Source organism: Pantherophis guttatus, chromosome 1 (genome assembly GCF_059756535.1).
Source record: "Pantherophis guttatus breed Tessera chromosome 1, ASM5975653v1, whole genome shotgun sequence".
In the NCBI taxonomy this organism is placed as follows: Eukaryota; Metazoa; Chordata; class Lepidosauria; order Squamata; family Colubridae; genus Pantherophis; species Pantherophis guttatus.
In genome coordinates this window covers 299,458,956-299,519,903 of record NC_142063.1, presented here as the reverse complement: position 1 = coordinate 299,519,903, position 60,948 = coordinate 299,458,956, and the positions used below count along the sequence as shown (strand labels likewise).

Below are 60,948 nucleotides of genomic sequence, written 5' to 3'. Positions count from 1 at the left end.
ATTTTAAAAGCTCTGCCAAGCCCATTTGCAAATTTAGTATGGAAAGGTCTGATTTGATTGGCAAAAAGAAGGGGGAAAAAGAGAACCCTCTTGTTTATTTAGGGGAGGCATAAGGAGGCCATTCAACTGTTTCTTAAGAAAGTGGTGATTCTGGCATCAGATCAGTAGAATGGAAATCTCATCTTCGGGTTCCAAATGCAAAGCATCTAATTTTGAATGAAGACTGCATGAGATGATAGAAAGTGGAAGGTTTTGCGATCTGTTTATATCCAATTTTTGTCTGTATGCCTATGTACACTACACCTGGCATGTTGCATGTACCAAGTTGGAGTCTAATGGTTAAATAAGGGCCACTTTCTCCCCATCCTTACCCTTGTCACTGCCTTTTTTCAACCTGAGATGCTGCCAAAAAAAAAAAAAGAAGTAGATTCTCTGAGCATTTACAAATGGTAATGCACCAACAATTGGTCTCTATCCAACCCAGCTATTGTAGGGATCTTTCAAAGAGACAGAACAGAGTTTGAAATCTCCTGCCAAGCTGCTTTGCTGAGTTGAAGAACATTGTACTAAAGCTGAAAGATGGGGGGGGGGGGGGAGGAGAAAATTGGTCTTAGGTCCTTCATTTAAAAACAACAACAACATAGGGCAGATCTTTTCTGAAGCCAAAACTTCTCCAGCATACAATTGTTTTGTTGTGATCAGGCTCTTTAAGGTAATGTAATAGACCCTTAATGGGACAACTGAGAAACGAAAGAAGGTCCAAGATACTTTGGAGGGAAAAAACAAACAAACTTAAACCCCCCTCAAATTATAAGAGAAACTCCCTTTTCCAAGAAATCTATGAGGACAGAGCATGCTCAGTTACTACAGCATGTTGAATACAATTTGGAAAAGAAAAATGGAAACTTTGGGGGGAAGGGAGGAAGATTCTGAAATGGACTGCTGAAGGATGGTCTCGTTGGCTGCAGGAAACCTGAGCAGATACCCTTCTATTAGGAGGTGAGAATATGCAGCAGAATTATGTTGCAAGATACATAATCTTTAGTAGTGCAGCCTTCTGAATGCTTAAGTGAGTCTTAGATTTATATTTTGGGGCTCTTTTAACAGATCATACTGTAATTGCCAGCTAATTAAGAACAATATTGACAAATAGTTTGATAACTATGGATAAATGAATGAAAATTGGATAATTTTGGATGGATAAATGGATAAAAATTAATGTATTTCAGTGCAAATTGAATTTCAGGATCTCTTTCAGGAAAATAACATCCTCTTTCTTGTAAATGGTACCATGCTTAAATGCATTGTGGGGGAAATCAGATGAATCAAGATTCTTGGCAAGAATATGAAAAAACATTTTGGATAGCATTTTTAACTACTTTCTGACACAAAGGGAAAAAAACCCACACTGTAAAACTTTTTTTGTAATATTTTAAATGGAAATACAAAAACACCTGTATCTATATGCCAATAATAATTGTAAGCTATATAATATAGCCATAAGAGAATTTTAAAAAGGGGGAGGGATTAATAATGAGCCAACATATTTGTATTTTGCCATGTTGTGAATTCTGATCAAGGAGAACTCCTTTCTGTCTCTAGAGAAATTTCAAATATATTCAGCAAATCTTGTTGGCCTGTATATTGATAATATTGAAAAATTTTGATGAAAAGATTTAAAAGAACAGAAATAGTTTCATAACTATTGGGGTATAGGTAACAAAAATTATAGGAAAATTGGATATTGTAATACTATATATTGTGATCTGTTTATGGAATACTTTTAAGTAGGTGAACATGTTGCAATCACCCTGATTTAGGAATACTTTATTTATTATTTGGTAGCATTATTAGACAAACAATGCAAATGTCAAATCTTATCTATAGATTTAAACATGGTTAATATTTAAAATGTATCTGTCATGGTCATGTTCATATCTAAATTGGTAATTGTAACAATCTGATGACTAATTTCAGACTGCTATATACTCTTCTCAGCTCTCTGCATGCTTATGTGTTGTACTAGATTATAAATCTACATTAAAAATGATATTTGCCAATGGAATTGTTTTTCTTTCTCTCCCCTTCTAGAAGAAGGTAAGAACCCTTATTTCTAAAAGATGCAAGAAGTCTACAGCTGTACGTAGGACAAGAACACATGTAATGTAACATTTAATAAAAGCTTATGGCTGTAATTCTATAGGTATAATTCTAAAAGTTTCACACTTAAATATTATATTCAAACTGCTATAATCTGTGCCAGTAAAATATGCATAAAACAAAAATACTTTCCCAAGCAAAATCAATAAAAGAGTCGAAGTGCAAATACACATATTAATAACATTTAGGATGAATCATACAGATCAGTAAATTTATTAAAAGCTTTTATTGTTTTCTGTTAAGGTAACAAAAGTTAAAAACTGAGATCCCAAGAGAATAATAACTAACTCTTGCTTTTTTCTTTGATTCTCATGCCACATTTTAAAAAAAGGTATATCAAATCAATGCGATTTATGCTTGCAGATAATGTGATGTAAAAAATTATGAACAACCAGTATGCAATTTGTTACATAGAAGACTCATGATAACACACTGAAGCTGTTCATAGAAAGCCTTCACTTGCAATCTTTACAAAATAAATGGTTCAGCTTTCTAGGGAATATTTCTGTTTTTGTGCCTGCTGTTTTTATTTTTAAATCTGAAGGAATTAAATATCAATACTCCATTTCCTGAATTACAGGGTACTTTGGAACACTTTTAGGAATGATAGCCCTGGGATATAGCTACAAGATTGTTTTACACAGCCATTAAACAACTTAGAAGCAAAATAACAGTGCATTAGGATTTCCTATTTTAAGTTCAATTTGGAAGAATTGTATGAAATATGTGTTAAAGTAAAATATTTAATATGTATACTTCTGGGAACAATTCATAATTCCACCCTTCAAAATGATTCAAATAGCATGAATTTTAAAACAGATTTGTTACTATGAATTACAACAGTTCAGTTTCATTACATCTAAACATGATGGTCTCTGGTTTAAAGGAGTCTTATAAATATGTTTTAATTTATTAACTGATTAAATTGGCATATATTTACAAGTGTGCCAAGTATTTCTGAAACAAAAGGCATTTTTGTCTTTTTTTCTTATTTAAGACTATACATGCATCTACTATAGCTAGTATCAATTTGTAAAAGGCTGTTCACCTGCATGCAACTGAATGTATAATTTTATAATGTATTGTATTGTATAATGTATCGTTTTAAAATAGTATTGGCCACCTGCTATTTTTCTAAGTATTAGAAACTAAATTGATTGCCACTTTAATTGGAAGAAAGTTTTGAAATGCTTTAATTAACCTAATGATCAAAATAGCCATGTAAGAATTGACCGAGTTAGCTTTACAAAGAGGAAAATACGTATAACGTTACAATCTGATTAAAAAGCTATCCATAATTAAAATAAAAACAGTTCAAACATTTCTTTTAGTTGAGTTCTATACAATAGTTTAATTCTTTTTTATAACAAAATTAAATCTTAAAATTAAACCTTAATTTAAAAAAAAATTAAGATAAAATTTAGAAAAGCATTTCTTTGCAAGGTCCATTTCCGAATTGGCTATGCAGAACACAGTTTATTTGTTTGTATCTAAATTGCACTCAGGCTTTCTCTTGGTTTCCAGCATATGGTGCATTACCCATATTCTTTTGTTGCTTCTCCATCTCTAGGAAATTAAGAAGCTAAAAGGATGTTGTGTAGGTAAATATAATTACTGATGTATTCTGTTTGTGACCATTGCACCGTATGGAATGGAACAAGAATTAACTGAAAGCCTTAATAAGCATTACTGTTGCTACATGCTGGTTATTTTTCCTGAATGAAAACTCGGTATTTGGTTTTTGTTCAGTCTAAAGATAGATGATTATATTTATTGATATATTTTTTATTTCAGCTTGACATTTATGTCAAACTTTCTAAAAGGCATATTAATTATTTAGAAAGATAAGTAAAGGAGGGGGAAAATGGAAAAGGGCATAAAATAGCCTGTACATGTTCCCCTGCTTCTCTCCCCAATGCCCGTCTTAATAAGGTATTTGTATTTAAAAGATGTTCACAAATAGTGGCACACTGCCTGCTGGCACTCAGCTACCACCCCCCTTTCTTTAACAATCATATGGCTTGATTCTGTTTTCCAGATCTTTTCCAAGAGCTGCTATTTGAAATAAAAATGTTTGTATCCATTTCCCTATTAATGGCCTCATTGTAATACAACCTGCTGCAGTTAAAATGGTGAAACAGATGCAACAATGAAAATTCAAAGTGATGGACACTCAGCTTTGCCTGTAAAAGCTGCTAACAATTTTGAGAATTGGAGTGGCATTCGGAGCTCTATCAGAAAGCATCAGTGAAAAAACAAAACAAAATAAAAGTGTCTATTTCTGAACCTAAGAATGAGAAATATGACACAGGCCCAGACGCTTCTCTGCCTTAAGAAGTTAAGCTTCTTCTATCGATTAACGTTAAGTATGGAATCATTCTCCAAAATAATTCAACAGATTTTTCTTTGGGTTTATGCCATTGCTGGTGTTTCATGCAGTATTTTAAAATCAGGGTACTGCTGACCCTGTAGAAGTTGGCATGGCTGTTCATTCCCTCTACAAGGAATTTGGATCCATTAAAAAAAAGAACTAGGGCAGGTATTGGCCCCAGAAAAAGCAACATCTGCATTATTTTGGATTCTTCTTCTTCTTCTTCCTCTTCCTCTTCCTCTTCCTCTTCCTCTTCCTCTTCCTCTTCTTCTTCTTCTTCTTCTTCTTCTCCTTCTCCTTCTCCTTCTCCTTCTCCTTCTCCTTCTTCTTCTTCTTCTTCTTCTTCATCATCATCATTATTTGAAACCACTACCTCCACATTTTCCAAACCGTGTAAGATGTTTTCTGACCTTCACAGAAGCAATATTTGTTGGAAAGAGTGAAGGTTTCATGTTTGTTCGGAAAACTGGTTGACAAGGTATAAACAGTGAATGGTTTAAAATTTCCAAGATGAAATAAGATTCCAGTTCAATTTGCTATCAGTCCCTCCCTCCAAGGGTCAGTGATGTCAGAAGGAGAGCCTAAATAGAGATATTTGGTAAGAAAAGGAGCGGTTAGCATGTGAAAGTTACAGAAAAACCAAGGAAAGCAGAGCATGAAATATTGCACTTTCAAAGCACAGAATGACATAAATGTGGCAAACAAACTGCCTAAATGCTTGCTTGATTAATAAATAATCGAACGGATTAATTGAATAAAAATGGACTTCAGTAATTCTTACTCAGGATCAATACGTAAATCTCATTCAGATTTGTTTCAGTTTTATGTACATTAAATAATCAGTCTATTCTATCTTATTTTCACATTATTCTGAGGTACAGTTTGCGTGCTGGAATGTAGTGTGTACCAGCGGTGAGTTTCACATTAGATTACTACCGGTTTGCCATGCATGCGCATGCTTGCTTCATGCGTGTGCGTGCCCTGTTCGCATGCGCACCTTCCGCATATATGCCCGGCCTTCTGCACATGTGCCCAGTCTCAAAAACGTGCCTAAATAGCATGGCATAGAGCTGGGATGGGGACGGGTACCTGCGATTTCTGCTACCGGTTCAGGTGAACTAGTCCAAACCGGCTGAATACCACCTCTGGTGTGTGCGCATGTGCATGTGCATGTGCATGTGTGTTTATTTATTTAGTTTCTGCCACTGGCTCACATGTATATACAAGTTTGAGCAGTGTCATTCAAAACTGGAAGAAGTATGCTATTGATAAAACAAACAAGAACTAAGACAGAAAATAAGAAATAGAGAAACAAGAAATGTTTTTTTTTTAAAGGAAAAACATACAATTGTGCCTTCCACCCTTCTTTCTATCGAGTAATTATCATCCCAAACTTTTCCCCAACCTCTTTGTCCAACAAGATAATGATCAGTCTGAGATCTGCAGATCATTCTGGGAAGAATGTTCTTCTTTTCTATCCTGATAAGTCTGTCCCTACCCTGCAAACATATGCATGCATTAAAATATCTACATAAAATGAATTTTTAAACAAAAATACCACTAAAGCAAAATAATGAGGAAAGGGGGAACCTGCCATTGTAGTAAGTATTCATAGAACTTGCCTCCTGCTTGAATTTCAAGTCTAGGTGTCCAATCTTGTTTCAAATATATATTTAAAACATACTATTCAGTAGTGGGTTTCAATTTAGTTTGCTACTGGTTTGCTCATGCGCGCGCATGCGCTTGTGTGTGCATGCACCGCTTCTGCGCATGTACAGAAGCATCCGGGCGGGTGGGCGGAGCCTCCCGCTGCCACTGCTATCAGTTTGCCCGATCCAGGGCGAATCAGTAGCAACCCACCACTGATACTATTGCCATATAATTTGCAATCTGCAATCCGTGAAGTAGTGATTTGATGGAGAGCAGAAAAATACAATGATTTGGATCGATGATGCTACTATTGTGTCATTGCTGGTGTTATCTCCCAAAGTCCTAAATGACTTTATCCCTAGCAAATCACAGAATTATCTCTTTTCCTGATTCTGTACAGTTAAGCCTTGGATCCCCTTCTCCTGAGAAGTAAAATGGGTGAGGACCCAAAGGAAAGCTTTCTCGTCATCCCTGCATTACTAGAGCTGGCCTCCAGAGGCCAGGATGGCAACAACACTGTCTTCAGGAAGGTAACAAAATGATTTTATTTCACCAGGCATTTGGATCTTGGAGGTTAATGGAGCTTTTTTTCTGGTTTGTGATTTTTAAATGATATTTGAGGTATGAGTTTGGATTTTTATATTTTGTTTAGTTATTTGTTTAGGCATTGTAAACTGCCTGGTTTCTGGCAACATTACTATAAATCAATAAAATCAATGGTTACTCACATCCAAACACCTTCTTATATCTCTCCACATCTCGCTATCTGCATCTTCATTGTGTTGGCTAGTTAATTGGTCTTCTGGATTGCCGCTGGATTAATTAAAAAATGGAGAGTCAAAAGTTTAGTTACAAAGCCTATGCAAAAAAGCTTTAGAAAAATATAAACATGGTATACAATGAAAAGAAGAAGTGCCGAAAAGATGGGAGAGAGGATATAAATAACCAAAGCCAGGACTAAAATCGTTCCACGTGGAAAAGATTAAAAAGTCCTGGGCTAATTCAGCAAAACAACCAGCAAAATGTCCATTGTTGCACACACAGCTTGCCCCTTGAAATACCTTATCTACTTCACCTAAAAAAGGGTCTCCTATTAAACTCTTAGGGGTATGTGCCAGAGATGGGTTTCAGCAGGTTCTGACCAGTTCTGGAGAACCTGTAGCGGAAATTTTCAGTAGTTCGGAGAACCAGTAAATACCACCTCTGACTGGCCCCGCCCCCATCTATTTTCTGCCTCCTGAGTCCCAGCTGATTGGGAGGAAATGGGGAATTTGCAGTAACTTTCCCCTGGATTGGGGAGGGAATGGAGATTTTACAGTATCCTTCCCCTGCTACGCCCACCAAGCCATGCCACACCCACCAAACCAGACCAGTGGTGGGTTTCAAATTTTTTTACTACCGGTTCTGTGGGTGTGGCTTGGTGGGCGTGGCATGGCTTGGTGGACGTGGCTTGGTGGGTATGGCAGGGGAAGGATACTGTAAAATCTCCATTCCCATCCCAATCCAGGGGAAGGATACTGTAAAATCCCCATTCCCTCCCCAATCCAGGGGAAGGATACTGAAAAATCCCCATTTCCTTCCAATCAGCTGGGACTTGGGAGGCAGAGAATAGATGGGGGTGGGGCCAGTCAGAATTTTTACTACCAGTTCTCCGAACTACTCAAAATTTCCGCTACTGATTCTCCAGAACTGGTCAGAACCTGCTGGAATCCACCTCTGAGCCACACCCACAGAACCGGAAGCAAAAAAATTTGAAACCCACCACTGGTATGTGCATATGGCAGTGATGGTGAATGCTTTGACTTGATATTTTAAAAATTCAGAAAATGTCTACCTTGACTCTGCTGATGTATCACACACTCCCCTCCCTGGACAAAATACAAACAACTCATAACAAAGAGTAATAAATTAAGGTAAATTCAATTATTTAAATTTATTACTTAATAAATACTTACATAATTGTAAATAATTTTTGATTTGCTGGAGGCCTGGAAACTTCAGAAAAATTTGGCCTTGTAGTCTCAAAAAGACTGGAGAAAGCACTTCCCATTTTTCCACACCTTTTGGAGGCTCAGAGGCTGTAGTAGGCTGCAGGGCCCTCTTGCACAACTTCTCAAGTGTCTGGAGGGCTGGTCTGTCACCTAAAATGACATGATGTGTCACCTGTGACGCATTTAGACTTAGACTTAGAATAACTTTATTTGTCACTTTGAACGTACACTAATCGGCATACATTAAAACGAAATTTTGTTGCATACAGCTCTCAAGGGGTCTCCTTTGTGATATGTTTATCATTACGGGCATATGGGAAGGGGAAAATAAAAAGAAATAGATTTAAAACAAAATCATCTAGCTACATTGCATTTTATGAGAAAGTAGAAACGTGATTTGTATTTATTTTTATGAGCAAATTTTCATTCTTTTTTAAAAGGAAAAGAAAAGGAAAATTTTAGAAAGGAAATATCATCAGAGAACTCTCATATTTTGAGATTGAACATGGTATTTTAGGCTTAACCTGTTCTAGCTTTGTTCTTTAAGCTCTTAAATTGGTCTTGTTGGAATAACATAGTAGTAGGATAGTCTACTAACCTTTAATCCTCAATATTTTGGACAATATACATACATAGATACATACACTTTCTTACAATGGCATAATGGGCAGGGGTGAAATGGCAACTTGAAGTGGGCTACCGGTGAGCTTCAGTGAATACTGATTAGAATGACCCACTAAACTGCTCATCATTAGCTGATGCTTGAGAATCAATACACCAATTCCTGTTCCTATTCAGGTCAGCTAGTTGGTAAGGGCAGAAGGTCTGTCTCTTTTGGTTTTCATACCTGACTTTAAAAAGCCAGAGGCCTCATTTGCCAGTGTTAATTCCCCATTTCCTCTTCTGCTGAAAGAGTTGACTGAAAACTCTGTTCCGGAAGAAAATGCACAGAGTCTCATTCTTTGACAACATGAGAATCCCAATTTTGATTCAAGAATCTCTGAAAATCCCACCTTTCCACTCAGAAATAACTTTGTATTTTTATAATATACTGTACCAAGGATTTGCCAGTATAATATATGACTTTAGTGATAAGTGTAGAACTTGGTTTTCAAAATGTGCACAAAATAGCTGTCATGAGAGGCACAGCCAGTGGTGGGATTTAGCCAGTTCACACTGGTTCGGCAGAACCAATACCTAATTTTTTGTTGAGTTCGACGAACTGGTTACGATAAATCTGTGTTTTCTGGAACAAGTCTGGTTTTCATTCAACTTCCTTCCAGGTGGGGAAAAAGAAAACCAAAAGTCGAAGAGAGGAGCAATGGAAACCAAACAGACATGCGGAGGGTTAAAGTAGGGGCAAAGTACTGTCGGAGCTCCAGAGGGTCAGGGAAGGTGGTGAAGCAAGCAGGCATCCTGCCTGCAGCCCCCATGCCGGCTGTCCCTTTCCGTCCAGAGTTGGAATTCCACTGTGTTTAAGTGCAAGTAGATGCTGGCCTTCCCTCCGGCAGGCCTGGGCAGCTGCTAGAGAAAGATGGATGCATTTCAGTGCCTGGCACCCAGATGCCCTTGCTTCCCCCAAGCATTTCTTTGCTAACCTGATTTCCAGCTCCATTGCATTTTTCCATGATTCTCGCCATCGTGTGCAGGGAAACAAAAGTTTGTGGGACTAAAAAAAACCCTTCAATCAATCAATTCCAACTTCTCATGAAAAAACATGACGGAGAAATGTGATGGAGCTGGAAATTGAGTTAGTAAAGAAATACTTGGGGGAAGGGAGGGCATCTGGGTGGTGGTGGGTGGGGCAAGCTCCGTGGTGCAGTACTGCGCTGCAATGGAGAAATGGGAAATGGAGGGGCCGGTGTGAGGGAAGGAGGAAGCCGCTTTCCCTCTTTCTTTTCTCTGCTCCTCTTCCTTCCCTCATGCTGGCTGCTCCCTTTCCTGTTTCTCCACTGCAGCAACTGCAATAAAGTAACAGAAAAAGGAGCGGCTGGTGCGAGCAAAGGAGGAGCAGGGAGAAGAAAGAGGGAAGGTGGCCTCCTCCTTCCCTCACACCGGCCCCTCCATTTCCCATTTCTCCATTGCAGCGCAGTGCCCAGGATCCAAGCAGAGAACCGGTTTTTAAATTATTTGAATCCCACCACTGGGCACAGCTAGTCACAAAACACTTATTTATTGGAAGAAAACAGGAAAGATTGCTTCATGTAACTCCTTCTATCTTCTTCAAGTTATATTTTTTTCCAACAAAGCTTGCCTTTGCCTTTATTTAGGGGCAGTGGGTTGTAGTCACCCAATATCTTTTGTAAGAAAGTTTGTGCGGCATTTTTAGAACAACAATGTTGGAGACTCATGCTTCCCAAATATTCTTTGTCAGAAAGCCAGAACAGTTTCCTTCAGTTTTTCCAATATGTGCTAGAGTGCAGTCTTTTCTACTGCAAAGTTCATAGCAATAGTATCTGGTGATGTTTTGTTCTCATTTATGTATGATCTGAAATTGCTATTGAAGTCTGTTAGATTTCAGATTTATTTGGAAGAACATTGGTGAATGACCATTGTGGAACCCAAAAGTTTGCCTTGTTTCTCAGGTCTTCTATGGATGGGAGAATCAGCTGCATCATATTTTATTTTTATTTTTTATTTTATTTCGAATTTATATACCGCACCTTCTCCCGAGGGACTCAGGGCAGTGTACAGCCAGATAAAAACATACAATACAAACATATAAACAATTAAAAGGATATATATTAATTTGGCCCCAATTTAAGATAACAAACCAATTAAAAATTTAAAAATATGTTAAAAAAATATGTTAAGCCAGCCCAGCTTGCTGAAAAAAGAAAGTTTTAAGGGCACGGCGGAAGGCACCGAGGTCTTGGATTCTCCTTATCTCTGGGGGCAGCTGATTCCAGAGGGTAGGTGCCCCCACAGAGAAGGCCCTCCCCCTGGACAGACAGCAGACAGCATTCTCCATCCTCATCTTGGAAGGAGCAGTGCAGTTCTGCCTGCGTCAGAGTCTCTATTGTACACAGCAGAGAGATGGCACTGATAATATAAAACAGCACTGGGGGGAAGGGATGCCTGGGCAGGCCAAGATGGCAGATGGCTTTTAGTGGCCTGCTGCTTTCCGTTTCTCTACCTTTTAACATTTGTGCTGTTTAAAAGCTCTGGGTTATTCCCCCCCCTCTTTTTTTTTACTTCTGTTATCCATGGGCTCTTAATGGGAGCTTTGTAGTTGAAAACAAATGGAGGGAATTTTTTAGTGGCAGGCCATAACCAGCTGCATGGAATTCGGCTATCTGGATAGCCACAAACACGGAGAAAGGCTTACCAAGAAAGGATCTATCAACTTAGGATGTATGCAGAGATGATGCCCATCTTCCTCTGTGAACATGAAATGTTGGAGTTTTAATGGGCCTTAATAAAAGGGCCATACAAAAGTTATGTTAAAACATATGGGAGATCAGAAATGCTGGTTGCCTCTTATGCATTTCAACATTAAAACTCAGGGGTCAAACACTGTTTTTTCCTGCAGAAAAATCTGATACCCTGGAAAACTTTCCTTTCTATCTTTCCTTTCATCCTTCTTCTTTCCTTTCTATCTTTCCTTTCATCCTTCTGTAACATAAATATGGTAGACTGCAACACCCATAATCCTCTAACCAGCAGAGCTACTATATCCCATATGGCTCTGGATCCTCAGGTTTGCTGTGTGTGATTTTGATTTTCTACACATGCATGCTCATGTGAGTGCTTGCATTCTTCATAAAGTACATATATTTTTCTATTTATTTATTAAATAAATTTATATGATTGCCTGTACAAATGGTGACTCCCGATGGCTTACAATGTTAAAATTTCACAATGTAAGAACCCAAAAACCCACCAGAATCATTCCACTGGCAGCAGCCACACAATCATTCCAGCCATTTGATTGGCTCTGTAACAACCTAGAATCCCCAGGCCTGCTGGCAGAACCACCTCTGATCTCCAGGGCCTTCTGGAAAAGTATTAAGGAATGAGCTAATCTTATCGCTGGGGAATGGTATTGAAGAGGGAGGGAGCCACCACAGAGAAGGCCCTTTTCTTGGTCCCACCGGATGTACCTCCCTAATAGATGAGAGTGTATTAGTATAAAATTATCTTGCAGTTGTAAGGCAGAAGAGTGGGAGTGGTTGTAGAGATGCTGCTGGCATTGCTCAAGTCCAACTGAATTCTGCTCCATATCCCTCAAATCAAATATCTAGTGTTTGCAGACAAGTTTCATCCATATTTTGAGGCTGCTGTTAGGAGAAAGACACATTGCAAGGAGGCTCTGCATAGAGGTAGAACTATGAACTTCAGGCATCTTTGGGGGTGGAAAGAAGGAGGGAAAGTAGCACATTTATACTATAAATATGAAGATATCTGAAGAGCTAAAATGGAGGGGGGATCCATTTCACAAACCAAGGAACTCTCAAAGAACAAACAGCTGAAGGATTTTTGTAGTGAGCACCAGGGAAAAGGAATCAGAGGTACTATGACACGTCCCCTTTGATGATCTACTACTTCTGTTATGGTGGAGGAATCACAGCAAGTAAGCAATAGTTCTGGGTTTGGGTAAAAGTGATGTGGCATTATTCTGAAGGAACAGCAGATCTAACTGTACTGCAGAAAAGATTTGAACAGAGTGAGCATCAAAGGATATGTAACACTTCAAGTCTGCCCCTGAACCTGAGAAGACAACATTCTTCATTTCAACTTTCATGTCAGGTAGCAAAAGCTCACCAGGGGAGTAGAACATTAGGATATGAATATGGAGTTTATCAGTTCCACCATAAATCACATAAATCATAAATCAGTGGAAGTGCATTTTCTCCAGGTATTCATTTGTATATTGTACTTCTATTCTTCGTTGCTGCCAAAATTGGTGCTCAAGGTAGCTAGAAATGACAAAAGCAAAGTTAGACATAGAATTATTATTAGGCACAGATGGTGACCATGATTGCTTGATTAAAGCTCTGCCACTTTTTACATGGGTTGGTCACCCCTGATTAACCATAAACAAATGAATGATAAACAGATTTAAAAGCAGAACGGAAACAACTTGAGTAAAAAGAAGCAACCAGCATCCAACTATGAATGACTCCTTCTCTCAAAGAAAAAGACCTTGTTTCTCTGTTTATGAGCCTTGCCCACATTTAGGCTCTTCCTGCTCTCTTCATTCCTCATATCATAAAATGCCCTCTATTTTTTGCTTTCCTTTTTGTGAGTATCTGCTAAGAAGTTGTATTATGTCAGGGAAAGGAAACCCTCTAGAAAGCATAGCGCTCAATGGGCAAAAGATCTTAATTGCATAGACTCTGCCCTGATTTGCTCTCTGCAGCATGCTTAACAGAGTGGATACATTGGAAAGCTTCATGCTATCCATGTAGATCTTGCTTACTGTGCATCCACCACCTCTCCAGTTTGGGAGATTTCAAGACTACCATCATTCTTAAATTAAAGGAGAAGAAGTAGTTTTATTGGATGTTATTTTGCCTATTAATCTGCAAGGGAGGTCCCAACATTGCCTTGAAATGTGGACTACTCCTGGGCATGGCACCCTCACTATGGAGTCCTTGGCTGAGTCCTGTGTCACATGCATAGAACTAAGAATTTATAGATGAGTCATACATGAGTCAGAAACCATGTTTCCTAATTACAAATACCAATTACAAAACATAATTATCTATTTAAGATAAGGCAGATTTTTAATACCCTCTGGCAGTCCAGATATCACTGTAATAGAATACAAATGTGAAATTAAATCAATCAATCAATCAATCAATCAATCAATCACTCACTCCAGGATCAGCAATTCCCCCCCTCCATTTAATGGAATTTATGTTGACTTTCAGTTGAATTTTAATCTTAAATGACACATACATGATCACTAGCTAAGTTTCACTAGCTAAGTGCCATGTCTTCCAGATGATTCTACACTACAGGGCTGCTTGCTACTATTGTTCATCTTTAGGTTTTTTTACTAAAAGGTTGTATACTGAATTTAATGTTCATTTATTGCTTATAGATCAAATTAGTAGAGGAAAGAGAAGCTTATAAATATTTGTTTCCTTTCAGTCACTTCAAAATTGATTTTTGATGACACTAGGTCTTGATAACCTATGTTTGTAATTTGATAAAATGTTTACCAAACCTTGGTATTCAGTTTTAAATACTAATATGGAAGATCAGAAGAAATTAAACAAAATCAACACACTTAGGATTCCTCAAAATAAAGTATTCCATGGGAATAAAGACAAAATAGCTGAATATTATTTGAAGTTTCCCAGTCCTACCATTCAATTACTTCTCTTTCAAAATCAACAGCAATCCCAATTTCTTATTGTTGGATTTCTAATTAGTCATGTATTTATAGATGGGCAGAAAAAGGAGACATTGGCGAGGGCGGATCAAGAATCCCAAACAATTACACCATCACGAAGAGGAAAATCTCTGGGAAAGTTGTAGCTACATTCCGGTATATTTAGTGCTGGCCTTTCATTACCTGATTGCACTTTACACACAGATACATTTATTTAAATAGGAACCAGAACTGAGTAACTTTTTTTGTTTTACTGTCCTGGATTTTGGTTTTTAGGTTTGAGAGATCCATAATGAAGTGCTCTAAGCCCAACATAAGCCCCTTGTTCACTGTTGCAAGTTATCATGTTGGGAAAAGCAGTCTCTTTCACTTTCATAAAAATAACCCGTTTCTCACACTGAAGTAGAATGAACTGCAAAACAAAGCACAGACTGAAGCAACCGCTGCCTATCATGTTTCTTTTATTGAACATCTCTGGTGAATAATATAGTCCAGGAATGTAAATAGCCTCCAAGAGCCTTCCTTGCAGTTGACACTAAATTGTAATTTTTAATATGATAGAAAGGATTTTTAAATACACAAGGAGTCAGCACATTAACTGTATTTCATTTGATTTACTTCACATTTCAATCTAATAACATTTTGTTTTTCCCTGACCCCATCAATTTTGGAGACTTGCCCTTGACACAATACTTAAAGGTCAAGTGTGACCTCTGACATGAAAAATAATGCAGTGGGACTCCTGATGTAGGAAGTCCCAAAGATGTTCTAGAGAAATAAATGTGGTCAGTAGCTGGAGCTATAACCCAGCATTTCTACCGTTAAATATTAAGGAAGGAGAAAAAGAAAAACACAATAGCAGTTACTAGTTTTAGCTCTTATAGCTATTCTGGTCCCTATAGAGCCCCAACTTTTGCCCAACCAAGGTGGATACGGATGTTAATTGTTTAGTGATGTTCTACTGGGTTTGAATGTACATATGCAGAGAAACCATCCATACGTAATGTGAAACAAAAAAATTTGGCACTTATAAGCCTAAGACATACACACACATGTACACAAAAACATACACAGTGAGAAAAACCCACACGGTTCAGCTCTCTTTTCTTTTTAGCAGACTAGGATAGAATGTAGAGCTCCAGAGTACTCTTCTAAAATGATGAAGCAAGCTAAGGTTCAGAGCAGTAGTGTGGGTACATTTTAAAAAAATATTGTATACTGTATTTCCATTCACAATACTTGTGACTGTTTCTTGAAATGTTTCGACTTAGGTACCTATTTGTTCAGTTCAGTCCACCAACAGCTAGCTAGGCATCTCCAACTGTACATCATAAATAATGAAACAGACCTTGAAAATATAATATGAATTTTTATAGCTACTGTGTGATCCATAAACTCAAATAAAAATAACCTCAGAAAAATAGAGCTGAAAATCCATTATCAAATTCATGCTTCTTGCTCAGCTATAATCCTTACTAGGGGGGAGAAAATTAATAATAATAGCAACCCTTGCAATAAATTTGTGTCCTGGGTGTATGGAATCTGATAAAAAAAATATAAGAGGCTTAACAATCCCATCCTGTATTTTATAAATGCTAACCTGGTCTCAAGAATGTATATGAGACCTAGATTTCATTCCAGATGCGTGGATGAGATCAAAGAGCCAAGGAATATCAACATACTCTCGCATCTGTGAGTCAGGAGATCAAAGTTTGCGCCAAAACACAATGGAAATCAGATGGCAATCCTGTCTGCTTGTGCAAATGCTGCTGCATCAATTTATTTTCATTATAAAGAGGCCTGGGCTTGGAGATGGGAGCACACAAATGTAAATATATGTGGATTCCATACAAAAAGGTGACAATGATATTAGAGACAATGCTAAATACACCTCCTGTGTAACAGCTATACTGCAAAAACCGAGGTCTTATAATCAGTGGTATGTCTTAGTAGGCTTGGATCCAACCTATCCTGACTGGGCTGATATGATGCTGCTATGTAATTGTACAGAAGAAGAAGCATTCAGGTGAAGCATTGTCCATTATAATGTTGCAGGTAATATTAAGAACACATGGACATGAGACTCATTTGTTTGCTACTAATTTAACTTTGGGTTTCTTTGCCCTCCCCAAACAATCTTGGAACTTATAGTTTAGTGATATGTAGTTGAGACTTTTCTGTTATGGGATGTTACACAATTAGGTAAAATTACTGCTCCTTGAAGAACAAATACAAGTAGTCCTTGACTTACACCGCTCATTTAGTGATTGTTCAAAGTTACAATGGCACTGAAAAAAGTAACTTATGACTATTTTTCACACTTATACCATTGCAGCATCCCCGTAGTCACATGATTTATGTTCGGATGCTTGACAACTGATTCACATTTATGACGGTTGCCGTATCCTGGGGTCATGTGATCACCTTTCGCAACCTTCTGACAAGCAAAGTCAATGGGAAAACCAGATTCACTTAACAACCATGTTACTAAGTTAACAACTGCAGTGATCCAGTTAACAAAATGTAACAGGAAAAGTCATAAAATGGGGCAAAACTCACTTGACAAATTTCTTTCTTAGCAACAGAATTTTTGGGCTCAATTGTGGTCATTAGTCGAGGACTACCTGTAGTAGACCATTCAGAAATCTCTATGGTAGGATTTAGGAATCTGGTTTTCTCATTATTGCTGGGTTCTGGCTCCTTCAGTCTTAATCATCATAGCCAATGACCTGAGATTATAGAACTTGTGGACCAGCTACATCTTGAGAACCATGGGCTTCCTAATTTATAGGGCTGTGGGAAGGGGTCTTATTATTCCAAGTTAAATTGGGATAAGGTTTAGCCTGGGACACAAGTATCTGTTTTGAATCAAACTAAATAGGAAATTGCCTAATTCAAAAACCCGAAGTTTTCTTTCCCTTTATATTTCACTGCGATGAGAAAAGCTACCAGACTCAACTTGGTTTCCTTTTTAAGAGCCTGGGATGGAATGGGCAGCTCCAGAGGACTCATCTGAAAGGCTGAAGCCTGCCAAATTTCAGAACAGAAAGCGCAGGTATATATATATATTTTTTATTAAAAAAAAGACCTAAACTTTCCCTCCATTTCTCTGACAGAATTAGAGGACATCTGCAGGCATAGCCTGCCAAATGTTAAACAGATATGCACTGGGACTTTTTTTGTAGGGGAGTCTTTAAAGATGGAGGGGGTTGGGAAGTCACTAATCCCAGTCCTGCTGTTTTGTGCAGTGATATTGAAAAGGAAGACATGTTTTTTATGGTTGGCTTTAATATTGTTTTATTTATATATTATGTTTTAAACTGATGTAAGCACCATCCAGAGAACTGCAATTATGCTCTGATTCAGAAGTAGAACTCACGTAAGCACTGCCCAGAGAAATGCAGTTATACTGTGGTTCAGAAGTAGTCATAACATTATATATCCAGGCTGCAGAGACAGGACTTAATGAAAAATACAGCTACATCTATTTACGTAAGTTTTGATTGCAAGCCTACAAGAGAGGACATATTCCTGAATAAACATGGACAGGATTGCATGGCATATATTTGGGTAAAAAGCTTAAATTTATAAATTTTGATAGAGTGACACTACCCACTTGTTCTACGTGTGCATGAAGAACGGATCCTGAATGGTGGTTGGAAGAATGTCATTCTTATTTTCCTATACAAATGGAAGAGTAATAATGAATAGAAAAAGCTGCAGGGTGCTAGTTTGTTAAATGTGTGTGAGTGTTTGGCAGAATTCTGATCGAAAGGGTATGGGAAGTGACAGTCAACAAAATTTGGAAATGTACATTATTATGCCAGGCTAGACCAAAGTTTTGCTCTTCAGCTGGTCACTGAAAAATGTAAGAATCTGGGAAAGCGTATTCTGTATTTATTGATTTAGACGAAGTGTATGATAAAGTGAATAGGCTGGTGTTATGAAATGTTTTACATGAATATGGAGTTGCTGAATGCACGGTTTGCTTCCATCGTGGGCAGCAGTACATGATGAAAGTAAAGCCTGGCTGAGAATAATGGAATGTTTAGCAAATGATTCAACATTGAGCTGAGAGTAAGGCAAGTTATATAATGTCACCTTGGTTGTTTAATGCATTTATACATATATGTATAAATGTTTAAGGTGATGCGTAGAGATGTGTTGCCAGGGATATGAATATTAGTGTAGTTTTGTATACACACAATGCTAGGTTGTTGGCTGAGAACCTGAATGATTTGCAAAAAATGTTAAGTTGTATGATGCAACCAGAAATGAAAATTAATATCTGAAAAAAAACATAACAGCTGTGTTTGACAGAGTAAATGGAAGCAACGTGAAAGCTGAGTGACATGGGGCCAGTCACTCTCTCTCAGCCCAACCTACCTCACAGTATTATTATTGTTGTTGTTGTTGTTGTTGTTGTTGTTGTTGTTGTTGTTTATATTTATATACTGCCCTTCTCCCGAAGGACTCGGAGTGGTGAACACCAACAGATAAAACACAAGAAATACAAAATTTAAAAACAGTATTAAAATCCAATTAAATTAATTTGGCCCACAATTAAAAACACCCCTGTATTAAGACCCATAATTAAACAATTTAAAAATTAAAACAATTTAAAAGAGTTAGGCCAGCCCAGTTTGCTGGAATAAAAACCTCTTTAGGGAACGGGGAAAGGTGTGAAGATCTGGGATCCGCCGTATCTCCGGGGGCAGCTCATTCCAGAGGATAGGTGCCCCCACAGAGAAGGCTCTCCCCCTGGGGGCCGCCAGTCGGCATTGTTTGACCGATGGCACCCTGAGGAGCCCTTCTCTGTGGGAGTGTACTGGTCGGTGGGAGGCTATCGGTGGCAGAAGGCGGTCTCGTAAATACCCGGGTCTTAAGCCATGGAGCACTCTAAAGGTGGTAACCAATACCTTGAAGCGCACCTGGAAGACCACCAGGAGCCAGTGCAGCTCGTGCAGGAGAGGTGTTACATGGGAATGCGTCGCCGAGTCGCCCCCATAACCACCCGCGTGGCCACATTCTGGACCAGCTGGAGCCTCCGGGTGCTCCTCAAGGGGAGCCCCATGTAGAGAGCATTACAGTAGTCCAGGCGGGATGATATTGTGTATTGTTATTGTGGGGAAAATGCCTTCAGTGCCTTGAGTTATTTATAAAAGTAATAAAGATGGGTTATCAATCAATAAATAAAATTGCAAGTAGTACTTTAATTTTGTGTTTCGTTGTTCATTGTTGGATAGGAAAATGGATGGAAAAAATTGAGATGTGCAAATACTAGTATAAAGATAATATTTGGCTTGTTGTGAGGAATTAATTGGTGGAAAGAAGTGAGAATGGCTGGGTATAAGAGCTTTTAGCTATTTTGTTATATGGAAGTGAAAGTAGGATATATCAAGTGCAACATAAAAGATTTGAATACATAGGGAATAAATTATTTAGGAGAGAAGCTCAAGACTGAATGGCTGATGAATGAATGTGAATTGAATACAAAAATTAAGAGTGACCCAAACAAAAGAAGTACATTGGGGTGGTTTAGTTTGGTCATATAAAAAGAAAGAATAAAATACATAATGAACACCAAATTCCAAAACGAGCATATGAAAAATGAACAGATCCAGAGAAAGGAGATCAAGATAATCGTGGTTGAAAGGAGTTGATAAGATCATAAAAAAGAAAGCAGTGGAAAGAACACAAGGCAACATATGAAGCAGTGTGTGTGTGGATGTGGCAGAAGGAATAACGGGGGTTAGTGCAACCATTCTTGCTTTCCTTGACCTCTCAGCAGCCTTCAGTACTATTGACTATGGTAACCTTTGGGCCAGACATGGGATTTGGGACAGGGTGGTGCAGTCTTGCATGGTTTGGCTCCTTTCTCCTATCCCGGTGATGGCGAACCTATGGCATGTGTGCCACAGGTGGCATGCGGAGCCCTCTCTGCGGGCACGCCAGCCATCGCCCTAGCCCAGCTCCACCGTGCATGCCTCCCACCACCCAGATGGTCTTTGGATCTCTGCAGCGCATGCGTGGGGGTGTGGTACATGTGGGGGATGCATGCGTGGCAGGGGGCAGGAAGCTTTTCAGGCCCAAAATGGGGTGTGGGGGGCCTCGTGCTGCACCCATGTGCCCCATTTTGGGCCTGGAAAGCCTCCTGCACCAACCTGGAAGCCAAAATGGGGTGCGGGGGTGGTGGTGCATGTGTAGGGGGGCGGAGTGCATACACAGGGGATACGCATGCATGCACGGGGCAGGGCACATGTGTGGAGGCTCTGGCATTGCATTTTGGGGATTCAGGCACATGCAGGTGCATTCACATGCATGCACGCGTGCTTTGGGCACTTGGCACCAAAAAGGTTAACCATCACTGTCCAACCCAGTGTTGATAGGGAGTGAGAGATAGCAATAGCAATAGCACTTAGACTTATATACCGCTTCACAGTGCTTTACAGCCCTCTCTAAGTGGTTTACAGAGTCAGCATATTGCCCCCAACGATCTGGGTCCTCATTTTACCAACCTCAGAAGAATAGACGGCTGAGTCAACCTTGAGCCAGTGGGAATCGAACTCTGGTAGTCCCCAGAATTAGCCGGCAATACTGCATTCTAACCACTGCGCCACCACAGCTCAGATTCCAATGGGATTAAAAAAAAAGTTACAATGGAACAGAAAAAAGTAATTTATGACCATTTTTCATATTTATATCATTGCAGCATCCCCATGGTCATATGATTTACATTCGGATGCTTGACAACTGATAACTGGATGCATCACGCTGGTGGTGGCTGACGGATCAAGACAAGACCCCATTTCCCCCCCATGCGCATCCTCCCCATCTTTTTAATTGTAAAGTATTACTATTATTATGAGTATTTATTGTTTCAACGTTTTATTGGCTTTTAATGTTTTTAAGCTGCCCAGAGTCACTTACAAACAAGTCAAATGAATGAATGAAAGAATGAATGAATGAACTGATTGTAAAAGCAAAAAAATATGGAGAGCTACTATGTCTGATGTGGTATACTTTTTTTTTTTGCTTGTGACTTCCAGTTAGTATGACTCCCGGTGACTGCCTGGAAAAGTCTCTACACATTTTGGCTGCATTTCAGATGTGGTTTGTTGCTTTCTTCCTAGAGCTGAGAGAGAGTAACTGACCCACAGTCACCTAGTTGGCTTTGTGCTTAAGACAGAACAAAAACTTGCAGTTCCTGCGTCATTAACCACCACAGTTTTTTTTCCTTTTCCCCATCTCTTTCTTTTAGTTTCTTTTGCCCACTTTTTAGTCTTTTTAAAAACTCTATATAATATTTACTCCCAAAAGAAAATGGTATGAATACATTATTATTGTTTTGCTTATGGTTGGCTGCACCACAGTCAGATGTTTAGACTGGATTTGGCATTTTTATCCACCTATTGAGTCCTTCCCAAGGACCTGGGATAGGCAGATGTTACTTGATGGTGTTAAAAGTATCATTGCAGGATATAAACTGCTCCAATTAAAGCTGCCTTTTGCAATTGACTGAGGGTGATTTTGTCAATGCCAATGGCGTTCAAGTGGTGCTCCAGGTGTTTTGGGATTGCACCGAAGACATCTATTACTATTGATACTACCTTTCTTTTCTTTTGCCACACTCATTCTTCCTCTGTTTGTTGGTCTTTGTATTTTGTGATTTTCTTTAATTATATTTTTTTCTATTCTGCTGTCTCCAGGTCTAAAAAATCCCCGATCTAGGTTTTTTAAATCTTCATTTTCTATTTGTCTATTTTGTAATCTTAATAGTTCTTGCTTGTAAGCAAATCATATTTCTTGCAGAAACAGGTTGCCCTCGACTTACAGTTACACAATTGAGCCCAAAATTTATGTTGCTAAGCGAGACATTTGTTAAGAGAGTTTTGCCCCATTTTGCGACCTTTCTTGTCACAGTTGCTAAGTGAATCATTGCAGTTGTTTATTTATTTATTTATTTATTGGTTCGATTTATATGCCGCCCTTCTCCGGAGACTCAGGGCGGCTTACAATGCATTAAGCAATAGCCTTCATACTTATGTATATACCTGCTTAGTAGGGCTTTTTGCCCCCCCCCCACAAGCGGTGTTTATTTTATACAAAGTCAGCTTATTGCCCCCACAAACCGGGTCCTCATTTTACCTACCTCGAAAGGATGGAAGGCTGAGTCAACCTTGAGCCTGGTGAGATTTGAACTTGCAGTAATTGCGGGCAGCTGGTGCTGCTTTAGTCTGCTGCGCCACCAAGGCTTTTGGTGTTAACTTAACCATGTTAAGTTAGTAACATGGTTGTTAAGTGAATCTGGCTTCCCCATTGACTTTGCTTGTCAGACGGTCACAAAAGGGGATCACATGATCCCAGGACACTACAACTGTCATAAATGTGAGACAGTTGCCAACGGTCTGAATTTTGATTACATGACAGTGGGGATGCTGCAATGGTTGTAAGTGTGAAAAATGATCATAAGTAATTTTTTTCAGTGATGTAACTTTGAACGGTCGCTAAATGAACTGTTGTAAGTCGTGGACTACCTGTATTCTAATGAGCCATTGTTGCTTCTTTGTCATGCCTTTGTAGTCAGCCTGTGTGATCTTCTTGCAGAAACTAACCAGGTGGTACATTGTTTCTCCAGCTTCTTTGCAGAGATGTCATTAACTGTCTGTTGCTTGCTTCTCAATTCTGGCATGGCATCATGCTCCCGGTTCAGACCGGATCGCCCAATCTGGTAGCGATGGAGGTGGGTGGTTTGGAGAACCGGTAGTAAAAATCCCTGCCCCCCCGCCATGCCCAGCTGAGCCGTGCGATCATCAGAGGCTTTTTTTCTTTTAAATGCCTTCTGACGATCCAAGCTGAGTTGCCTGATCGGCAGAGGCTTTTTTTCTTTTAAACTCAGCTGGGATCGTCAGAGCCTTTTGAAAGCAAAAGTAAAAAAAAAAAAAATGGCCACGCCCACCCAGTCACATTACCCCCCCCTCCAAGCCACGCTCACAGAACCGGTAGTAACAAATTTTAGATTTCACCACTGCATTGTATGTATTTGTTTTTAAAGCTTGGTTTTATGTAGCCAGATTTAGCCCAGTGTCTCTCTCTCTCTTAAACTTTCCTGGTCTTAGCCGTTGCCAGGTCTTCTTGTTATCTGCCATTTTTTTTAATGTTCTGGCCATGTAATAATTTCCTTTGCTATGTGATTCTTCATTTAATCTTTCTTGTAGGCCAGTTTGGTCTCTGCAGTACGCAGTAGGTATTCCTGGTATACTAGCTTCAGTGCATCTTCTTCACTGGCCTTCAGATACTCTTCCAATGCCCTTTCTTCTTTTTCAACCATCTGATGTACTTGGAACATTCCATACCCACCTTTGCTCCTTGGTAGTTAGATTCTGTCAACACTGTGTGGATGAAGGGTATGATTCATTGTCATTATTTTTTCTTGTCTTAGTACCCAAAGCTTTTAGTTCCGTTGAGTCCAGTCCAGTATTCCAGCTGTGTATCTAATGATTGGAATTGCCTAGGTGTTAATTGCCTTAATGGTCTTTCTTTCACTGATTTTGGACTTTAAGATCTTCATTCAATGAAAATGTGTGATTCGTGGAACCTTGGGTACAGATTAAGTTCTTACAGATGTTTTAATCATGTAACAAATAGTTTCCCCCGTTATTGAATTGGAAATTGTGTATTCTTTCTCTCAACAGCATAAGAACGGAGCTCATATTAGTATAAACATATCTAAATAATACAAGGATATCTAATGCACGTAATTAAATAACACAATTACATTTCAATACTTTCATTTCCTAAATTTTGCAGTACCATTGTGTAACATTAAAAATACAAATATGTACACATTAATAAACATCTCTGGGGAAAACCACTTAATGTTTTTCTTGCAAAACTGTTGATTGAAAGGACGTTTTCACGTAGATTTGTAGGGAAAAAGACTTACAAATGATGAAAAGTAGGGCAGCTCATGAGACACTGAGTTAAAAATGTCCATTTTTTTTAGTTTGGTCTTCTTTGGCCTGGTGCATTATCTAAACAGGAATAGAAGCATTTACCTAATTCTATTTAAACTTAGAAGGGGAAAAAAGAGGGGAGGGTTTCACAATATATTTTTTATCTTGAAGTTTTTAAAAGTAAAAAATGTTGTTTCACCCTATCCATATGAAGAGCATATGGTGCCTGGAGTGATATGGTAACAAGCACTTATGGGGGGGAAGAACAAGCAGAGGGGGAAGAAAGGAAGAAGAGAGATGGACAAAATTTCACACTATCCTTTGCAAGAGTCTGTTGAAGAAAGCTTGGCTTAATAAATATATTCTAGGTCTAGGGATACAGAAGTCTAATTTGACTTTTAAAAAGCATTCCTGTCTGCCTGGAAATACCTAGTGCTTTGGTGCCACACTTCTAAAATGTTTGTCTGAGGAACGTTCCTAAGACATTTGAGCTTCAAAAGTTGGGAAATGAAAATGCTACTTGACTTCTGAGTTGCACCAATATTATGGTGAAAAACTGAATATATACAGCATTTAAAAATCCCTTCCTAATGCCTTTTAGAAAGTCCTTGCATTTAAATTATGCTGAAAAGGAGATGATGATGGTAAAATAGCATAACAGCCTAGTATAAAAATATAGTCGAAAGGAAATATATTCCTAAAATTTTCAGTTTTTTAGTATGTCTGTCCATATCTGCTATCTATCTTGAAATAATGGAAATAAGCATAAATTGGGTGGCTGGATGAATGATCAAGTCCATTCCTTGGAAATCTGTTTTTAGAAGGCAAAAAGGTTGTCCCTGTAATGTGTGATTTCAATGGTCTTCAAGAACAAATGCTTTTCAACTGGTTTGTATGGTGTGATGAATTGATCAGGAGAGCAATGGGAATGGTGGAGAAATTGTGCATTGGCTTGACACACATCTTCAAAATGCACATGAGTATGGAGTTTGGGTGACTTTCAGTTGCAATTTAACTTATTTGTATGAAGCCAAAGAGATGAAGGATGCTGGAATCACATCTGTTAGTATGTATACTAGTTGACAACTGCAGTCTGTTTACTATTATTGTTATTATTTGTTAAATAATATCTGCTCAGTATCTGCTGCCTAACTCCAAGGAACTCTGGATGGTTTACAAATTGTTTAAATCATTAAAAACAACAGGCATTTAAAAAAAAAAAGATGGAAGGATGACAAGCCAGGTGGAAACAGAGGAAAGCAAACTAGCTGGGTGAAAGGCCTGGGTGAAGAGCCAGAGGAAGTGTTACATAGGCATGTTGAGGCATGTACTGCCAGCACTACTGCATTTTGGACCAGTTGAAGATTCTGGTTGATCATCAAGGATAGCCCCATATGGAACTCATTGCAGTAGTCAATTTTTAAGGTGACCATGGCATGAGTGAAGGGCCTCCTGATGTAGAAAAGGGAAAAAATTGGCACATCAAATTAATCTGTGCAACAGCTTTCCTGGCCATAGCTTCTGTCTGCTCATTGAGCAGGAGCTGCAAGTCCAGGAAGACCTGGATACCACCTTTCAAAGGGGAAGTGCAACCCAATCCAAAGTCAGTGGTGAAATATCAGCAGCCCAAACACTTATAGCTACTTACCCTTTTAAATAGGATTGACTTGGAGACAGTTTCTTCCCATCCAAATCTGCATAGCTTCCCTCTCTGGGGCATAACCTCAACAACCTCATTAGCTGGTCCAGAGTTGAAACAAATAATTGGGCATTATCAGCAACTCCCAAACTAGCTGATTATCTCACCCATAAGTTTCCTGTAGATATTGTAAAGGAGAGGAGAGATCAAAGAACCATGCAACCTCCCCCCCCAGAGGGATACTATACATGACGGTATTGAAAGCCACTGGGAGACCAAGAAGCACAAGGATAGATGCATTATTGCTATTGCCCCAGTTCATCTATAAGTATGACCAAAGCTGTACCCCAGCCTGAATCTTGACTGAAATGGATCTTGGTAATCTGTTTTCTCCAGGGTTCTCATCAGCTGTACACTGACTACCTTTTCAACAACCTTCCTCCCAAAGTTCAGACTGTCCTGTCCAATTCTCCTTTTTCTTTGTGGAGTGGGGAAACTGATATGCGTGGAAGGTTGCTTGTCCTTTGGCCTTATCTTTGTTGAAGGCATGTTTAAAATTTCTTTGTAGAGCTCTCTGGAGATCTTCCACATGGCATATCAGATCCATTGTAACAGATGCCTCTAGATTCAAGAGATTATTTATCTGACTACAAGAGAATGTACTTGAAGTGGGTAGTGGTTATAAAGTATACTAGGCAATGTCAGATCTTGCTGCCAGGGTCTATAAGGGATGAAACTGCACAGCCATTGATTTAGAAAGACGTTTCCCATGATTTGTCAGAATCATCAGGCCATATAATTTTTCCTAAAAAAAAATGTTGTTGGGTATCATTGTATTGTCTTTCAACATTTAAGCATGACAGACAGTTGCAGAATCACCTATATTCTCATATTTACAGCATTCAGCAATACTAGTGGGATATCCTGCACTCAGATTGCTTTCATTCTGGGACAAAATGTGTCAGCCTTGCTTTTTGCCAGTTTTTATTGTTTATGCTTGTTTGGATGACTGAGGTCTTTTGACATCATCCAAAGCTCTGTTCTTTTCTCTTTATTCTGGCTCTGCCCTTGATTCCTCAACATCTTTATGCTTTTACTTCTAAAGTAAAAGCAATTTTCACAGGGATAAAAATTTGATACTATCCTAACAGATTAAGTTCCTTCCAGGTACACAATATTCATCACAAATGTTCCCAAGAAGTTTCTTTCTTGTAATGATAGCAAAATCAACAGTTATTCCTGTGGCTCCATGACATCAATGAACTATAACATATCTAGATTTTTTCCCTTGGTTCTGTTCAATTCAGCATCAAAACCTTAGTTGTTTAAAATAAGTAAATTCTTCAGTCTTCTTACAGTGTTTGATCTGTTTTTTTCCCTAGTAGAAATATAGGGGAAATATAGTCCTTCCAGTTACTGTCAGGGGTGGTGTGGAGTGGCACAATCCTGCTGTGTAGGATTATGCTTCTGAGTTGTACTGACAATTTGGAGACCAAGATTTCTGAAGCTGTAGCCGGATTTTCTTGTCCAACTGGCTGGCTTTTTGCAGTTTCTTGTAATTCCATCTACTACTCCTTCTATTAGTCCTTGATGTACTGTATAGCTAACTGCATTTCAACAATTTTAAAAGGCACATATGTGCTTCAAATATGTGTGGAGAAGGTCAAGGCTTTTGCTTCTGTGGGTGCCATTGAGTTAACATGTCCTGCTGAAAGAATGTCCTCTTTATTTCAAAATCTGCTTCGGAGGGTTGAGAATGTGGAACTTACCAGGCAATGGTGGAAAGAGAGTTATGTAAAAATTACACCACTTGTACTGTGGTGGATTTAGGTTTATGTATTTCCCAAAGAGCAGTATGACTTTAATATTTTCTTATTTAATTTTAGTACATGGTGGGTGACTGAGAAGAAAGGGAATTGTAGGCTATGACTGTCTGCAGCTAAAGAATATATGTAATTAAGAAGATACCTCTTATGAATCTAATGCATAAACACAAATATTTTCCACATCAGATTTGTTGATATACTATATTTGGATTTATTGTTTCTCGACTTTTTGACTACAGTTTTTGATACAAGTGTTGTATGTTTGGATTTGTATTTCTTTCCAAATATGATTCCAAGAAATCAGGCCAAGTTAGTATATTTATGGGATATTTAGAAAAAAATGACATTCGTGTAGTATATATATATGTAACAGAGTGGAAAAGGTTATTTAGCTTTGTACCAGCCTATTAAGGGACAATAGGTACATATACAAAAAAGGATGGATTACCCTATTGACTCTTATTTATTTTCACAGCAGGTGCAAGATAGCTTGTGCTATCAATAGCCACCAGCAATAAAGACAATCAGAAGTATGAACTTGCTTTCACCTCTTACAATTCCACAGTGGTATCTGAGATTACGGCAAAAAAATTTGGGATACTGTGGCTTGAAACCAGTCAACCATAGAAGCCTTCTTCAGAGCTGAGCAGGTCTCAGAAACAACCATTTAAATCCTTTGTCGGCCTATGACTGAAGGAACTTAGATCAGCTTTGCCCACCAGTGAGTTTTGTGCCACCAATGGATTATGTCTGCTGTGTTGGTGTCCCAAGCTTTTTTCTCCACTGCCAAATGGTTTAGGGTAAAGTTTAAAATTATCAATAGATGGTTGATAGTTACCTTTGCTAATTGATGATGTTACAATAAGAACATTGAGCCAAACTATTTTGTTTGTGGCAAGCAAAAACCTTTTGTACATGAATTTTTAACACTCATGGTCAAAAAAGGAACAAGAGCCTAATTCAACCCTAGTCTATAGTTTGTCTATAAAAGATATAGATTCACAAATAATTTAATGTACCCATCTATAGATAATAATGGAATTGTGTGTATGTGTATGGTATATACTGCATGCATATTTTTGTAACAGTTTTAAAATATTTCAACATAATTGGCATAATTCAGCAAATGAGCCGAGGTGGCGCAGTGGTTAGAGTGCAGTACTGCAGCTACTTCAGCTGACTGCTAGTTCAGCAGATCAGCGGATCAAATCTCACCGGCTCAAGATTGACTCAGCCTTCCATCCTTCCGAGGTGGGTAAAATGAGGACCCAGATTGTTGGGGGCAATATGCTATTTAGTATACTGTCTTTGGTGTAAGCCGCCCAGAGTCCTCGGAAAGTGGGCGGCATAGAAATATGACTAATAAATAAATCATGCAAATCTTTAGTCTTGCTGATTCTAAGGACTCCTCCCCCCTCCCCCAGCTAAACCAATCAGGCTGACAAGCCCATAGCCTTGGATGGGTCATACCTTGTTTTTGATTAGCAATAGCAATAGCACTTAGACTTATATACCGCTTCACAGTGCTTTACAGCCCTCTCTAAGTGACTGACAGTCAGCATCTGGCTCCTCATTTTACTGACCTCGGAAGGGTGGAAGGCTGAGTCAATCTGGAGCCACTCAGAATCAAACTCCTGGAGTGAGCAGTGAGTTAGTCCTGCAGTGCTGCATTTTAACCACTGTGCCACCCTGGCTCATGTACATGTAGCACTGCCTACAATATTGTCAATTCGGAATAAAACTATGCAGCATGCCTTGGGATATTCCAATGAGTGTCCTATGGAAGGACAAGCTTCTGTGTGGATGTTTTGCAGGGTATATTATCTATCCTCCAGCTCTCTTGTCTTCTGTTCCGAAATTAATCAACCCTCCTTTAAAAGATTTGACTCAGGGCCAAATGAAAGCAGCTGTGAGGAAGGTGAAGGGTTAACCTAAAGCATGCAGCTGCTAATGTTAGTTTTGGAGGCAAATTCAAGTCTTCAGGGATAATCCACCCCAGCAAGATCTGACATGAGATGTGATTTTTCAAGCATATTTGGAGCCGTTGGGTATGTTGACTGAAATTACTGAAGACACTTCTTGCCTCTCTCCCTCTTTGCTTTTCTAAATGAATCCATTCTTGACTGATTACAGAAATTGTCCATGGATTGTTTTGCTTGCTGTGTTACAGGTTTTCAAAATTGTTAGGGTAGCTCAAGAACCCTAAAGTATTATGAAAAATGGACAAAGAAGCATCTAGGAACTTGGTCCAAGAGAGATGGGAATGTTCATTCACCATCTCCATAACACTCAGAAAATTAAAATTTAGTAATATGTTTAGCTTAGAAACATGTTTACTCAAAAAAGGGCCTTTGGAGGAAATCATTTTAATAAATTTGCTTCTCAGAAGGACAGCATGCACAAAGTGTTTTGCAACACAAACCCTTCCAAATAATCAGAAAAGTTGGAATTTAGTACAAATACATAATCAAACATGCCTCTGTCAAAAAGGGAAATGCAAAACTCCTTCTCCTCTAGAAAAGTCTCACAATGTATCTTAAGGACTATGAAATGATCCTAGAATAGTTATAACATTGTCAGTAGGAAACCAGCTTAACAAAAACTCACAAATTCTTCCAATATATTAAGCCTGATTATGGAAGTCAAACAGGGGTGGGTTCTAAATTTTTTTACTACCGGTTCTGTGGGTGTGGCTTATTTTGTGGGTGTGGCTTGATGGCCATGTGACAATTATTTAGGATTTAGCAGAGGTACTGGTCTACCAGGCTTTTAACTGCTTGCAGAGCTGTACCGATCTACCCATTTATTTTTGCAGGCACCGGTCTACCCATTTATTTTTGCAGGCACCGGTCTAGTCATGTATTTTTGCAGGCACTGGTCTACCCATTTATTTTTGCAGGCACCGGTCTACTCATTTGTTTTCTTTTAACACTGATCAGCTGTAGGGCGGCCCTTTGAAGATATCATATCGTCACCGCTACCGGCTCGGCAGAACCGGGCGGAACCAGGAGGAACCCACCACTGAAGTCAAAGGCCTGCAGATTTTAAAAGAAGCTTTCAGTTTCTGTGTTCTTAAATATCAGCATTTACTGGAAAGCAGAGATGACTTATTTCCAGCTCAGCTGTGGTTTACTTGAAACTACTGCAGGTTTAATTTTCCTTTTGAGATGCCATAGCTCTATTTTCCCATTGAAATTTGTCCTCATCTCTCATTCTTGTTACTCACTTTCAGGTCTTATAAGGGAATGGTAGCTTGAGGGCTTTGTAGCTCTCCTTCAATGGCCTTGTCAATTTCCTTTCAGTTGAGGAGACTACAAAGTGCCATATGATTTTCTTTTCTTTTAGCATAATGCAGGGGAAGGGAGAAGGTTTATGTAGCAGTAATAGCTGCACTAGTTCAAATCAGTGATATTTGCTTCTTTTTCTCCTTTCAGGTCAGTTAAATGGCTTTCAAATATCTTCAGAAGCTCAAGGAATGAAAACAGCAATGAGGGAATAAGTACCCTGAATGATTCTTGAAGTCTTTGGTGGACAGAAGATATTAGTTGCTATAACCAAGCAGGTTTTACCATCGTACCATCCAGGCACTAGTGACATATAGGCTTTCCAGAGTAGCTATGATGAAAACATTCATAAAGCAAACCCTGCAAGTTCTGTGGGTTTCTTTTTTAATCAAATGATTGAAAGGAAATGAAGGCTAATCTGGATATGATTCTCTCAGCATTTCTAAATTAAGTCTGAAAATTTTGATGTGTCCTCTTCATATTTACTAGTTATATGGCTGAGATGTCTATTGTGGCTTTTTCAATACTAGAAAGAACTTTCTCCATCGTTGTGCATGGAACATTTTGCTCCCCAGGGTGAGATTGGCCCCAATCCTCCTGACTTTTCGTAAAATTATTATTTTATTTTATTATTATTAGTTCAATTTATATGCCGCCTTTCTCTGGAGACTCAGGGCGGCTTACAATGCATTTAGAAAACCATTATAAAAACATTTAAACATTAAAACATTAAAACCCATTCACACCATTCATGGCCGGATCTCACAAGATCACAACAGCGAGATCAACGGCCCCAGGCCTGCCGGAAAAGCCAGGTCTTCACCGCTTTTTGGAAGGCCAATAGGGTGGGGGTGGTCCAGACCTCAGGAGGTAACTGGTTCCAGAGAGCTGGGGCAGCCACAGAGAAGGCCCTCCCCCACGGGTCCACCAGCTGGCATTGTTTAGCTGACGGGACCCGGAGGAGACCAACTCTGTGGGATCTTACTGGTCGCTGGGAGCTATGTAGTAGAAGGCGGTCTCGAAAAGCCTAAAGACCTGGCTTTAACAGTCAGCTTGGGGACCCAATGGAGGAACATCACAGTGGCTGATTGGTTAACAACAGATCCCACCTCCACACCACCCAGTCCCCACCTTCCCCATCTGTAACTGGATCCTAGCATTTGTTGCTATTAATTTATTTTGTTTTTAGTACACACACACACACACACACACACACACATCTATCTATCTATCTATCTATCTATCTATCTATCTATCTATCTATCTATCTATCTATCTATCTATCTTTTCTGATTGTAAGCCACCCAGAGTTACCCTGTGATAAGATGAGTGGCAAATAAATAAATAAATGGCAAGAAGTAACTTGCAAAAAAGTGATACAGAACAGCTTCATCCATCCGGCCACTTCCATATTCTAGTAATATATTCTGCCCTATACAGACAGATCAGGCCTTCAAGCTGGTATTTCCAAAGTCAGCCTTAGAGACATTGGCAAGCAGCATTGAGTAAATGTATTGCATGCCTGAATAAAATCCAATTTTAAATAAAGCTCTTTTAGCTTGTATGACATTCATGTAGGAGAGAGTATCAACACCACTGTTAAAAGCTACGAAACTCTAGCAATTGGGGCTGGCTTTCTGTTTCTCCTGATGTGCCTGTAAACTCCTAGAACTGAGTCTGTGATGTTACAATAATTTCTTTGCCAAGAGGACGTGCTGAAATAAACATAGGATTATGACTCTCCCCATAAAAAAAAATCAAGTGAAGAAGGGGGTGATGGAAAGGTTCTGGGGACAGGGGGAAGAAAGCTTCCATGCAAATATTGGCAGTATCCTTAATTAGCAAAAATAATGAGGGGAGAGAAGAAAAAAAATAGGTCAAGTACTAGATTTTTTATTTTAAAAGTCCATTCACATGGCAGTCAGGAAAAAAAAAGGCATCTTCAGCAGGAACAATTCAACAAAATAATTCTCATACTACATTTTGGGAATCAAGGACATGTTACCTTTTTTTTTTTTTTTGCTTTAATTTATATGCTGCCCTTCTCCGGAGACTCAGGGCGGCTTACAATGCATTAAGCAATAGCCTTCATACTTTTGTATATTTATACAAAGTCAGCTTATTGCCCCCACAATCTGGGTCCTCATTTCACCTACCTTTGAAAGGATGGAAGTCTGAGTCAACCTTGAGCCTGGTGAGATTTGAACTTGCAGTAATTGCAAGCAGCAGATGTTAATAACAGTGTTTAGTCCACTGTACTACAGGCTCTTGTCTGAAGGCAGTTGAACTGGATCTTTGGCTTGTCCAGAGTAGAAAGTAAAGTAGGACCAGAGCTGGTTAACATTTAGGTGGGAGCCCAACAAGCCCTCCCCCCCTCCCCCGAGCTTTTAATATTGAGATCTCCATTTATGAGATACAAATACATGAACAAATGAGGAAACTTCTCTGGTAATGTCTATACTAGACCTTTAAACTACTCTTTCCTGTTCACATGCTAGCTTGACCGAACGTAATTTAAGAAAACATGCTAGACTCAGACAGCAGCTTGCAACGTATTTAGTCCGAACTGCAAGTTTCTACGTTCTTCCATTTCTGTCCCCCACCCCCAGAATAACAGAATAAAAGACTTGGAAGGGACCTTGGCTATCTTCTAATCCAAACCCCAAACATTGTTGATTTTTGGTACTAGTGATGAGGCAGCCTAGGAACACAGAAAAGCTTGAGAAGATTTTCCATTCCTTGGGGTACCTATTTGTATATAGGCAATGTGCTGTATGTGTATTAACTTAACATACAAAATTAATCTTAGTGTTTAATGCGAGAAAAGGAAATATTTGGAACATTGGGAGTCATACTAAGTATATTAATGTCATTTACTGTAATGAAATCTACAATTATTTAAATCAAATTTATTTCTTCTGCTGACCCCACCCACTTTGTCCTGACAGCTATTTTTTTGTTTTTTTGCATTTGCCACTCAAAGCAAGGGTGGACTTTATGAATTTTTAACCTAGACGAGATATTGTTGATTGAGTTGATAGTGGGTCCTCTCAGTTAACTAGGAAACTGACAACGTAACTGTGTCCTGGCCTATTAAAAAATAAGTCATGCTGATTTCAGTGTGTTTCTTCCTGGGTAACATGGCTTCCATGTTTAGAGCTTGGCAACACGGAATGGAAAGAGATGCTACTTTTCATGTTAGTTTGGAGAATGATGGACAAATGAGAAGAAAGCATTGAGATGGATCTCAAGGGAAAGGGCGGGCGGGGGGAGGGGAGAAAATATTCTCAACATGTCTATACATGTTCCTGGATGACAATACAGAAGAACAAGACACCTGGAAACAAAATAGTTCCAAAAAGGAAAAATGAGAAAACCTGAAAGAGCTTCAATAGAACTTGGACAGCTCCCTAGGGCTGTGGGCAAACAAAGGGGGAATGTGTTATTATGGAACACAGCTCAGTGGAACAGATTCCCCTAAAACAAATTCTAAAATCTTCTTTTCTAATAGACTGCATTCCCACATTGCTACGAGCCAGAATTTACTTGGTTTTAGTTGGGTTTGTCATGTGAACTGAGCCATTGTGGTTTGTGAACTATGCTGCATGTTGGCATAATATGAAACAACTCAGGCAGTCATGGTTTATTCAATAAACCATGTCTAAAAACAGACACTTATTGTTATGAGTAAAATCAAAGTTATATATGCCCACATGAGTGTAATTACAATATAAAAGTAAAAAAAAATCTGAGTTCTGAAGTAACAGAGCTTTGCTATAACCAGAATCTCATTATAGAATGATAGAATTCTGAACGCATATTCTGACTTATGTAGCCTGATGGATGACCAAGATGGGAGGAAAAGGTATTGCACATATCCATTGACATAAGCTCATTGGTAACCAATTCTATAATGATAATAATAATTGCAAAAGGCAGTTTTACTAGGAAGAGTTTACCTCCTGTGACAATACCTTTAACACCACTGAATAACAGTATCTGCCTACCCCCAGGTCTTGATAGGTAGGTAAAAATCCAGTCTAAACATCTGGCTGAGTGTAACCAACCCTAATAATAATCAGCTATGCTGCAGTGTAGACAATAGCTGTGTTTTTGCCAACTTACCAAATCAAGGCTATTGGAAGGGTCAATCTGTTGTCTGAGGCTTCCATTGCAGCTCTCTCTCACATGCATTCAAAGTGCTGCAGCATTGCTCATCGGTTGCTATAAATGCCTGTGAAGCTAGCCATATGGCAAGTGGAAAACAGTGCTGGAAAGGCTTCCATACATGATGCTCTTGCTGCTAAATGAGGATTTCATTCCTGAGATACAGATTTCACACACACAAATCTCTGGAGAAGACTTGTCAGCAAGGCTACAAGAATTTGCAGCAGCCTGTTTTAACTCACAGGAGAAGTCTGCTTACACCTTTTAGCAACTGCGCTGTTTTTAAACCCTTCTAAACTCTGTACTTCATTTGCTTAGAAAAGGGTAAAAGTCCCATTGTTTGGCTGCATCGGATCTAAGCTCTTTTATCAACCCATTCTCCCAGCACGGTCTATGTGGAATTCCTACTCACTCCCTGGCCCCAGATAATGCTACTGTGTGCTTCTGGAAGCTTTAGATGAAATTTCCCAATTTGCAGATCCGTGTTGTGTTCTTGTAAATAGTCCAACACAGCTAAGACATCTGCCAAAGTGTGATTTTTTTCCCTGTCAGATAAACTCTAGTTGTTACTTATTTCTTCATTATTTTATAATGAAAGTTAACTTTTTCTGTAGTGAAGTCAAAGGATCAGAAACTTTCCTAAATTTGTAAGCAACATTCTGGGGATTTAAAAACAAAGGTTGTTTAAAAAATGCCCTTGAATTTCACATATATTGCCTGACCAAGCCCTCCCAGGATGGTCACAGAATTACAGAAAAAGGTATCATTATTATGAAAATACAAAGATGTTTTCTCCATTTGTCTTCAAACTAGAATTGATAATCTCCAAAGAAATTGACTGGTAACAAAATGAAACACACAACTCTTCCTACAACAAAGACGATTTATTTATTTGTTTGTCTATAGTTTGCTTGTGTCAGAGGTGGAAGAACTAGCTCAGAGGATTAGCTTTGGACCAGAATGCTAATCATTCATGATTAGTGACCATACTGGTTGGAGATGGAATTACCTTATGTCTACTGGTATCTGAAGGACTATAGGTTCCTTCATCCCATACTTGTGGAACTCAGCGCCAATACCTGCAGTGAAGACTGTTAATTTTCAGATATTAATTGATAAATGTATTGGGGAAGGCCTATATCATCAACAAAAGCTAAAGAATATCCTAGAGTAGTGATGGCTAACCTTTTTGCCATCATGTACCAAAAGCAAGGGAAGCGCGCTTTTAGAACCGGCACATTCTAGAAGGTTCTAGAATGTGCCAAAATGAACAAATTAACTTTAGAATTAAATGAGAAAGAAGACTCAGAATATTATATGGTGTGGGATGATTGGCCCATACCCATAATTCTATGCACTCTGCGCATGTGTGTGCAACCCTCCCTGTGCTCCCCCTACTTTTGGCATACAATCTCCCCAGGTTCCAGAGCCTCTCTAGGAGCCTGGGGAGGGTGAAAACGGCCTTCCCCATCCCCCCGCAGGCCCTCCAGAGGCCAGAAACAGCCCATTTGTCAACTTCTGGAAGTTGGCAAATGGGACGTTTCTGGCCTCCGGAGGGCCTCTTGGGGGGGGAGGCCATTTTCGCCCTCCCCAGGCTCCTAGAGAGGAGCCTAGGGAAAAAAAACCAGGCCTTTCCCACCCCCCCAGGCCCTCAGGAGGCAGGAAACAGTCTGTTTCCCTACTTCCGAGTGGCCCAGAAGGCCTGAAAATCAGCTGGCGGAGCTGAGCTTGCGTGCCCACCGATATGGCTCCATGTGCCACCTGTGGCACGCGTGCCATAGGTTTGCCATCACGATCCTAGAGCATTGTGTTTCAGTTGCTGGAGACAAAGAGAAAGGAAAACTTTCCAGTTCAATGTGCAACTTCATGCACATCCAAGAGACCCTAACTTCTGAAAATAGAATGCTAAAGAAAACATCTTTTCTCCATTTGATCTTGGATGCAGTTGATCTAATCACTTCAAATGAGATCCAGTAGCAGAATAAATGTAGGCTGGATTTTGGTGTTTATTGGCCCACTTGGTTACTATATGGAAGATAGTATATGGAGGAGGTTTTGATAAGCTATGGGAGGAAGCCAGTAACTAAGACTGAAAAAGAAATCAAGAACAAAGGATAATCAGGATCCAAAAACAAGTCAAGCAAAAAGAATGAAGACAAATGTTGTCAGCATTAAGGGATGGGGGAACATTCAAAGGCTCATAAAGAAGAGGTTGTTACTGAAGCAAAGTTTAGCTGGTGTAGTGTCTTCCTGTCTATGATGGTCCAATGGCCAACCTGAATATGTATTCACATATAATTAGTTTGGGTTTCTTTCAGATAGACTCCAGGGAAGTGACCTGTACTTTCCCAGTCGCTGGCCTCCACATTATTTTAAAGCAATTCTCATTTCATTCTACAAGAGCATTCCATTTTGAACTAGCCTAAAGCTGCTCCAGATTCTCTGCCATATTTATACAGATGTATTAAACCAGTTCAAGGAAAAAGAAATGTTTGTTTTAAATTAAGCTTTACAAGAAATATGCGGAGAATAGCATCCTTTTTGGCTATCTCTTTGAGATCTTTAAAAAGGAAGGAAGAAGTTGCAGAGAAGGAGGAGGAGGAGGAGGGAAAGAGCTGGAGGGGAATAAAACAGACTCTGCGGATCTCACACTCAAAAGCTCTCCTGCACAATGAGATTAGCATGATGTGATCATTTTGATGCCAAGGTGCTAACACAATAATACATGTAAGTTTGCCAACTTTTTAAATGGGAATGTATTTGATTATTTGCTTTTAATTAGGGTGAATTTTGGAGAATGTACAGGACAATTTGTGATCTACACAAAGCTTGCTGTGGAAAGATGATGCATTCTCCCTAAAAGATGGTTTAGGCATTGTTCTTTTTCAAGCTGTGGTGAATGAGATTTATCGGTACTGTTAAATGTTTTCGTCTCATTGCTCTTCTGCCATTCTGTTTCAGCTGGCTGGCAAACTCAGCAGGCATGAGAAAATATGGATACAATTCCAAATTTACTTGCTTGGGAATGAGACTCATTGAAATCAATATGACTTAACTTCTCAGTGGACTACCAATCTTTTATCAGTGAATGATCTTAATATTCTGATGCTGAATTGAGCATGAGCTCCAGGGTATTATCACCTTTGATGATAACATCAACAAGGGAGGGATGAAGCTAAACATAATTCATCGAAGCAGTGACAGCAAGTGGGCCTTTGTGAGCAAAGGAAGATAACCAGGGGTGGGCTGCTACGGGTTTGCCCGGGTTTGGGAGAACCCGTGGCTAACATTATGGCTGGTTTGGAGAACCTTCAAATCCAACCCCTGGCTGGCCCCTCCCACACTCCCCTCCCCTCCCAGGAGTCTCCACACGGCCTGTTTTGTATGTGAGGTCAGTGCAGGGCCGCATGGAGGCTCAGAGAGGGGGAAAAATGGGCCACCCGGAAGCTCCGGAGGGCCTCTGGAGCCTCGGAGAAGCAGTTTTTGCCCTCCCAGAGGCTTGAGGAAAGCCTCTGGAGCCTGGGGAAGGCGAAAACACCCCCCCTGCTGTGGTGCAGGAGGCTGACTAGGCCACACCCACCATGACCACGCCCACCCAGCAACCGGGCAGAGAACCTGCTCTGAAATTTTTGAAGCCCACCCCTGAAGATAACTTAACCAGGAAAAAAAAGGATTCCAAAATCAAATCTGGAGGAAGGCAAAGGAAAACATTTCTGTATTATTACTAAGAAAATTGTATAGACATTGTTGAAACTTGTAGACAAGTTTTCATGCCAGGTGATGAGAAGCCCAGTTTGGCTGGCATTTATTCAGCAGAATAAAAGACCACATTTTCATGAATGGATCGGCAGTTGAAGCCATTGGTCAAACCACAGTTGCAAGGAATTCTGCTCATTAATGGTGCCAATACTAAAAGAGGAGTACAAAGAGACATACAATTGGAACATAGAAAATAAGAATCAGGAACAAGGAAACTGGAAAAAGTTGAAATGAAGCATATTCAGTTGGATATTTTAGGAATAAGTGAACCTAAGTGGACAAAAATGAGCAGTTTTAAATTACATGTGTACATTAACAGATGGCTAGTAGATTCAGGGCAGACAGATAATAATGGTATTTGAAAAAAAAAAACATACCGTATTTTTTGGAGTATAAGACACACTTCCCCTCCTCCCAAAGAGGGTGGAAATTTTGGTGTGTCTTATACACCAAATAGAGCCATATTTTGCCTCTTGAAACCCCACCCTGCTCATCCATTTTTCCGAAAAATGGGCCCATTTTTCACAAAAATGGGGGCGTTTTTGTCCTCCCCCAGCCCCCAGGAGCACTCTGCAGGCTCCCAAACCTCTGTGCACCCCATTTTTCACAAACTGGTAGGGAAGGTAAGTGAATTTCACCCCGAGTATATGCACCAGCCATAGATGCGATGGTGGGAAGTACTGAGGAATTCCAGGCAAACTATAGGAGGTTTAATGAGAAGAAGGACTAGGGGTGACATAATAGCAGTGTTCCAATATCTCAGGGGCTGCCACAAAAAAGAGGGAGTCAAGCTATTCTCCAAAGCATCTGAAAGCAAAACAAGAAGCAATGGATGGAAACTAATCAAGGAGAGAAGCAATCTAGGACTAAGGAGAAATTTCCTGACAGTTAGAATAAATAACCAGTGGAACAATTTGCCTCCAGAAGTTGTGGATTCACCAACACTGGAAGTTTTTAAGAAGAGATTGGACAACCATTTGTCTGAAATGGTATACAGCTTCCTGCCTAAGAGGAGGTTGGACTAGAAGATCTCCAAGGTTCCTTCCACCTCTTCTATTCTATTCTATTCTGTTCTGTTCTGTTCTGTTCTGTTCTGTTCTGTTCTATTCTATTCTATTCTATTCTATTCTATTCTATTCTATTCTATTCTATTCTATTCAAAATACAAGAAATAATGTAGTACTAATTATATAGAGAGGGAAAAAGGAAAGTTGTAGAAATGAATGAATCTGGAAATACAGGAAGATTTGGATTGGATAAATGCAATAATGCAGAAAATATATTTAGGGTTTTTGAAGAAAATTCTTCATTCATTGCCAATACTTGCCTCAAGAAACATAAACAGAACTCTGCACTTGGACATCAGCTGATGAATATCATTGCTGTTGTAGCTAGCTCACCAGCTGCCAGAGACTTGGACAATGAGGAGGTTGGGGAGGAACTTGGGCTAGTTCTGGAGTCTGGGAAGGCTCTGATGGAAGTTCTGTGTGGGATGCATAATGTGAAAGAAAGGAGGAAAACTTCAAAGAAAATGAGGCAAAAAATAAAAACATGAGACACATTTTTAAGAAGATCAGCCAAATTATAGGAAAAATGTACAGTTAAAGGAGTATTTTACAAGAATAATCATAGAAGTCTAATAGAGGTCAATGTAAGGATATCAGAGCGATTACAGAAGAATTATCCTTACTAGAAGTAGGTTGAGATGATGAGTATTCTTCTATGCAATTTACAGGCATTGATCTAAACTCAATGGCATCTAATTAACTAACATAAAGAAAGTGGAAATAAAACTGCAGGGACCTTGAGGAATACTGAGTGGCCTCTTCAGATTGGTAGTCATTTTCTTAAGTGATACCTGGAAAAACAAAACCACTTCTTGCTTTCTCTCCTTTTTTCACTACTCTTTTATAATTTTTCTTTAGCAGGGGTGAGAGATAGGAATTCATTTATTTATTTACCACATTTGGAAACAGCCCATCTCCCTCACAGAGGGACTCCAGAGGAATGGTTAACAAGCAGCTCTTGCTGAAGTTTTTAACCAAAGATAAAGGGTTTCTGCTCTTGGTTTCAAACAAACACAACGACTACATTTCTAAACATCTAAAATTGCAACATAAGCCACTTTTTCAGTGTCACTGTAACTTCGAATGGCCACTACCTTGTATTCCTGCGGCAAAAGTCTCACTGTTGTGCATTAGGTGACAAATATCTATTGAGGAGAACGCCTGCCTTCTGTCCTCTGTAAGGTGCTCCCTAACCTCCTCTTTGCAGCCTTCAGAAAATTATTTTATTTATTTCATTAATTAGATTTGCAAGGTTGCTGAATCATAATATGGATCCAGGTGGTATACATTAAAAAATTAAAAAGAGGATATAGGAAAAAAAAATGGAGCAATTACTAAAGTAATAAAAGAACTTAAAAAATACCCACACCAGTCAGATAAGACAAAAGTTTATTTCAATGCAATTGGGGTTTATTTTGGTCTTATTTAGTCCCCAAAACAAAGCAGGGATGAATTATCATTCCACCAGACATCTAATTTGCAGCCCTTGGAAGCAGAAAACTGTAAAAATAAAAATAAAGTGCAGCCCTCAGCTGGAGAGAAAAAAGTTTTGTGCCCCTGCTAATATGGTCTGGGAAGCAAATTGGCCAATGAGAGAGGAATCCTCCCTTCAGGCATGAAAATATGGGCTTGGCACACTTTTTACACTTGGAACCGGGCATAGGGAGATAGCCATTAACATCTTATAGCAACCCAGGAAATTGCAACTCAGACGAGAGGTTTCCAATTTATTGTTTAGGGATGTGTGGATGAGTAAAATTCCAGTCTACTTTACTACTTGTGACAGGAGGGCGGTATTCAGGTCCAGCAGTTTTTGAATAAAACTTTAAAACTTTACATTTGTAACATTTTCTTATGGGTATTTCCCATGAATTTAGGTACTGAAAAAAATTAAAAAGAAATTGGCTGGATTTTAATTTTTTTACAAACACAGTTCATGATGTAGGGTTCTTTAGCATCAAGTTCCTTGATGTAAGCTCTTTTTTGCCTCCACTTTTTTAATAGAACTTTTAAGAAGTATGCCTGATTTTTTTTTTAAAATCAGAGACTGGCAAATGCCAGTTAGACTTAGATGCTAGTATCCATTGGAGTGGAGAGCTTCTCCCTATGAAATCCATGATGGACTTCTACTACATTCATCTATCTATCTATCTATCTATCTATCTATCTATCTATCTATCTATCCACTGCTCAAAAAAATAAAGGGAACACAAGCAGAAGACATCCGAGATCTGAATGAATGAAATAACTTTATTAAATACTTTGTTCATTACATACAGTAGCTTTGTGTTCCCTTTAGTTGTTTAACCAGTGTATAAACTACTGTATGTAAAGAACAAAGTATTTAATAAGGCTATTTCATTTATTCAGATCTTGGATGTCTTCTGCTTGTGTTCCCTTTATTTTTTTGAGCTATATATATATAATAATAATATAATAAAAGAAATAATTTTTTCTTTTCTTTAATAAAAGAAAAACTTTAAAGAAAAAATAGAGTTTGAGTGTATGGAGAATGCTTAACACTGGGCAGTTAGGTTGCTAAAAAAAAGAGCGAAGACTTCCCAAGTCTAAAAGAGGAAGAGGTTAAAATGTTTTTTCAGGGGAAAATAAAAACTGTGGAGAATGGCTGCTACTCATAAGTAAGTTCCAGTATGTGTAATTTAAAGACAGTAGTATGTGAGTAAAAGCTCCCACATCCACTTTAATGCAGAAAAGGCATGTCTGGATTCCTTCCTTCCTTCCTTCCTTCCTTCCTTCCTTCCTTCCTTCCTTCCTTCCTTCCTTCTTTCCTCCCTCCCTCCCTCCCTCCTTTCCCTCCTCCACCCACCCACCCACATTCCTGTAATTAACAGAAGATCAAGTCTAAAATATACTGCCTAGAGAAGTTGATAACATTGCTATCATATAGACATAGCAAATCAGCATCATTTTCTCCAGCATTTGATGAAGGCTATGATTTCTCTTTGAAAGAAGAAGGTAACAATCTAATTATTATTAAAATTAAGGTACATATAGTATTTAATATTGGGGTTACTTTGCAGCTTGCAAAAACTTGTTTCTTCTCACCCACCAGAAACCAGGAGGCAAGACATACGTTGTGAGCAATTGTACAAGCCTTTTTACCTACGTACTTTTTCAAATGGACATGTATATTTAAAATCCCCCACCTCCTTAAACAATAGAAAGAAACAAATGGTTGACAATAACAACGGCAGCAGCTCTCCAACAAAAGCATGCAATTATTACAATTATACTATCCTTGATTAGACTCCCATGCATTGCATTTCAATGTAATTGATGTTGTAGGTTGACACATTGGACACCAAATATTCTCGCCTGTCCCTTTACTCTTTTGTTTCAGAGCCTGATTTGCATTTTCTATGCTTTTAGTAATAAAGACTTAGCACTTTTCCTCCATTAGAAAAAAAGAGAGAGAGAGAGACACACACACATACATACACACACACACACACAATAATCTGCAACTCGGCACTTGTTTAAGGATTCTGACCCCCCAAAATACCACTTTGCTTCACACATTAGCTGCTTACAAAGAAAGGAGCTAATGTATCATCTAATTGGGCAAACCACTGCATCTGATTTCTCTCAATCAGACTATTAGCTTCGTAATTACCCATCTGCCTCATGTGGAAAAACGGCAAGGCGAACACCCAGCTAATAACATTCTCAAGAGCTCTCCAGTATCCTGAGAGGAGAACAATGTTGTGTGATAGAGTCCCTAACCATTTAAGTGCCAAGAAGGTCTCTGCAATATGGGAGAGTTTGTTAACCTTCCCAGGATGAACGGGGTTAATGATTTGTCTTTAATTAGTTTGAGTTTTGTGAGTCTGTTTGGAGTTTTTGTTTGGTGTGTGTGTGTTGGGAAACAAATGATAGCAAAGAAACTCCCCGAAGTATCTTCTCGGCTTGTTCCAAAATATATTTGTTGGAGAGCAGGGTAGCCTCTCAGAGCAAGGTGGCATTGTTGTTTGTAGCAAAACAAAAAGATTCAGATCCCTTTTTATAGCTAATATTTTTTCCCCACCAACCCCCCTCCTTTTCTGTGTGGATGGATGGATAAATAGATAGATAGATGCATCGCTATATGCATTTTGTTTAGAATGGGATGGGCAATATGTAGCTTTTATCAATAATAGTCATCCCTATCCCCTGGTGTGTAACATCTAGTAAAAATGTTTATGTTATCTTTCTCATCTCCATTTCATTGGCAATGGGAAAATGGGAAAACTCTCAATGAAATGCCATACTGAAATTTGTGCGCTGTTTTACTAGATGTGATGGCAGACAGAACTACAGTCCCCTTCTAAGTTAACCACATGACATTTCCAAAAGGAGCAGAGAAAAGTCACTATTATTCAGCGTAGGCTTTGATGAATGACCGAAATGAACCTGTAATTTGATTCAGTTAAAAAGTGCTTCTCATGATTATTCCATCTACTGTCCTATTTGAAAATTATTTTACATTTTTAATAGAATCAGATGCATCAGAAGTGTTCCATAGTTAAATGTATAAACCCACGGACACCCATATTTATCCTTGAGTATGGCAATCTTGTTATAAATTGGAATCAAAGGGGCTATTTAAGCAAGTATGAAAGAACCTGAAGAGACTGGTGATCAAATGAGTCAGAACCATAGACAGCTCACCAAGACAATAATTCAAAGGCAATAAATTGCTTGAAGGATTGCTCCAGCAATAATCTCTTATAAATATTGACTTTAAGTAGTTCAGCACCCAAACAGTATCTTCAGCACATTAACCTTAGAGAAGAATGTTTTGGCTATAAAGGAACTTTGCTTATGTTGGAAGTCCTTTGACTGACTGAACTTGAAAGTTTTGCTACAGGAACTTATAAAATTGTTTTATTTATGTCTAAAAATTACCCATTGTACACAAGGAATCATAGAATAGCATTAATATAAAGCAGGGGTGAAATCCAGTAGGTTCTGACAAGTTCTGGAGAACCGGCAGCGGAAATTTTGAGCTGTTCAGAGAACCAGCAGCGGAAATTTTGAGCAGTTTGGAGAACTGGCAAATATTACCTCTGGCTGGCCCCAGAGTGGGGTGGGAATGAAGATTTTGCCATATCCATCCCCAGGAGTGGGGAGGGAATGGAGATTTTGCAGTCTCCTTCCCCTGGAATGGGATGGGAATGGAGATTTTGCAGTATCCTTCCCCTGCCAAGCCCACTAAGCTAGTAGTGGGTTGCACCTGATTTGGACTGGTTCTATAGAACCGGTAGTAAAACTGGTGGGAGGCTCCGCCCACTGACCCTGACGTCATGAGAAGCGATCTGTGCATGCGCAGAAGCGCGATCCCATTGCAAACCGGTAGTAAAGGTAAGTAGAACCCACCCCTGCACCAAACCATGCTCACCAAGTCACACCACACCCACCAAGCCACGTCCACAGAACCGGTAGTAAAAAATTTGGATTTCACCACTGATATAAAGTAATATATGCATAAATGCAATATAATAAAAATGATAATATCAGTAAAAAGGTATAAATACTATTAGAACAGCAAGTCAGCAAAGAAATAGAACAATTAAACATAAAAATATTTAAAAAGTTATTGAGAAAAAAGGAATATTTTGAATTTGCTAATCTCATAATTTGCTAATGTATCATGAAGATGATAAAGATGAAGATGAACCTTTACGAGATCATTTATGAGATCATCCCACGACACGGGGTGAGATATCAGCAATACGCGGATGATACCCAGCTGTATATCTCTACCCCTTGTCAATTCAGTGATGCGGTGGATGTGATGTGCTGGTGCCTGGAGGCTGTGAGGGTCTGGAGGAAGTCAACAGGCTCAGACTTAACCCAGACAAGACCGAGTGGCTGTGGGTATTGCCTCCTAAAGACTATGTCGATTGTCCATCCTTGGTTCGGGGGGGGGGAGAAATTGTCCCCCTCAGAACAGGCTCGCAATTTGGGTGTCCTTCTAGACTCACAGCTAAGATTAGAGCAACATCTGACTGCTGTTGCTAGGGGGAACTTTGCACAGGTTTGCCTGGTGCACCAATTGCAACCGTACTTGGATCGGGAAGCTCTCCTCACAGTCACTCATGCCCTTGTCACCTCACGGTTGGATTATTGCAATGCGCTCTACATGGGGCTACCCTTGAAAAGTGTTTGGAGACTACAGTTGGTCCAGAACGCAACCGCACAAGCTGTCATGGGTGCACCTAGGTACACCCACATTACACCAATTCTCTGCGAGCTGCACTGGCTCCCTATTGGTCTCTGGTCACAATTCAAGGTGTTGGTTATTACCTTTAAAGCCCTACATGGCTCAGGGCCAGATTATCTTCGAGACCGCCTTCTACCACATAGCTCCCAGTGACTGGTAAGATCCCACAGAATTGGTCTCCTCCGGGTCCCGTCAGCTAAACAATGTCGGCTGCTGGGCCCGCAGGGGAGGGCCTTCTCTGTGGCTGCCCCAGCTCTCTGGAACTAGTTACCTCCTGAGGTCCAGACCATCTCCACCCTATTGGCCTTCCGAAAAGTGGTGAAAACCTGGCTTTTCCGGCAGGCCTGGAGCCGTTGATCTTGCTCTTATGATCTGGCAAGATCCGGCCATGAATGGTGTGAATGAGTTTTTAATGTTTTTAATTTTTCAATGTCTTTTTATAATGATTTTTTAAATGTATTGTGAGCCGCCCTGAGTCTTCGGAGAGGGGCGGCATATAAATTTAATTAATTAAATTAATTAAATTAAATTTACAGTCTTATGGCTGCAATTTCCTATTATTTTTGTAGCAGGGTCTGAGGTAAGGACGAGTTAGTAGAATAAAACTTAGTAAAGAAATTAATGAATCTGAGTTGAAAAGGAGTTTATTAATTGTAGTTTTACTATAAGAAAAAACTCTTTTAAATTGAGAGGAAATACAACTGAGATCCATGCAGCTTGTTTAAAGCATTATATATATTTATAATGGACCCATTATTTTCATAGGAGATACATGTAAACATTAGGCTACACATTTTATCAACTGCAGAAAGTTTTTCTATAACAAGAAGATATATTCTATAAAAAGGGTTAATAGGAAATGGATCTCCTGAAAGTTCCCTGGATAATTTGGATTGAATCAGTCACAACAACAGTAGGGTGTTGTCCATGTAAAGTAAAATGTTGAAATGAAGAAAGGATTGACTTTTCTGGGAAATATTGTCAGCTCAATTAAGTCTGGGTACTTAATATAATAGTGATATCTATCTATCTATCTATCTATCTATCTATCTATCTATCTATCTATCCATCCATCCATCCATCCATCTAAACATTTCTATGCTACCATATTCCAGGAGGCTCTAAACACAGGTCTATAGTATAGCATCTATAATTATTTCTTTGTTGGCATGTATTTTCATTACAGAGATAAATGATTAAGGTGATTAAAAACTTCGATGAATGCCACTACTGTGATATTAAATCACCTGTATCAAGGAGTTTCCATTCTCTTCTTCTCCCTCCCCCCTCTCTCTTTCTCCCTCTCCCCCCTGTCTCTACCATTTGTCTGAAATGTGAAGGGTTTCTTGTCTGAGCAGGGGGGTTGGATTGGAAGACCTCCAAGGTCCCTTCCAACTCGGCTATTCTCTCCCTTTCTCCCTCTTTTTGTGTGCATGCACGCATGTGTGTGCATGTGTGTGTGTGTGTGTGTGTGTGAGAGAGAGAGAGAGAGAGAGCGCACAAGTTTTGCATATGCATAAATATCTGTAGAGGCTTATGTCTTCTCTGTTCAGTTTCGCGGTTAAGATAGATGTTATTTATTTGTTAATCTTTCACTTATGTATATTCAGATGTAAATTATTCCAAGATGATTTCAAGTAGCATTAAAATTCATTTTAAAATAAAATATAATAAATGTATCAGCACACAGTAAATTATCAAGATCTTTCTTACAAGGGAACTGGTGCTAGAAGAAAAGTTTAATCCTAGTGATTTCTTTATTTGTTCCTGCTTCTTAATTTTTCTCTTCCTGGCCATTGGTGGTTGATGAATTTTGTAGAATAGGGTTAGAGAGCAAATCAGACAATAGCAAATAAAGGATTAAGATGCCTGTATATTAATGCTCAGAGTATGGGGAACAAACAGGAAGAACTAGAAGTCCTAGTATATAAGAACAGATATGATAGTGTTGTTTTTATTGAAACTTGGTGGGATGGAAACCATGATTGGAACATATTGCTAGAAGGATATAAATTGCTCAAAAGAAACAGATCCAATAAAAGAGAGGACAGAGTTGTATTGTATGAAAGAATTACTATACCTCTACAGAATACACAATAACAAGGATGAAAGCTTTCTTGAAAGTACCTGAGTGAATATTAGAGGGGAAAAAATGACACCACTATACATATGTATTATAGACCACCCAACTAAGCAGAGGAAATAGATGAACATTTTCCTAACCAGTTAACAAGAAACACACCCTTGAAATAACGGGGGACTTTAATTACCCAAACATCAACTGGGAGACAAACTTTGCAGTGAGTGGGACAAGTACCTAATGTGCCTAGCTGACAACTTAGTCATACAAAAGTTTGAGGGGGGAACTAGAGGGTCAACTATAGTGGACTTAATTCTTACCAATAGGGGTGAAATGGTTGGGGGAATGGACATTGTAGGAACTCTGGGGCAGAATGACCATGTCATACTAGAATTCATCACAATGGAAACACAGGTAATGAACAAAGTCAGACAAGTGCTTTAGACTTTAACAGACTTGATTTCAACAAATTAAGAGAGAGATTAGAAAGGAATCCATGGATGGAAATCCTAGAGGTAAAAATAGTTCAAGATGCTTGGAAAACTCTGAAAAATGAGACAATAAAGGCACAAATAAAAGCATTATCACAGAGAAAGAAAAACAAGAGACTCCAGATAAGACCAGCATAGTTGCACAAAGAGCTGTCTGACAAACTGTGGGACAAAAAGGACAAGTGTAAAAAATTGAAAGAGGAGCATGTAACAAAAACAGAATACCAACAAATAGCCTGAACCCATAAGGACTGAGATAGGAAAGCTAAGACACAGAATGAAGTAAGACCTGCAACAAATGCCAAAAATAATTTAAAAAGTTTATTTCAATATGTAAAGAACAAGAATAAAGCAACAAAATTATTGGTCCACTAATGAGACAAGATGGTAAGAAGGGAGAGAGAGAGATGGAGATGTTGTAAGCCCCCCAGAATCATGTTATAGGAAGATGGGCAGCAAACAAATTTCATAAATAATAATAAACTTTATTGCCTTCTTTGATAAAATGACTAAATTAATGGATCAAGGAAACACTATGAATATAGTATACTTAGGATTCAGTAAGGCGTTCAGTAGCCACAACCTGTTTCTTAATAAAAAATAATAATGTGGGATAGACAGTGCAACCACCAGATGGATTTGTGGTAGGCTGACCAATGCACTCAGTGTGTGGTTCTCAATGGAACTACATCTACACGGAGGGAAGTATGCAGTGGGGTACCTCAAGGTCATGTTGTGTAGTCAGTATTCTTCAACATCTTTATAAATGATCTAGAGGGGATATAAGAGGAACTCACCAAATTTGCAGGTGACACCAAGTTGGGGTAATTGTTAACACTTTGGGAGATAGACTCAAGATTCAGAATGATCTTGACAGACTTGAGCTTTAGGCCCTATTGAACAAGATGCAGTTCAGTCAGAGGTGAGAAAAGTAAGGTACTGCATTTAGGCAGGAGAACCAATTGCATAGGTACAAAATAGGTAGTACCTGGCCCAACAGTTGCAACTGTGAGAAGGATCTAGATGTCCTAGTAAACCACCATCTAGCCAGCAGTGTGCCGCAGCTGTCAAAAAGACCAATGCAGTCATAGGCTGTGTCAGCAGTGGGATAGCATCATAATCACAAGAATTGAAAGTACTGCTCTCTACTGCACTGGTGAGGCCATACTTAGAACAGTGTGTCCAGTTCTGGTCATCATGACACAAAACAGATGTTGAAGTCCTAGTAAGAGTGCAGAGAAGGACAACAAAGATGACAAGAGGTCTGGAGGCTAAACTGTTCAATGAATGGCTAAGAGAATTGGGTAGAAGAGAAGGGTTAGGGGTGACATGATAGTCATCTCCCAATACTTGAAAGGCTGTCACAGGGAAGAGGGATCAATTTCTTCTCCAAAGCACCTTAGGGCAGCACAAGAATCAATGGATGGAAGCTCCCCAGAGGGAGATATAACCTGGAACTAAGAAGAAATTTCCTAAGAGGAAGAATGATGAATCAGCTTGCCTCCTGGGGTTGTAGGTACTCCACGTTTTCAAGAAAGGGTTGGACAACCATTTGTCTGGAATAGTATAAGAACTCCTGCCCTGGTCAGGCAGTTGGACTAGAAGACTTCCAATGTCCCTTCCAGCTGTATGAGTCTACAATTCTCAACACATTGGGAGAGCATGAAATTGGGGAAAACTGTTTTATTATAAGAATTTAAGATTTTTGCAGAGATGCTAGGTAGATAAATCCACAGGTTGACATCTGGGGACCCCTAGACACATAATTATTTAAATGTTAGTCTTAATTGATTGGCACATTCAAACAGAAGAAAATACTCAGGAATTTGGATTTCATTGCTTCTAGAGAAGAATAATTGGACATGTAGACTTAACTGAGTTCCATGTAAGAGTAGAGCCAAAGAGCTTAAAGCTATCAAGTGCTCAGGTTCTGTAGATTTTAGATAAAACAAGGGCCATCCAATGTAATGCAAGTGAGTTATATACATCAAAATAAATAAATTAAGGGATCAAGAATCCAATCCCTCATGTAAATACAGTCTCAGTGTTCCTAAGTAAACAGTAATTGTAATATCACTATCTTCTTAAAAGTGGCATAACTGGTTGTTTTAATCCTTTCTGCATCACTGTCCAAAAGGAGAAATAAGAAAAAATAGATGCATTTCTTTCTTTCTGATTGCTGTTGTCACTGCTTATATACCTAGAAATGAGATATGAAAAGGTAGGGACATGAAGAGGAAGACCAAGTATGGGAGCAGGAGTTTTTGGACTCAGGATGTCTTTCCAGATTAAAATGTTGATGTTGGTATCTAACAGTGGCACCTTCAGATGCTGGGAAGGGATATAATTAATATTCCATGAAATATACACTCTTGGAATTTTGCTGTTCACTCATATTTTAAAACGTTGTGGGAAAGAATGAAATACTGTAAGACTCTGATTCATTTCTTTGTCAAGTACTTAGACCAGGGGTGAAATCCAGCAGGTTCTAACAGGTTCCGAAGAATTGGTAACGGAAATTTTGAGCAGTTCGGAGAACCGGCAAATACCACCTCTGGCTGGCCCCAGGAGGGGTGAGAATGGAGATTTTGCAATATCCTTCCCCTGCCATGTCCACCAAGCCATGCTCACAGAACCGGTAGGGAAAATGTGGATTTCACACCTGACTTAGACAAAATATTATAAGAGATGTATAAGAAAAACAAGAGGGGAAAATGACCATTTGGGAAAGTAACAAACATGATCTGGAAAGAAAAATAATAAAAATAGAAGCCTAGGCCCCGGGTACCTGATGGACCATTTGCAGCCAATGACAGCTCCCCATCGCCCAGTGAGTTCCCACAGGGAGGGCCTCCTTGGGGTGCCGTCGGCCAGGCAGTGTCGGTTGGCGACTCCTAGGGAACGGGCTTTCTCTGTGGGTGCACCTACCTTCTAGAATCAACTCCTCCTGGGGCTACGGATGGCCCCTGATCTTCGCTCTTTCCGCCATGACCTTAAAACATGGTTATTTCACCAGGCCGGATTGGATTGAAGGGGTTTTAAGAGGGGTTTTAATGGTTTTTAACATTTTAATATTGAATTTTATGTGTTTTATTGCTGTGAGCCGCCCTGAGTCCTTTTCGGAGAGAGGGCGGCATATAAGTTTGATAAATAAATAAATAAATAAATAAATAAATAAATAAATAAATCTCTCAAAACACTATCTGTTCTAAAAATATTATGGCTAGTGATGTGATGTCTATGGAGATTCTCAGTCATCCAGGTCATAGTTGTCCCAAAGGTGTTTTTTTCAAGAGGCAGCTGGACTTTCTGTTTTTTCTCTGAAGAGCTGAAAAAGCTTCTTGGATGAGAAGCGAAACTTCTTCAAAGGGAAAAAAAGAAAGTCCAGCTGCCTCTTGGAAAAATCACCTTTGGGATTAGTGATGTGATAAACATTCACAGGTAAAGGCAACAGCTGCAAAACACAGTCAAATCACTTCAGAAGTTCATTGATTTTGCAGTAAAACTGTAAGTACTTCACTTAATGATTTTTATGCTCATGTTCTCAAATCTTGTACTCAGGCTACAAGTGCATTTAGGTCAGGGTTGCATTGTAAAGAAAAAGAAACCTGAAAACAATGAAGCTTGACTGGAGAGACACTTCAATCATGAGCTAATCTACAAACTAAAGCAAAACAAGATAATCTAAACAGAAGATTATTAGAAGATGCTAATTCTCTGTTTAAATTATTTAGACTGGATTTTAAAAAAAACCCTTTTATTATGTTTTTAATGTTTTCATTTATCTGAGTGGCTCTAGTCCCCATCCCGTTTCATTGGGTCATAACCTGGAATCTAATTCTTTGCTTTCTGTATTTTCATAGGAATATTGGATCAAGCCGAGTGAATAGTGGGGGGCTCTCTGCAAACATTTTCTTACATTTATTTAAAATCAGCTAGCAGCTTTATGAAGGAGGCACATGTGGGAAAACGGAACCCTGCTAAGCACAGACTGCCCAGCAAAATCAAGACAGACTTTTAAAAACAAAACAAAAAACCTTCTGCTATTGCAAAACCTAGAATTAGAGAAGGAAAATGTTACTATGTGAACATTTGCTTCATTAAAAAATATTTTTAATAATCCTAGACTATTTTTATATTTATGAATATTCATAGGAACAGTCACAAAAATAATGGTGTATTTGCATGCAGCATTTTTTATAATGGAGCTAATAACACTTTTAATAGTGCAACAGATTAATGCCGGATATAAAGTCTCCTTAATCAAGGAAAAAACTGTATAGGTAAAAAAAGAGATAGCCATCTACACTGATTTTTTTCGGATTATGCTTTCAGTGTCCTCAAACAAATTCTTTACAGGTAGATCCTGAAGGCTATATATTTCAAATGGACAAAATATTAAGAACGTTTCTAAATTTTGGGAATTAAGGGACAAAGAGAATGATTAAAAAGTTAAGGTGATATTGAATAGAAAGAAGGGCTGGAAGCATAACAGTATATTTTCAATTCTTATTATTCCTGCCCCCCCCCCACATTTCTTATTTTCTATCCTTTCCATTTTGTTTTGTTCTGCATACTTCTACTGTATTGAAAAGTTCTAAATATATATAATTTCTAAATTGAACCTGGGACGGAAGAGCTGCAACCTAGTGCTTTGCATAGAGAAGAGTTCTAATTCTGTCTCTAGGATCTTCAGGGACAGTTAGGAAAATCTTCTGTAGAGTTAAACCCAGCTTTCCTGGGTCGGCTGAGATCTGAAGTTCCAACTGTTGGAGAATGCTGTATAGATTCTCTATCTGTTGATATGTTTGGGATACAAAGTATTCAGATTTCAGTAAATATAGATACTGTGCATCTGCTAGAAATTGATGACAAGCTGTACAAGGGTGCAGTCATCAGTTGAAGGCATTTGCAATGATTTCAACTCATAGTATACTTTCTAGACAGAAAAATAACCTTGGAATGCCATTACTATATCTATCAGACATCTATACTCTCCAGAAAGTCTGTTCTTTACAAACCGGAGAAAGTGTCAACAGACAATAGTGGAAATGTCAGCTGAAAGCATTGTAACTATTTATGATTCAGTTCTATTGAACTGAAATATAAAATTATTTATAATTTTATCAAAACAAGCTCAGCAAGGTTAGACTTGGTTAGTACATCAGTGGGAGACAATCAGGAGTTGTGCTAAAACACTTTTAACCATTATTTAATATTTCCTAATATTGTTTGGCCATTTAGAAAAGTTACAGCACTTTGAAAAGCCATTATTTAATTTATCGTTCCCTGCCCCCCCCCAAATGATGAGCGTGACTAGAATTTTCTAGTGGAGCAGTGAAAATTTTGCAGAAGCTCCTGATGATAATCTACTTAATTATATTATAATCATTCTGCACAGATATTTATTATGTTCTATTCTATTATGTAAACTCCTTTATACAATATAAACAACTGAATCACTAATAAAATATTTTAAATCAGATTATGGGTTCTGACCACATGCCTATATCCTTGAATTCACTTTTGATTGCATACTTTTGACTTACAATTCTCTCTAAGCCATTTGAAATAAAACTTTTAACTTTTAATTATAAAAACAGTTTTTTGATGGACTCTAATCTCTCAAAGCACTGAGATGAAATAGGAGGAGATTCTCTAGCCTCTTCTGGAATATTTTTTCCTTCTTTATCAAGTATTGCGGTCTTAATGGAGGAAAGCAATCTTGGGCTCAAGCTTTATAAGTCTAAACAGCTGTAGATTGTGAGGCTTCCTGGGTTCAGGGACTTTCCATCTTTGGTTCTGGGTGGGGTTGCATTGTCCCAAACAGATCAAGGTTTGAGATTCAGTCTCCCGCTCAAAGAACAAATGGCAGTCCTAGCTCAGAGGTCTTTATATGGCATCGTGTTGAACCTGCTCCTAGATCAGGGGGCCTTTCTCATGATCACTGATACCTTAGTAGCCTCCAGTTTGGTTTACTACAATGTGTTCTACATGGGGTGGCTTTTGGTGACTATTCAGAAGTTTCATCTGGTCCAAAATGCAGCAGACTGATAGCTATGAGTGTATTTTGCTAACTGCAAATAATACTTCTATTTTGTGAGTTGCATTGGTTACCAGTGTGCTGCTGGATGCCATGGAAGATCCCTTTGTGGTACAGTGCCCACATCTAACACACCTGGCATGCTTTGGGTCTTGTTCCTCAGACATTGTCATCTGGCAGGGACCAGGAAGAGTGCCTTCTCTGTTGCTGTTTCCATTCTTGGAATGATAACTCCAGCTGAGATTTTTCTTAGGTTCAACCTTTCCCACCTTTTGGAAGGCATTAAAGATCTGGTTATTTTCACCATTGGAATTGGGTCTGGGAGTGGTATGATTTTGGATGATTTTTTTTTCTCCCCCAGCACTTATGTGTTTGTATGTTGCTGTTTTGGATTGTGTGTGGATGTTGTACATTTTATTATATAGTCCTTATTGATTATTGCTGTAATTGATTATGTACACTGCCCTTAATTGTGTTCTGGCTATGACAATTAAATAAATAAATAAATAAATAAATAAATGATTATTTCCGCTAATTACCACAAACAATAACAATAGTTGAAAGCCTCATTATTATTTTGTTTCTAGGCCAAAGCAAGATGATCCGTCAATTAATCTATTGCTCATTGCTGCAAAGTATCCAAAAATTGCACTCAGAATGTTTCCCCGAATTACACTAGTGGTGAGAGATACAACAGCACTACAATATCTGGGCTGGATTACTTTATTCTGAGTCCATTCACTGTTTAGTGGCACTTATGTTAAAGAAATGTTTACCTTGCAAAGTAAGACCTAGTTTATTATACAAATTAAATTATACAAAACATCATCTATGAAACTAATGTGAAAAATATGAGAGGGAATACAATGGCCATGAATACCACACCCAGTTGGAAAAACAACACAACTTCTTTTACAATTTAGAAATACAACTCACAATCTTAACCATGAAGCTAAATATCTTGTTTCTGATTGTATTTTTATGGTGGCTATTTGGACACATTTTTAAAAGATCCACAACCCAGGGGTATTAGAAAAAAAAGAGAGAAATTCTGAATCCATAAATTCTAAATTTAACATCTCACAGGCTTAATTTGAAAGGGCACGATTGATTGATTGATTGATTGATTGATTAATTAATTAATTAATTAATTCATTCATTCTGATTCTATCTAAGAGAAGGAACTCTGCATGCAAACAAGCATGCAGAGTTCCCCTTGGGAGTTGGAACTCCCCTTGGGAGTTGGGCGGCATAGAAATGCGACTAAATAAATAAATAAATAAATAAATAAATAAATAAATAAATAAATGTAAACCCCAATACAGTTAGAGGAAGAACTATTTAAAACAAGCAACTTTAACCCCACAATACAACATCCATAATTCACACATTACCAGTCAGTCAACATCTGGTCCCAGCCCTCTGTTCTTTTTAACAATCTTTGTATATGCTACTTTCCTTAAGAATTCATCCCTATTGGTGACAATTAAAATCCCAGGTTTCCTGCTGATATAGAAGGAAACCAAAACATTTAATAAGATAATGTTTAAAAACCCACCTGTTTAGTCAGTCATCTATTATGGTGATCAAACAATGCTCAATCTGTACTGCAAGTGGATGTCCACCTACAAAAATGGTTACTTAGCACTGACCCTTTCCCCCCTCCCTTCCATTCAATCGTATCCAATTCTCAGAGACTGCCTGGACAAGTCCCTACAGGTTTTTTTGGCAATTTTTTTCAGAGGTAGTTTGCCATTGCTTCCTTCCTAGGACTGAGAGAAAGTAATTAACCCAAGGCCACCCAGTTGACGTTGTGCCTAAGGTGGGACTAGAACTCACAGTCTCCCTGTTTCTAGCCTGATGCTTTAACTATTACATACATAGGCTCTCAGTGCTGAATATTTGATGAATAAAGTAAAATTATCCATAAGCACTGTTCAATATTATTATATAAAATAATAACAAAAGAGAAGGTAATTGACACAAAACCAGATTTCACATTGCCCTTTTGATACTCGTGAAGGATGCCATGCTGTAAAGTAATATACGCACCTGGTGGACTTCGGGTGCGCTTCAAGGTGTTGGTGATCACCTTTAAAGCGCTCCCGGCTTAGGGCCGGGGTACTTACGGGACCGCCTTCTGCCACCAATTGCCTCCCACCGGCCAGTTCGCTCCCACAGAGAGGGTCTCCTCAGGGTGCCGTCGGCCAGACAATGCTGACTGGCGACTCCCAGGGGGAGAGCCTTCTCTGTGGTGGCACCTACCCTCTGGAACAATCTACCCCCAAAGATACGAGTGATCCCAGACCTCCGGACTTTTCGTCGGGCCCTTAAAACCTACTTTTTTCAGTTAGCCGGGCTGTCCTGATTTTATGGTTGGTTTTTAAAATTTGATATTGATTTTAATTGAAATGTTTTAAATTATGGGCCAAACTTTATTTAATTATTTTAAATCTATTTTAACTTTTGTGTACAAATGTTTTATTTTGGCTGTTCACCGCCCTGAGTCCGAAAGGAGAAGGGCGGTATAGAAATCTGAAAAATAAAATAAAATAAATAAAAAATAAACTGATGCACATTTATTATGGATAGCTGAGTTTCCCTGAATTTTATCTTGCTTGTCTTTCTTTTCTATGCATTGTTTACAACATTGTGTTGAACTTGTGCTCATGGTATAATGTTTCCTTTTAAACACTGCCCGAGGCAAAGATGGTCCGAGACCCTGTACTTGCTGGCTGAACTGTGTTTTTTGGGGGTTTGTCTTCTAGGTTTGTCTTCTCCAATTTGTTTTGACTGTTTTGCTGCTGGAAGGCCTAGGGATGCATTGCACTGATGCCCTGCCTTAAAGAATATTCTCCCCTTTGGTCATAGCTGACTAATTAATGCTTTGTGGATGTTCTTGTTTCAAGGCTCATTCCAAGTCTTTGGCTTTGTCCTTTCACCCATATTTCCATATGATACTTCTAACATTTAGAGGTCATTGGCCTGCTGTAATCTGCTGAACCACCTTGGAAAGAAATTGCTCATGTTCTTCTTCCCACTTGTCAAGGCTTTCCAGAGGACGGGACACTCTATAATAGCCTGGTTCATTATTATATTTTAGGGATCCCAAACATCAGCACATAATGGCAATAATGCTTGCTGATATCCAGCATGCAACTACATCACTACCTCATTACAGAAACCAGAATTTCCTTTATGGTGAAGGTTCACAATGACATATGACAGCACATCTCTCATAAATGATGGTTACTGCATCCAGGTAGCTTTCATTTGGTTTGTCTCTTGGCATGCCATGTGCTTTTTAAACATTTTAATGATGATTTTAAAAAACACATCTTATTCCTTTATTTATGTATTCAATTTATATGCTTTATATCTTTGCTGAATACACTGCCCAAAGTGACTTCTTAACAGATCGGTAGCCTGGCTATATAATTTTGATAACAAATAATGAATGAATGAATGAATGAATGAATGAATGAATGAATGTTCAATTATTTCAGAATTGATGGAGGCGTAAGTTGTATTCCAGAAACCCACTTGGAGCATTCATTGACAATGGAATATCATTACTTCCATGGCTTTGCAGTGATGACCACTAAATGGATGTATCTCCTTTTCAGTGCTCAGTGGAGGGAAAACATTCATTCTCCACTATTTTACTAAGGTGATTGTTGCAGAATGCCAGTTGAAAAAGAAACAGTCACTGTATTTGTTCTGCCTAAGGCAGTAAGTAAGTCCCCGCCTAAAAAAAAATCTTCCTCAAATGATGAAACCTACTAATAAGAATCACAATTAGTATCTTATTCTTAAGGTTATTTACAGAATAATTTTTGTGTTCTTGAAAATGCTTAGGGGAAGGGACAAATACCTATTTTGGCAATGCCAGGAAAAATGTTTCACTAATACTACTCCAACTAATTTACAGTCACCTCCTCCTGATTTCATGAGTGCAGAAAATTCCTTCCTTCCTTCCTTCCTTCCTTCCTTCCTTCCTTCCTTCCTTCCTTCCTTCCTTCCTTCCGGTGGTGGGATTCAGCCAGTTCGCACCACTTTGGGAGAACCGGATGTTAACTTTCTGAGCAGTTTGGTGAACTGGTTGTTGGAAGAAATCATTAGGGCAGAGAACCGGTTGTTAAATTATTTGAATCCCACCACTGCTTCCTTCCCTCCCTCCTTCCCTCCCAAAATGAGTGAACTGGGAGAACTTCAGATTCTGTCCAATCGCCATGCTGAGTAGAAAGATGGGCTTTATAATCCCACATTTCTGGAAGGCTGACTAGGGGAGACTGTTTCAATTCATCATCTCTAATTTGGCATAGTAGGTGGATTTCCCAACTAACTGAAATTCCACCCATTATTCTTTTCTGTTGGCAATCATCCTTCACATATTTTTTTCTATGCATGTCAAAGAAAAGAAATCATGATTTTCAGGAAAGTAAAGGAGCAGTTATCAAGCTGTTGATTTTGCAGAACTTTTTATGTGGCTGAGTGGCAAGCAAACTGAGCCAGGTACTCTTAAATGGAGTGATACTATAATTACATAACCAGAAACAGAGAATTCTGTCTCTTGTATAGTTTTGTTTTTGTCTGGCTTTTGTTGTTTCAATAAATACTTACAACAAAACATAGTGTTCAAAGCAAAATGCTATTGAAATCAATTGCTAATTAAACTTATGTCTAAATTAATAAATCACAACTATCTAGATTGTGTTCCTATGAATAATTTCAATTATGGTGAACATAATTATTAGATTTTGCATTTAATGAACCATATTGTTCAATGGTAGTCTTCTGACAATTGGGACTAATAGAATATGTTAACCTTTATTCTCCTCAGCTTGACACCACATTAGATCATGAATTAATATGTAAGCACTTTGGAGAGTTCCATAATTAAGTAGCCATTGTGACTCTTCTGGCCTATGGGATGAGTTATGTTCGCTAAGGAGAAGCATTTGAACTAAATCAATAGAGGCCCACACAATCAGGAGAATTTCAACATCCTATTTATTATACCTGGCTGTTCCCACTTTCCTAGCTGATTTCTATATATTTTGCTATGTATCAGAAGTACAATTTGAAGAAGCAATTCTCCTCAATTCATTAGATATTATGCTTCTGAGACTTCTTATCCCAAGAAATAAACTCCACAAAATCTGAACTAGATAACTTTTTAAAATAGTTACTTGATATTTCTCCTAATTGGGTATCTGAGGCCAGATTTCTCAATTCAAATATTTCCTTTGATAACCTTTCAGTAAGGAAACTCAGATACATGTTATATTTGATACCACTTTAGAACATGTGATACCACTTAATCAAACTCATTCCGTCTGGTTATTCCTTAAAAAGAAAATGTTAATTTTTTTGGATAAGTACTCCTTGCAAAAAGTTTGAAGAATAGGTGATTCATGTAAGAAAACTCTTGCTTCCTCTCACTTGGTTTTCACTCATTTGACACCATGGTCACTGGTGGCCATCACTGCTGCCATAATTCCTGATTAGAGTGTTTTGATTAACTTCTTTTTTGTGAGAGAGTTTTTTCACTCAGTATCTATTTCTGACATGTATAATATCTAACACCCATTGTTTTGTCACAGAAGATGCAAATCTATCCTATGTCCTGGCTTGAGAGACCATCTCACCCCACTGGGATTCGTGCCGGCAGAGGAGGCATTCTGTGAGTCCCATCAACCCAATTATTCTGGCTGCTGGTGTCCTGGAGGATGGCCTTCTCTGCTGTTATATACATATTTTTATGACTGTAAGCACCCAGAGTTATCCTACGTAAGATGGGTGGGCAATAAAATTTGTAAATAAATAAAAATAAATAAAAAATGTCCAAGATACCTAGAGCTTAGAACTGCTTTTCCATGTGTTATAAAGATGTCT

General features: G+C 38.8%; 1 long non-coding RNA gene across 1 annotated transcript; it reads left to right on the top strand.

The window, feature by feature from the left end:
- Positions 1–873: 873 nt before the first annotated feature.
- LOC117671418 (uncharacterized) lies at positions 874–33,077 on the top strand. Its single transcript, XR_004592850.3, has 3 exons — positions 874–999; positions 6,582–6,711; positions 31,371–33,077. It is a non-coding gene; the product is annotated as an uncharacterized LOC117671418 (long non-coding RNA).
- Positions 33,078–60,948: the final 27,871 nt, after the last annotated feature.